The sequence below is a fragment of the Talpa occidentalis genome, unplaced genomic scaffold, assembly GCF_014898055.3.
Source record: "Talpa occidentalis isolate TD23 unplaced genomic scaffold, MPIMG_talOcc4v2.1 talOcc4.10, whole genome shotgun sequence".
NCBI classification, from domain to species: Eukaryota; Metazoa; Chordata; class Mammalia; order Eulipotyphla; family Talpidae; genus Talpa; species Talpa occidentalis.
The window spans coordinates 48896996-48969084 of NW_023600993.1; the positions used below are offsets into that span (position 1 = coordinate 48896996).

Here is a 72089-nt window from a genome sequence, read left to right on the forward strand (position 1 = left end):
AGAACGAAGCATCATATTTTCCACCCAAACATTTTTAAAACCAAACCCAGGTATCTAAGACTGCAGGTTAAGGTTCAAACATTGCCTTGGAGTTTTCAGACTTCATTTTTATTCAACCTAATACTTATTACATAAAAGGACAAGAGCCACCGTTGAGGTCTTATGAAAGGAATCGGCATTGCACTGTCAAAGGGTCAGCTCTGACACTGAAACTGATTCCAAGTTCAGATTTACGTGCACATAAATGAAATCCAACATGATTGAATTTTACTTCTTGATGCACTATAATATCAAAGCTCATTTTCCAAAATACCAAGACCTCGCCAAATTTCAAAAGCAGAGAAAAGTACTCGGAGATGACTAACTTTAACATAACACAAACAATACGCCTTACAAAAGACAATTGGAGTGCTTGTCCCCAGAAATTTACTAGAACGAGCGTTACTTGCTTCAGAACAGCGCTAGGTGGCAGAAGAGAGTCGATTAGGTGCCAACACTCAGGTCAGCTCTGGCTGGATGTGCGGCCCCTGTGGTCTCTGGGACTCAACCTCACCTTCCCTCTGCTATCAAAGGGAAGTCTTCAGGCTTCCATGAGTTCCAACAGTGGTCTGTTCGTAAACTAAATGCAACTTTGAATTCGTTCGTTGTTGCTTATTTGACTGGTGGGATTAAATCTACATTAAAGGGACTTAACTGGCCAGCCTGATTCTTCAGTCCAGCAAGTCACATGTCATGATATAGCATTCTCCTCCCTCTCTCCTACCCCCATGGGAGAAACACGCCTTCAGGAAGGCTGTTGAAGGATTGATCCCTTTCCCCTGCTGCTGGACTGCTTTCAAATGCCGAATCTCCTGAGAAAAACTGGCCTACTGCAAACTGGAAAGTCTCAACTAAAACTGATTTAAAGCTTGATTGGAAGGTCCCCTCAGGGCAGGAGCTCAGAGAGGACATGTTTGGCTGCTATCGCTATGATCCCTTTGTATGGTGTCCACAAACCTAAGGAAGAGGTTCTTTTAAGAATCAGGCTTCAGTACCTACCTAACCCAACTAAACACCATTTTCTTTGTTTCAAAGGAGGTAGTAATAACTGTCTATTTCAAGGTTGTTGTGAGGAGTAAATGAGACCCGGGATCTTGAAAAGTGCTTTGTGTGGTACCTGTCAATAAAGCACCCAGCCAAGGTTAGCTATGGATGTCACCACTATCTAATCAGACAGGGAATGGGAAGGTTTCATAAAACAACCATTGTTGTATCATTTTTACACTCTCCTCAGACCTCAGTGCTTCATCCAAGCCAGCAGACTTGTTGTTTTGTAAGGGCCACCCCGGAATTTATCCCCTCTCTTCACTGTTTAAAGCATAATGTTTACAACTCTTGCTATAGAATCATGTCTAATGGTAAATCTTACTGGGCCATTCACCAGCTACTAACTTTGAGCCCCTGGTTTCATCTTCCTGAACCTCAGTTTCTCTACCTGATAGGAATAGGTCTTTTCTCTACAGGTTATTTTTGTTTTTTTTTTTGTTTTTTTTTTAATAGAGGCATGTTTTATTTATCCATCTGTCTGTTTGTTTGTTCGTTCTGTTCATACATGCACTGGGTACAGTCAGAAGCGTGGGAGGGTGAGAGAATTCACCAGAGCCAGAGTGGGGAGCAGAGCAGGCAGAAGGACCCAAGTACACTGCTGAGGGGAGCAGCGGGCGGCAGGAGAGGTCTGCGCGCCATGTGGGACCCTCCTCCGGTGGCCGGGGAGCAGCCAGGGATCGAACCGGCGCTGCAGAGGTCGCCGGCAGCTTCGCAACCCAGCGCTCAACCGCTGTGCCTCCGGGGAGGCCCTCCACAGGTTATTTTTGAAAGTAAGATGGTATAGAGTAAGAATTCACCAAATGTTAGCTCATATTCCTAGTAATAGGATTAATAGGACTACTATTCATTTTGCAAGCAGGATCCTCCTTATCTAAAACTGATTTTAAGATTTAGTTTAAAAACAGTCTTTGTTTATCCACATTTCAATTTCTTCATTTAACACCTTCTCATCTTACTTTCATATTCTGGAGCATTATGAAATGGATTGGACATAGTCCCTGTTATCAAGGAGTGCCTAGTATGGGAGCAGAAATATGTTAGGTGGACAATCTTCTTTGTGCAATATAGAGTTAAGTGGCTAAAGAGGGATTTACTTTAAAAGATGTTAATTTCACCAAGGAAAATGTAGGAAGGAAGATGATGTTGGGATCATGATTGGAAGCTTGGAGTTTTGTGTTTTGGAGATCTGGAGTTAGGTGTCAGCTTTGCCATTTGCTGACTAGATAAACTATTTTCTCTGAGCCTCAATTAATCTGCATGATGGAGGGTGGAGTGAAGATTATATGCACAAGTCTACTTAAAGTGCTTCAAAAGTTTCAATAAAGGTTAGCTATTACTAATAGTAATGATGTTAATGTAAGTGATATTATAGAGTCTTAGTGGTAGGGATAGTGAATGTGTTTCTTGAATTATGAGTAGGATTTAAAAACAGGGAATTGGGGGCCTCCCCTGGTGGTGCAGGCAGTTGAGTGCCACACTGTGAAGCTGTCTGCAGCTTCTGCAGCGCGGGTTCGATCCCAGCCGGTTGGCGAGGGTCCCACATGGTGTGGCAGACCTCTCCTGTCGTGCCTGCTGCTCCCCTCTGCAGTGTATTTCAGTCAGTCTGCTTGTTGTGTTCCCCATTCTGTCTCTGGTGAATCCTCTCACCCTCCCACGCATCTGGCCTGTACCACGGTTCTTGTATGTATAAATAAATAAATAAATAAATAAATAAATAAATAAATAAATAAATAAAAAACAGGGAATTGGGTTGAGACAAAAAATGCAGAAATAAGGAACCAGACAGTGGCCAGTCTGGCGTCATGCCACTCTGGAATGTGTGATTTGGTGTAATTATCTGTCCCGATTTGCGTGGTACCAAAGGGTTCGCCAAGAAAGTAGGACTTTCAGTACCAAAGCTGGGAGAGCCCTGGGAAAACCAAGATGGGTTGAGAAGACCACAGTCTTTTCACGTTCCTAAAAACCACGGGAAGGGGGTTTAGCTGTAATTGAAGGCAGTAGGGAAGATATGAAAGTTCCTGAGTAGGAGAGGAATGGCTCTGAAGTGTGATTCAGGCAATGCATCTACAACGTGAAAGTTCTAGTACTTATTCCTTCCAAGTCAGTCTCCTCCTTGAGGATTCCTCCCACAGTCCTTTACTTATTGTCTAGCATTTATCACATGGTTTTTTCTGTGTTAAAGATGTGTGTGTGTGTGTGTCCTCATAATTTTACAATAGAAAGGCTGGGTCTTCACTACTTTAACTTTGTTTTGTCTTATGTCTAACATAAGTCAATATGTATTGAATTAAATTGATTAAAGTCTATGGTTCTATGCAACACAACGGAATTGTATTTTACTATTCATCAGTTCAAAATTGAGCAGCAGGTTACTGTGTGCCTAGCAATTATTCCTCTAGTGACATATGAAGTCAATCTATTAAAATATTGATTGGTAAATCTGCACACAAAATAATTCTCTGTAAGATGTAAAGGAATATTCTTCTCACTGCTAAAATTTTAAATTGAAGAAACTTTACTTATTCACTCACCCATTGATCCAACCAGCAAATGTAGTTTTGTTGTAGTCTGTTCTGGTTCCTGTCGTGGGACTTGGCATTCAGTAAGAAATTGATATTCTCCACCTTCTTAGCTGGCCGGTTAAATCCCTCTAAGGGAGAGTTTCCATGCAAAGTTCAAATTAGCTTGGAATAATTTGCAATGCTCACCTTTTCTTATGAAAAGGTCTCTTCAAGTCAAAAGTATTCATTGACTTTTATGCATGAGGAATTGTGATGGAAAACAAGATATGTTAGCCAGTGAGAAAATACAGCACAGTGGTTTTATACCAGGGGTTCAAAGTCCAGAAAGACACAGGTTCAAGTCCCAGCTCTGCATCTCAAGATATTATCTGTTTGGCAAGATATTAGTTTCTTTATGTTCAAAATGGGAATAAAACTGTGTTTACCTCATAAGGTTGTTATAAGAATAAAATGAGATGAATGTAAAACACTTGGTGTCAGGAACACATTCTAATGCAATGAATATATTTCTGAAGCCCTCAAATAATCTAAGACTGACCCGGAAAAGGGATGCAGTGTGTTTCAATTTACTGACTAAAGAGGGACTTCCTTGTAGTCAGTTCATTCATTTATTCACTTACATGGAACTTTCATACAAAACTTTGTTGACCAAGTTTTGAAATTATGTGACTCTTGACAAATTTTGGGTTCCTGGTTTTGTTTTTGTTTTTTGTTTGGTTTTTATTTTTTTTAGAGATTTATTTTTACTTATTTATACAAGCACTGGGTACAGTCAGAAGCACGGGAGGGTGAGAGAATTCACCAGAGCCAGAGCGGAGAGCAGAGCAGGCAGAAGGACAGAAGTACACTGCTGAGGGGAGCAGCGGGCGGCAGGAGAGGTCTGCGCGCCATGTGGGACCCTCCCTCCGGTGGCCGGGGAGCAGCCGGGGATCGAACTGGCACTGCAGAGGCTGCGGGCAGCTTCGCAACCCAGCACTCAACCGCTGCGCCACCAGGGAGGCCCGAGTTCCTGGTTTTGAGTTAGGTTGGGTACCCCAGAAGGCAGACTCTGGGCAGAGGTGAGCATTGGAGAGATTTATTAAGGAATGGTGTTGGGATCTATATCTACAAAAGAAGGGAAGCTTTCAATCACAATAAAGAACCCATTCAACCCCAGAGGATGCCCAGATGCTGAGATGGCCCCTTTAGGACATCTAATATTAGGGCAAAGATACCAGGTTTCATGGCCCTGTTTAACCATACGTTGGCCAGACTAGGTATGGTCTTGTGCAGGTCAGTGGAGACAATCTGTACAGAACGCTGACTTGAGTCCTGTCAGTCCATTTCCTTCCCATCAAGCATGTGAGTAAATCCTGCAGGAGTTGGGGATCCTGGCAAGGTTGCTCTCCACCCACTTGTGTGGTTGTCATGATTTCACATATTGTATATAAAATGAAAGTTTCTATTTTTATGTGACAATTTCAAAATCGTATATACCATTAACTTACTTTATATATTCCCTATTACTAGCACTGTCACCTTTAACTAATTCTTAATTTGTCATCTATTTAAAGGTGTCTATCTCATGATTTTTTGGCAAGGACTAAAAAATCATATAACGTACATAAAGTACTTTGCAAAGTTCCTGGCACATTGCAAATGCCTGGTATGTGTTAGCTGTTTTCATTAAGAGAAGGTCTCAGAACACAGAAGGACTCAGTAATAAATGAAGAAAAGGAAACTATGTTAATATTCTAAGACTTAAAGACTGACTTAAAGCACTGAGCAAGTCCCTGGCAAAGTTTACATTATGGTATTTGACTAGTGGGTGTCTCTGTCTAGCTTTATGTCAACATTAAATAAAGGTTTGGGTTTTGGCACCTAGTGGGAAGTCTCAGCTAGAGTGAAAAGTCTTCTCTTCCTCTGGTGAGATGGAAATTTGAAAATGTAAAAATGATACTTATTCATTTGAGGAATGATTGTAAAACATGGTAACAAGATATGGATAGAACGAAGATATAACAAAGGATCTAAATTTGAGATCATGTATTTATCTACCAAGTAGGGCATGGCACCAAACATTTTTTAAAATATTATCTCACTTGAATTCTTAAAAAAATGTAGTTCTCTTGAGCAGTGACATTTCTCCCACTGATTTTTAACTTACTGAATATAATATCAGCACTGATGGACAAAATGATAATGTTCCCTTTGGTGGTCTTTGTAAAAAGAATGGCTATTAAAAAATATACATTCATGGAACTATTTGTAAAGTTTGGTTCAAAACAAAGCCTCTACAGTTGCCCTGCTCCTAACACCAACCCAAAAATAGGGTTCAAATGTTTATTTAGGGATCAGGAACCATGTCTAATCCTGATTTTGTTTTTGTCTCCACGAGTATATAGAAGAGAGTGCACAGAATGCCGAGGGTATGCAATAAAAAATGACTGAATGAATGAATTTCAGAGCCGGAAAGGACACTGGAGATAATGTGGTCCTCATTTTAGAAAAGTGTTCGAAGACTGAGGCAGGAGGGGCCAGGGCTGTTTTGAATCAGAGTGGGGAGCTGGAACTCCCCAGCAATCGTCTTTCTATAACACCACATTCTGCCTATTGTACTTCTTGTACCCAAGTAAGTCTGCTCAGAACACTGCTTGCCAGTCACTCCTGCCTAGGACACTCATTTTCTTGGAGATACTTGCTTCTCTAGAACTAGAAGTAACACAAGGCATGCTTTCCTTATTTAGAGTCTCTGAAATGTTATGTCCTGAAACTTCACACTTTTATTTTTTATATCTTTGTGAAACTTCCGTTTATTTGGAGGCTGTATCAGATGCCTTTTTAAATCACTCCTCACTGTTCTGAGATTCCTCTAAATTATCTAATCAATTTCACTAATCTGGATTTGGTCTAGGCCCTGCATATAGAAAATTAGGACAAGGGCAAGTTTGAGAGGTAGTTTCAAAAATATTTATTGTTCAAAACTATTTTACTCAATATTTGAAAAAAATATTTTTTGAAAACCGTCTATGATAGCACTACTCTTACATAATGATGACAATAGTTTTCTGGTAAATTTCTGTACAGTCTTTTTCTCCTACATATTTTTACATAGTTATTATCAGAGTAAACTGATATTTGCGAATTCCTCGTTTTCATGCAACATCATATAACAAGCATTTTCATGTTTCAGCATAATCTTTGTAAGTATTATGTTTATTGGTTGTACAACAGTCCATTGAGTGCATACATCACAACTGACATAACAGCTTCCTAAAGTTGACCTAATGCTTTCTCCAATCATTTGAAATGTGCACTTGGTGCACATTGAAGTGGGATTAAGGGTTTCTTCTTTGTACTCAGTGCATCTGAGTACAAAGTAAACATCTGCATGTTTAATTCAGTAGAAAGGGACCCCCATCTGTCTTTAACCACACACCTCATTATTGACTGTTTCTGACAAATTATTATTTGTCATTATTGACAAATAGGCCATTTCTTTTTTGCATGTTTATTCGTCAAAGCAAATGATACTTTATGATGTTCCAGAAAGTGGCTGCCACCAATAAGGAATTAATAATACCTCTTAGCATTTGCACATGCTTCACAATTTTACAAGTGTTTCACACACATTACCTTCACAAGAAACTTGAGAGTAAAAATACTGTTTTTACTCCCATATTACAGATAAAACAGTGAAGGCTCAGTAGCATCAAATGACTTTCCTTCAATCCAGCCAGCAAGAGGCTGAATCATGACTAAAATTTCTGTCTTTGATCCCAAGTCCTGTATACTTGTTTCCCTCATCATTACAAAGCACCAATCACAAAAATTTATTAGGTAACTGTTAAAAATCCTGGAGTCACATCAAAGTAATCCCCTGAAAATGAGACTTAAAGCTGACAGAAGATGCAACGAAATGATAAAAACTTGGATCTGTACTTTCAGAGAGCCCAAAGCAATACAGAAAACTGGGGAAGAGAGTAAGTTCCAAATTACATGTGCAGCTACTGTTGAAGTCAAGGAAGATAGTGTAAACAGAAGAGCCTGGATCATGTCCTAAAATACCCACACCTTGTCCATTAAAACAGCCTTTCCCCACATCCAATTACTAATCATTTCAGAGGACTAAGACCTCACAGTAAAGATTTCATAAGTGCAAACATTCTGTGCTATCTTTAAGTCATCACTGTATTCTTTGGGATGGTCTTATATTAAGAAACTGCTACAGATTATCCGAGTCAGCCATCAGCTTCCTGTCTTAGACATAAGGTAAAAAACTATCCAGAATGAGAAGAAAGTTCTTTGAAGAAAAAGAGCAGCAAAGAAAATGATAATATGTATAAATATAAGAAAACCCTAATCGCGTAAAGCCATAATAGTAATAATGGGGCTCCCTGGTAGTGCAGGTGGTTGAGCTCTGCACTGTGACGCTGTCAGCAGCCTCTGCAGTGTGGGTTCGATCCCTGCAGGCCAGGAATAATCCCACATGGTGCAGCAGACCTCTCCTGTTTCGCCCGCTGCTCCCCTCAGCAGTGTATTTTGTCAGTCTGCCTGTTCTGTTCCCCACTCTGTCTCTGGTGAATACTCTCACCCTCCGGCGCCTCTGGCCAGTACCCCGGTTCTTGTATAAATAAATAAATCTTGAAAAATAATAATAATAATGTGTGGTTTCAATTAGATCAAAGAAAATCCCTGTGATACTGCCATCTATATCAATTAAGACACAAATGGTGTTAAAATATTTCTACAGACTTCACATTTTCTGGAGAAAGGGAAAAAAGCAATGATTAAGAGTACACCTTTATAAGCCTATATGTATCTTACGTATTTAATATTTTATAATGACTAAGATTATTACTGAAAGAAATGAAAAAAGTGTTTATAACTGCAAACCAAATAGAGGAGAGAAAATGGAAGGATTAAAAAATACTTTATCAATTAAAAAGAATAGGATATACATGATAAGAAAATATATGCACATGTAATATGTCATATTTAAATTAATCACCACAATTACACTAAATCTAGAAGAACTAACCTTTCAAATTAAAGCTTTTCAGACTTAAACATATGTGTTATTATAGGGTAAATGATTTTCAGGCTTTTCTGCCCTCCCACCATTAGGATTGCATGTAGGAAGGTGGGCACCTGCATTTGTTACATTGTTTTAGGTTGTGTTGTTTATTGAGATATTTGCCAAGAGAAGGATAGAGAGGCAGAAGAGAGAAGGAGAGAAAGAACAGGAAACAAAGCCAGAAGAGAGAGAGAGAAGCCTAGAGTGAAGACCTGCCAGGGGCTTGGAGACACCCTCCCTCTCTCCAATGTACCTATTTTGCCACACTACATGTAAAAGCTCAATCAAAGCCGGAGAAAGCCACAGAGGGCTCCAGGTCTCTCCTTTACCCGTCTGGTCTGCGTAGGATCTTAGAAAACCTGCCCTGTGGCCATCCTGCCCCTACAGCTAGTTATATTAAAAATATGTGCCAACTTAAATGTCAGATAGTAAGATTGAAAGGAAAAGGAGAAAAAGACCATGTAAACACCAAAAGAAGAAGAAACACAAAAAACCCACATTGGCTATATTAGTACTAGATAAACAGATTTAAAGATAAAGGCACTATAACTCGAACAGGGAATGTCACTTTGTAATGAAAAAGGTTGAATTTTCTAGAAAGATAAAGTAATTAAGAATTATTTTATACCCCAAAGTATTATACCCCAAAGCAGAAGACATATTTACCAAATTTATTTGATACGTATTTTAGTTATAAATATATTCAAGTCTTCATATATATGTATATATTTAACTATGTATTTATTTTTGCATATAAATAATAAATATACATATTTCAATATGTCAAAACGAGAGTTATTAGGTGACAAAGTATTCCAAAATAAAAACGAATATTTATTTTTGGTGTTCAATCTTCTTGCTTTATTTAATCCATGTCCTAACCTACAGGATCCACTTCATTAGTATGTGTGGTAAGTGAAAGTACCCCCAAAATTTGATACTTTATTTCTTTATGCATCCATTTTAAACCATTTATTCACTAGGTAGAGACAGCTTCAGAAATGTCAGGAAGGTTGAATTTGGTTAAAAGGTATATTATGGGCAAGCTGCAGTGTTTATGTGATAGAAAAAATAGTATGAAAAATAAAAAAAATGCCATAGAGAATCTATTAGTAATTAAAATCATGTAAGAAATCATTTGTTTCCTTCATTTATTTTTGAGAGACACTTATTGCTATTTCCTTTCATACTTTTTCCCCTAGTATAACAAATAAGCATAGACTTAATTCTTAGAATAATGTGAAGATATTGAGTGTCCATATGACACTTGGTATATAGTTCTTTCTGTGTTGGCAAACTGTGTTACGGTTTTTCAAAGTTACAGTGTTAGAATATACCATGGCTTGACTTCAGTGTATATTGCAATTTTATTTTTCAACCAGTACTATGTCAGTTCTATGATAAAAGATTCAAAAGATAAAATTGCTTCCACCTTTCTATACCAGTTAATTTACATACATATGTGTACATGTTTAATATTCTATACCAGTCCCTATACCCCCAGTTAATGATAGTTTTAACTTTATCTATGATGTCTGTAGAACATTAATTCACATTAGCACCATATGCTTTGAATAATTATAACAAAATGTTATCACATATATTATTTTAATTTATTTGCTGCATCACTAGTCCTCCCCTGACTGGTAGAGATGTGCGGGAGGAGGCTGAACTCTCTGGTGTCTTTTACAAGGGCACTAGTCACTTCACAGGCATCCTGTAACAGGATGGTCCCCAGGGAAAAGAGAGGTTTCAGCTTCCCTGCTCCACCCAAGGGAGGGTGGAGCTGAGCAGGGAGGAGGAGAAGCTAGAGAGAAGACTGGGGAAGGAATAAAGCAGGATGGAGAGCAAGAAGGAGACCTGGAGGAGGCACATGGAACAGAGACATGTGAAGGAGCTGAGCTGACCTCTTGCCTTGGACTTGTACCAGGGACTTGAGGGACATGTAAGGAAACACTTGAAACAGACATGGGTTAGAGACCCATGGGGAGGTTAACATAGGCAGCTTTTATCTTGATTTTTCTTTCGCTTTTTCCCTTCCAGACTTGTCTGGCTGTTTCTGTCCCTTTCCCCAACAGAAGGTGCCTTAGACTTGTGACTGGCTTTCAGGCCTCAGTAGCCCTGCTTTGGGCCAACACTGTTTAGCTGGGCACTTACCCACGAGGAAATGGGTAACTTTGGGTGCTTGATTTCAAAACTATATTCTTTCCCTTCTCTTTATTGCACACTAATTTTTATTAAAGTTCATTTCCATGAAAGGTCTTATGCACTAGAGTATGTTTTGTGTTGATGTGGTGGATGGCAGAACCTATCTAATGTGGGCTGGTTTGGGTTTCTTGGGTTAACCTTATCCTGCCCTATAACAGTCCCTCCCTCATGAACCCATATAAATCTAATTACCTCTCAAAGGCCCCATGTCCAAATACCATCACCCTGGAATTTATGGTTTCAACATATGAATTTTGAGGGAGAACAATTCAGTTCATACCATCAGTCGACAAGGAAGTTCCCAAGGTACAATGCACTACAATGAACTGTTAGGTCTCATAAGCCAAGAATGCTAATTAAACACTTTTTCTCTCATACAATATAAAGTGAGTTAGCCGAACAATAGAAATCCCAGTGCTGATGAATCAAAGTCAACTCAAAGTAAGTCATCATAAACCCATCTTTATTTTCACATCCTGAACATGCCACCTTTGTGGTAAGAAAGGAACCAGTTGACATTGTGTGACTATATAAGGAATTCATCATCACTCTTTGGACAAATGCCCTAAAGGGTGAGGCATCATCAACTTCATGCAGAAAGATTTAAATAGTGCAGTTTATCATAACCTAATACTCACCCTGCCGCTTTTCTTTAAAAACTAAAACAATTTTCATTGCCATCTCATTCCAAGATTTTAAGCTTTGATAGAAAAATCTCCTTTTTGTTATACATATCTTTTTCTGTTTGCACTTTTTTTATTTGAAAATGTTTAAACTTGCAAGAATGTACAATGACTTCTCAAAAGCTCTTCAATTTATCAAAAGATTAACACGTTGCCATTTTTGCTTTATTCCTGGGTATGTATTTGCTTTTATACTTATTATTCATGCCAGACTATTTGAAAATAAGTTGAGGGAATCATGACCCTTCACTCCCAAAGACTTGAGCCTGGGTCCTTTTGGAACAAATACATTTACTAAATAAAGGGCGCCCAGAGACTGAAAGAAAGGAATGACTAGTATTCACCAAGGCAGGTGAAAGAGGTCTCATTTTTTATGAAGAATTTGCATAGCAGTTAAATTTCCCCTGACTGTGGAAAGCTAGTAAATAAAAGAATTCCAAACTGTACTTAGCCATGCTCCTTTGACCTGTTGTAGCCTGAGTAATTAAAAAAGTGTTTGGATTGTATTTGCACTACAGCCTTTGACAAGCTCTCCCTAACCCCATTCCTGCTGAGCAGTTAGTGGGTTAACACAGCTGGAAAAATTAGCAATTTATTGATTTGGTACATTCCAAACATACCTAATGTTCCCAAGTTGTTTCCGAGACCCCAAGCTGGGTACATTCTTATAAATGATTATATTGGCACCCTATCAGCCACCACGATTGACATATTGCTGAGCTAGAATTTGCCTCTGATTACAGGTTAATAATCCACAAACAGCCTTTCTCCAGTCATGTCATCTTCCATTTTCAGGCTCAAGACTCATAACTTTAAACTCAAAATCAAACATAAATTGATGCTGGAATGTCAACATTTCCTCAGTGTAACTTACTTTCAGCTCCGACCTTTAAATATAAACATTTATTGCACATGCTCTCTTTTCTCTGCCTTCACTTGCGTTTGACAAAGCTTGTTTCACAAACTCAGTTGGTGGGGTTGAGCTTTACCACACCCCACTCCTTGGTCACTCCCCTTCACTGTTTTCTGCCTGTTCCAGTCTATCACAGAAGACTGTTCTCAGAAAAAGTAGCTCCTGTCAGGAGACAATAGCCTCACATAAAGTTTACTATCCGAGGTCAGCATCTAACGATGTCATGCCAGGTCTTTTTTTTTTTTTTTTCTTTTCCTGTTGGGACTAAAACTTGCTTAATCAAATTGGCAGATATATTTGTGGTACTGTCTGTTTTGAAGAACAATGTTTTAAATTTGTACATCAAAGTCTTTTTGAAAAAGTAAAAACAAAGTCAACTCTCATGAATCTCAAAGAGGGTTGAAAATTCACACTTTAGAATGAAAATGCCACACACCTGAACATGAAAGGTATGCCAGTAGAGCACACCGGGGCAATGATAATGGGAAGCTCACTCTCCCCACATGATCAGAATAGGCCTCATAAAATGTGCCACCCTGGCATGTGCATATTTTACGCAAAGGTCCATCAAGGTCCTGCGAGTTCAAGAGAAACTATTACTATTACTTTAATTACTTAAAATAATGAAGATTGGGGATATTGCTTAGATTTAGGGTTATCTCCAGAAATAAGATTACTATCAGAGAAACTTACCAATGTGGCAGGATAAACATCTAGCTATATAACATCTTGTTTGTGTCATATAAGTCACCCTCCTCTCTCCTTCTGGCCCCAGCCTCCTATCCCGTAGGGGCCTTTTTTTTGTGTGTCATTGTAGGGTAAAGAAAATGTCAGGCTTTTCTGCCCTCCCGCCATCAGGATAGATGATGGATCCTTGAGGTCCTGAACGCATGCCTGATGGCGGGCACCTGGAGTAGGGTGTGGGTATAGGTAGATGGGATTCACCTGGGCTAAGACTGGGCTTTTTAAGGGCGGCGTCACGGGGACGCCAGCAGAAGCTAAGAAGCAGGAGAAGCCGAAGAGCAGCCAAGAGAGAAGCAAAGAAGCAGAAGCAGAGAACGCTAGAGAGCCCAGAGAGAGTGCGGATTTGCTGGGGGCTGGGAGGACTGCCAGCCTCCGGCCCCCCAGCACCCCTGCCTGCCGTGTACCTGGTAATCCCAATAAAAGCCTGCAAAACCACTGAGGACTCTGACTCCTCCTTTACCCGGTCTGCATGGGATCAGAAAACCTGCACTGTGTCCAGTTCTGCCTTTACAGTCATTTACTCTAGAATTTACAGCCATGTAGATTCTCCATACATATGTAACTAAATTTGTTCTTTTTCTCCCACTAATCTGCTGGATATTAATTTGATTGCTCAACCAGCCTGAAAAGAGCCCAAAGGGATGGAGGGAAATGTCCTCCCTCTTCCTGCAATAAACAGTATCAGTCATTGAAATTTCAAAGGCATTCTTTTCATTTCTGTAGATTTAGGATTTTGTGTGAGAAAAGTATGAAAATTGCACACAGCAGAGTCAACCTCAGCACTACTGAAATTTGGACCAGAGAATTCTTTGATGGGAGGAGAAGCTGTTCTGTGAATTGTAGATATTCACAGCATCTCTGGCACCTGTTACTTGATGGTAGTCACACCCAAGGTCCTAAAATGTGATAACCAACAATGCTTTTAGACATTGCTAAATATTCACTGGAAGACAAAGTCATCCTGATGGAGAAACCCTGCAATAGATGGGTTTGGTTTCTTTCCCCAGGTAATTAGGGTAAACTAACCTGAGCAACTGCCGACTTATTTTAATGTCTTGTATGTTTATGTCACAGATTGCCTTTTTAATGCCAAGTCACTGAGTGTAGGTACTAAGTTTTATCATTTCTCGCATCACTATGAGTATGTAGCCCAGTACTTGTGTGGTATATTTGCGATTGATGCTGACTCCAATAATTTCTGATAGAACTGGACTTCCTATCCTATTTCCAACTAGGGGTGGTTCCATGATGACCTTTGATGAAGGCTAAGAGCAGAAAATTTAAGATGGAGCCATCACAAGACCAGAAATTGGAGGTGGGGGCAGAAATGATGAACATAGTGTTAAATCACCTACAGAAATGAAAAATCCTTAGGAGCCAACTGTTACAAGTATCAGATGCTACAGAAAGTATCCTGATGGGCAGCCAAGAGATAGGGATGTGGAGATGGAGGGTCATTATAGAGAATCACTGGTTCTCATAAATCAGCTAAGTCACATCCTAGAAGTAATTAACTTAATAACAGACAACAATTCCACAAAGGAATGAACCCTTCCCTAAAAGAATATTATATCAGTACAACCTTTGCACTGGCGAGATGCAGCTGTACTCCCAAGACTGCCCACCTGTGTCTATGTAGGTATCTCTTTTAACAAACCTGTCTTTTTTGGAGGCAGCTCTTCCTTTCTGCCTGTCTCTGTATCTTTTTCTTCTTTTATATGATCAACCCTCCCTTTTGGATATGACCAAAAGTCTCTGTCTCATGGGGAAACCTGCCATGTGCTGCTTAAAGGGGAGCTCTGGTGACACTTTTCTCAGAGTTACCTAAGGACCCCACTCACTGAACCCAACCCTCCCCAAATGACATCATTTTTGACCAATAAAATGGGAATGAAAGTGATGTATGTGCCTCCAGGTGGAAACTTAAAGAGCCAGTGCACAATGTACAACATGCTTGCTAACCTTTTGGCATGGTGACAAAGAACATTTGTGATGGTGCCAGCTCTATCGGTCTGTTTCTGAGGGATTACAATGAGCAGAGAACCCTGCTGGCCTGGGTTGGACATAAGCATAAGCGAAAAACAAAATTTTGGTGATTTAAGTCACTGGACACACAGGATTATTTGCTATCACATATATTTTTTGTCTATTCTAACACATAAATGCTGGTTTTAGTACCACAGAAAACCAAAGTCATTTTGTTCTCTTACCCTCAATAAAGCTCGAGATCACTGATGATGAGTCTGTGTTTATAATATTGAAGTAAGAAGAAAGCTGCATTCCTGCTCAGGTCTAACTATGATTAATCTGCAAACTGGGCAATATGATTTAAAGAATAAAAATTAATTGCAGTAATTACCTGGAAAATTAAACTGAATATTCATTTTACTATCAGCATATTACTATTAATAGGTAATATTGACTGAGCGATTTCTCTGTGCAGTCACTACTTAGTAATTTGCATAAATCTTCATATATTATCCCCGAATTGCCGAGGAAATGCTCTTATTAGCCCAATATTAGGGCTAAAGAAATGAAGATAAGAAGTTACCTGCTTGTTCTAGGTCATAGCTAGAAAGTGGTTCAACAAGAATTTAGTTCTCCACTAGTTACCACCATTCTTCAGTTTGAATTCTGAAGGGACATAGACATTCAGTCTCCATCTTTCTTCAAACCCTCCCCTACTCTGTCTCTGTCTATCTTTGCCTTCATCTCTATTTTGATCTCTATTATATATAGCTATGTTTTTTGGTAACAGTCAAATTATACAGTGCCTGCCCAAAATGCATTTTGCGGAAGGGAGATAAATATTTTTGAGGAAGTGAATAACCGTGCTACTGGTTTTATACACATACACACACACACACACACACACACACACATGCACGCACACATATATATATATTTCAATATATATGTTATATATATTTATGTATATACTAAATTACAAATACTTAAAAGACAAATTGATGTTTAAATATTTACTAGTATGATAAAATTCAGCAACTCACAAAATTCATTCTTCTAATTATTAGCATACTGAATCTTCATAGAACTTCAAAGGGAAAAAAATTAAAACAAAATAAAGGCCAGTAATGTCCAATCAGTGACTCTGATGTTAACATCTGTTTAGAGGCTGGTACTTAAAAGAATCTAAGTCAAAAGAAACTATGTGCAATATGTTTCTAGAAATAACACTTTTTCTATATCTGATATATTAAATTTGTATTCAAGTAATCACTTTTGTTGCTTCATTTCAGGTATTAATGTAGCCAGGATAGGCTTTAGCAAGGGGAAATGTCACATTTTGTTGTGGCTGTAGCCTGAAAAGGATGTCATTTGGTAAAAGGTAAGAGTCACAGGTATTCTCTCTTTACTTTCATTTTATATAGCTCAGGTCAATTTCACAGCCACAGCCAGTACCGAAAGGGGGAAATTGGAAAATGGCAGAATCTATTTGCAGTAGTGAAGTCCTATTTTCTTTTACACCTTCTTCATCAGGGTTTCTATCATTCTTGTGTTGTGTGGTATTATTATCGACAGTACCCTGAGTACAGCTGATAATTGCTAAAAGTCGTTCTCCTAAAGTGGAAGTAGAAAAAAATAACAAACAAGGTAACTGGGCAATTTTCTCATTTTCTAAATTTGCTACTTTTGTAATCCTTCATTTTTTTCTAGAATTTAAATGTAAAGACTTTTCTACTCTCAAACTATCATTTTGATTATAAGAAGATTATAGCAATCTTCTTTGCTTTTGGCTCAGGAGAAATACATATTAAAATAATAAAGCTCTCAATGCCCACTTTGGACTAAATATAGGTCCTTCAAACATTCTGATTTGCATTTTCAATGTTTTCTTTACAAAATTTCACTTTGACTTGTAAATATATGAGAAATTGCTTCAGAGGACATTATAGTACCTAATACATTAAGAAGAAAACTGGTTTAGTTTTGCTGTTGCCTTTCTGGATTGGGAGTAGGTTCTTATTAAATTTCACATTAGAGCTATTTGAAAACAAAGCTTTGACTATTTAGTATCAACCATGAAACAAAATCTCCTTTGTATTGTTAAACATCATTGAGAATGAATAGTGTGGGACTTCTGGCTCAACTTTTACATCCTCCTAATTATTCTGGTTTTCTTTTTAATGCATTTCTAATGATGATGAAATCTTTACTGTGTAATGCCATCTGCCCACTAGAATGGAGTCTATTTACTGTCATATAAATGGCAATGTTGAATTATAAATCTTCATTCAACCCCCTCCTATTTTTATATAGATTTGTTTTTGTTCTTTTTATTCTGCCCACTTCCAATTTCAGAAATTTTAATGGGTCAAAGAATCATTAAGTAAACTTTCTTTTAATTAGTTAAATATTTGCAACTCTACTTGTTAAGGTGAAAATTAAATGAAAAAGAAAACTGGCCAAATTTCATAAGACTAGATAGGTGGCTAGAACAAAAACAAAACACAAAAAAGAAAAACCTTTATTTTAATAAGTTCGAAAGGCGGCCAGATAAAATACAAACCACCCAAATAAATTTCAATTTCAGATAAACAACAAATGATATTTTACTGTAAATATGTCCCAAACATTTCATATTCTGTATTTTTATTTTGTAATTCTAGTGACCAGAGGATTGACTGTTGTGACTGGAACCCCTAGTATTTCCATAAATTAGAAATCATAACATTGAATTCATAAAAAATGGAAATTTAAATATATCAGTGACAAAAGTTAATTCTGTTTCATCCATGCGGAACTATGTAGATAGGGTTTTTATAAGGAGGATATTATATCGATAGCTATACATCCCCGTCCCTAGGAAAGACCAAATCTCATTAACTTGCATGAAATTACAGTACTTTGAGCTCTAATTTTTCAGCAGATATAGAGGACATGACTGAATTGTTTTTTTCATCATTCTTTCTCAATCTCTACTTAAATTTCAAGATCCCTAAATGAAGAAATTCAACCGCTTGATCTTTTTAGTGTTTCAAAAGCAATGTGTGTGGACAAACTATATTTCCATTAACAATTCCTTCCTGTTCACTGATAATGTTTCCTTACATTTCAAAGATGAAATAGCATTTTCCAGGTTGGCTTATTTGTGCCTTACATTGACTTTCAAAATATTAAGTATCTATAATATGCCAGGCACCCTATTAGATGCTAAAACACAACTAAATAATAACTTGTCAGCAGTAAAATAAAATACCTAGTTTCAAAAGACTTGCAGTCTATGAGGCAGATAGAATAGGCATTTTTATTCACAGGTTACAAGTAAAGGATCTTAGTGCTCAAGAATTAAAGGGTGTTAGCTAGGACTCCACATTTAATAAGTAATCCTCCCTTCCTCCAGGCTCAGGGTACTCTCCAATATGTTTTCAAAGGAAATTCTAAAGTACTTAGTGTCGGTTTTTTTTTAATTTTCTTGTTATTTATATATATTTTTACGTCATTGTTCATTTTTAAACAATGTTTGCTCCCCCCAACCCCTTGGTGTCTTAATCCCTCCATTTTCCCAAGAGCAAAAAGGAAAGAATCTAGAATCCCTCTAGAATGTACTCGCGTCCTTTGAAAGTGAAACAGGTGTTCTCTGAGTGTGCGAGGAAAAGCAAGGCATGAGTGGGAGTTAAAGATCCTGAGCAGCCTTGTAACCAGACCAAGTTAAAACTGTGGAAACCAGAGCCCTTGGCCAAGGCGACGCTATTTCAATTGGGTGTCACAGGTGACTCATCAGAGATGAGGCTTGCTTTTGGGCCTCCTGATATTTTTCTTCAGGGTGGGGTGTCAGATTTCCTTGCATTTTTGGACAACAGTCCTCTTGTCTATTTCCAAATTTTTCTGGTTTCACAGTCCTCACGCACAGTTCGCTTTCATACCAGAAGCTAGTCATTGGCAGGAGGTTTAGGGAATGAAGAACATGGTAAGAAAAAAAAAAAAAATAAAAGAGCTGGGGGCCTGGGGAGAGGCCTAAAATGGGGAAATTTGCACATGAAGAGCTTTCCCTACCCTAGCCCCTTAGAATGACAGCTCTGCTCAGCCAGAAGACTACTTCTTCCGGCAGGCACTGCGCGCCCCGCGGACACAGGCTGGCGGACCCCCAGCGCTCCACCTTCGCGCGAACTAGCCAATAGGAATTCCCGCGCCGGGCCTCCTCCCCACCCGGACCACGCGGGAGCCAGGGCAATAAAACTACATTACCCGAAGGGCCCGTGCGCGCGCTGCGACCAATCGGCGTCCAGAATTCTGAGACTGGGGGCGGAGCCGCGTGCATAGACCTCCCCATTGGCTAGAGGACGCTTAGAAGAGCCGGAACCCGGGAGAGAGAGAAGCGAAATGACATTTCCTCTTTAAATAGCTAGAGCCAGGGCTCGGTTGAGAAATGGCCGCGTCGGCAGGTGGGTAGTGTGGTGGCTAGGGAGGGGTGGGTGGGGGGAGGGGGATTCTGGGCCCGGGCCAAGCTCGGGCTGCGAGCTGAGAGGTGGCTCGGAGGCGCTCCGGCGAGGGATGGAGAGGTGGCGAGGCAGGAGGGGAGCGAGAATGGGTGGCGTGGAGGACGGTGGGCGGTCCGGCTGGACAGGGATGGGGAGGCCGGGTACCCGCCGCCGCTCCCACCCGCTCGGGAGGCGGTTGAGGGGCCACGGGGGGCCGCCATCCATGGAGCTTCCCTCGTGAGGCTCCAGCCCTCCGCTTTCAGTGGGATGTGCCGGCACTCGGCGGAGGCGCCGCAGACACCTCGCCGGCTCTGCCCGCACCGTCCCTCCGCGAGCGCGGGGCTTCGGGCTCGCCGGGCTCCCCGAGGAGCAGGCTGCTGCTGGAACTTGCATCACAGCTCGCTTTCTGCTCGCTCTGCCCTACACCCTGCCTCGCGGTCCCATTTGTGGATTTGTTGCCTGTATGTACATGTGTATGTGTATTTATGTCTAAATGCATTTTTTGGAAGGGTGGGGGTGGGGGAAGAAGCCAAGCAAGCAAACCCCGCGACGCCGTCACTGGCTCGGACCTTGTGGTGGTTGTACGATTTTTCTCCTCCTAGATTTAAATAAGTCTTCCCCAACACCGAATGGGATTCCATCTTCAGACACAGCCAGCGATGCCATGGACCCCTTCCATGCTTGCAGTATTCTTAAGCAACTCAAAACAATGTACGATGAAGGACAGTTGACAGACATTGTAGTGGAAGTGGATCACGGGAAAACATTTTCCTGTCATAGAAACGTTCTTGCTGCAATCAGCCCTTACTTCAGGTATGATGATGGTAGAAACTTCTATTGGTAACTGCACGGAGCGCCCTTTCCCCTCAGTATTGCCCACTTGATTATTATGCTGAGTTACTACAATGAAATGAACCCGTGAGTTTGTTTCCTGAAAATATATAGCAGACCCTATTTCATTAAACCCTTGTTTTTGACTTAATGGATTCTTCTAGAATTCAAGTGGTTGGTTTCTAAGTTAGTGATTTTTTTTTTTTTTTTTTTTTGGTCTCAGGTAAATGCCAGAAAATTTAGAATTGTGCTGCCCAATGTGGCAGCCACTGTAACAGGTGGCCACTTAAACTTCTGTTTAAAATTAAATAAAATTAAGAATTCAGTTCCTCAGGCACATTAACCATATTTAAAGTGCTCTGTAGTTACATATAGGTAGTGGCTGCCATATTGTACAGCCCAGGTATAGAGCATTTCCATCATCAAGAGTTTCACTGGCTAGTGCCTATCTAGAATTTGTTCCAAAAAGTTATCTATAATGCATATTTCTTTAGTGCATGTAACTCTTTTAGAGTTTGAAACATAATAGCCTGTTTTTTGAGAAACATTCAATAGATTGTTTTAATGCCATGGGACAAGAGCAATGAAATAAACTGAATGAAAGTCAGTTTCCATGCATCTTAGGTCTCAGAATAGAGATTTTTTCCTAAGATTTCCAGCAGTATGTTTAACCTAAGTTTTACTGTTCATTTTTCAGCTTTGTGTATCATAAAATTTTGAAAATTAAAAAAAATTGGATTGAAAGCTGATAAAGGCAGTTCCTACCACTTTTGTTACAATTGCTCACCTTTTAAGCCTTTCAATATTCAAAAATGGTGCATGAATAACAGTGAAATAATTTTCTCAACCACACCCTAAATATATATTTTTCCATTTGAAGGTGCTGACTTTTGTAGGACATATAGTAGTGTAGTGTGCCAGACAGTAGTTTCTAGTTCTTCTTTTCTCAGAATACTGAGTTAAATATAGATGTAACCATTCAGACTTGCCTAGCATAAGTCATTTGACTATTAAGTATTAAACATCACAAGACAGTGAGCCATACTGAAAAAAAGAAATTTATATATACAGAAGGTATGGAGTTTAGCCTAGTAATGGGAACTGCCTTTGAGATGCACTTATCCAAACTAGCCATTAGATATGATTGGGCCAATATAAGTCACAGTGAATACTTATTAAATACTTATCAAACTTACTTTACACAGAATGCTATATATAAAATTTTTACAATACTGTCTCTGCAGGTTGTTATTCCCATTTTACATGTGAAAAAAACAGGCTTAGGGAGGTTAGGCGACCTTCTTTTAAAGCTCTTTCCAACTAGTAAGTGACAGAGGATGGACATGATTTCAGAGCTAGGTTTCTTTGTCACTGTATGACTTAAGGAACAAGAGTCGTATCTCTTTAAGTTGCCTTTCAGAAGTTTTTATTATATATTTTTAACATAAAACTTAAAAGTGAAAATGTCTGTATCTTACTGAAATTTAATATCACAATTAATTTTGAAGACCTAGAAAAATCACTTTACAAGAAGTATATTAAAGTCATACTGGTTTCTTTTTTTAATTTCCATATGCTAAGGAAAGTTTAGAAAACTTCCTAAGATAAATGAATTCAAATGAAGCTATTTGAGTAGAAAACTTAAGGTAAGGTTTTTATCTCTTGCCTAGAGGTTTTTATACTGAAGTTTCTTGGCACAGGTGCTGCTCCTTATGTGAGACTGAAGTCATACTTAATAATTTCTAAATCTTGCATCACTAGTAAAAGTATGAGAATAGTTTGAAATCTGGCGTGGCAGTTTTGTGATCCCAATGACTTGTCAATTAAATTTTGTATGAGTATTAGAAACTTTCTGCTGCTCAGGATTTTGTGATGAAGAGTTCTCCCACTTACAGAGTTTACATAAAGAACCTATCAAGTGTCACACTATTCTTGTGTCTGAGACCAGTCTATTCAAGTCAGAGGTAGTTCCCATGATAAAGGGATATGTGGTAATGTTCTCCTTTGGGAGTTAATCTTTGTCTAATGAAGGGCCTTATTTTTCTTTTTAATTGGTGGCTGTATAGCTGAGTTCTTTACCACCTGAACTGAAAACCACCTTATACATTGAAACATCTACTTTTCAGTCATAAAAAAAAATCTGTGTGATATTCACATTGTAGAAGTAAAAATAGGACTCAAAGATTGGTAACCTAGGCAGCAAGCTGGGTTATATGTATTGTACCCTCATGTACTTCATATTTCTCATATTGCATTTTAAAATTAATTCTATGTATTTGATGGAGTCTTCAAATATTCCTGACAATCTGCCCATTCAAGGATATTTTTTTGACTATCACACTTAAAAAATATAGGAGAGATCTGGATTTGAAGAATCAACTTTATCACCAGTGTTAGGTTAATTTCTTCAAAAGATATCTATTAAGCATCTATTAAGAGCATACAGCCCTTTTCTCAGCAGGCTTTTAAAGAACTTTTGATTTGATTTTTATATTTAATTTTAAGAGCACTTAGAAAGAAACCTTAAGGGATGGAAAAAAATCAAATAATATTTGTTAATGACTAATAAGTGCCAGGCTTTTGGCTACTGTATGTTTTGGCCAAGAGTCTCATAAATGCATAAATATTTTAATTTAAAAAAAGGCAAAAATTTTATCTCTAAAATATCAGTTAATCACCATACATAGTTGCCATTGTTTTTCTTGTGATGAGAACTTCAAGATCTTGCTTAGCAACTTTCAATTATACAATACAGTATTGTTAACTATAGTCACCATATTATATATGACATCTCCAGGAGTTATTTCTCTTATAAGTGAATCTTTGTACCTTTTGTTCAACTTGCTGAATTTTGCTATTGTGTTTTTATAAAATTAATATTCTGGGTATAAATTACATTGTAAATTTTCACTAGAACTTGAGAAGGTTTAGAAGATAGTCTCTTCGTTTACCGATATATCATATTGACATCCTACAGGTGTTCTTAAACCTTCTGTCTGACCTGCTGACTTAAGATCTCACATTCCTAGGGCAATTTGACCAGAACCCAGGATAGAAGTGCCAAGGAAAACGAGGTGTTCTGGAATAGTCCATGTACCTTTTGGGGTGCTTTAATTAGATGTACTCTCCTTTTTTCAGAGTTGGCACAAAGTGGTCCTGAGAATAGGGAGATTAGCCAGACTAAATCCTTTTGCTAGATTATCAAGTATTATTTCCATTCAGAATATCAGGAAACACATTCAGAAAGACTTTACAGTTTGAAAGAGTTATTTTTGTGGTAACTTTTTACTATTAAAAATTTGCCACAGTAATTTCATTTGTAGAACACACATAACATTAACCACTCTTTCCTTCTTAGATCCATGTTCACTAGTGGCCTTACAGAAAGTACTCAAAAAGAAGTTCGAATAGTCGGTGTTGAAGCTGAATCAATGGATTTAGTGCTGAACTATGCTTACACCTCCAGAGTTGTTCTGACAGAGGCCAATGTTCAAGCCTTGTTCACTGCAGCCAGCATCTTCCAGATTCCTTCCATCCAAGACCAGTGTGCTAAGTATATGATCAGTCATTTGGACCCACAAAATTCTATTGGGGTCTTCATCTTTGCTGATCATTATGGTCATCAGGAACTTGGAGATCGATCAAAAGAATATATTCGTAAAAAGTTCCTGTGTGTCACCAAAGAACAAGAGTTTCTCCAGTTGACAAAAGACCAACTGATAAGCATACTAGACAGTGATGATTTAAACGTAGACCGAGAAGAACATGTTTATGAAAGCATTATAAGGTGGTTTGAACATGAACAGAATGAAAGAGAAGTGTACCTTCCAGAAATTTTTGCCAAATGCATACGTTTTCCTCTGATGGAAGATACCTTTATAGAGAAAATTCCACCTCAGTTTGCACAAGCTATAGCGAAAAGTTACGTAGAAAAGGGATCATCCAGTACCAATGGCTGTACACAGAGACTTGGAATGACTGCATCTGAAATGATTATATGTTTTGATGCTGCCCATAAACACTCAGGAAAGAAGCAAACAGTGCCTTGTCTAGATATAGTCACAGGAAGAGTGTTTAAACTATGCAAACCACCAAATGATTTAAGAGAAGTTGGGATTCTTGTATCACCAGATAATGACATTTACATTGCAGGAGGGTATAGGCCAAGCAGCAGTGAGGTATCCATCGACCATAAGGCAGAAAATGATTTCTGGATGTATGACCATTCCACCAATAGGTGGCTATCCAAACCCTCCTTGCTTCGAGCCAGAATAGGCTGCAAACTGGTGCACTGCTGTGGTAAGATGTATGCAATTGGAGGTCGTGTTTATGAAGGCGATGGGAGAAACTCACTCAAATCTGTGGAGTGCTACGACAGCAGAGAGAATTGCTGGACAACTGTTTGTGCGATGCCTGTTGCGATGGAGTTTCACAACGCTGTGGAGTACAAGGAGAAGATTTATGTTTTGCAGGGTAGGTACCTAAGCAATCTGGTTCTTTATGAAAGGGCAGCATGTCAAATTGTGACTTCTATTAAAAGAGGTGTTTGTGCTTGTTAATTGAAGAATACCTCTGGCTTTCTTATCATCACTATTAGAATAGTCTTTTTTTAAAAGGCCTATAAGAAAATAAAATTTTATATCAAAAAGGCAGGTATTTTTAAGTTACTAAAGTGATACTGCAAGTTGTTAATGCTCTTACTGTGTTTTGACATCTTGTGGAGTACGTACTTGTCTTAACTCATCTGACTCATTTCACTAGGCTTAATACTCTCGAGGTCCATTCATGTTGTTGTAAATAGCAGAAATTTCATCTTGTTTTTTGTTTCAGAGCTGAGTAGTAATTCAGCATGGGGTGTGTGTGTGTGTGGGGGGGGTGTATCTATCCAGCTGTCTGTGCACTGACACTTAGATTCTTTCTAACTCTTGGCTGTTCTAAATAATGGTGCCGTAAACATGGGGGTGCATATATATTTTTTTAAATAATGTTTCTGTGTAAATAATGTTTTGGCCAAATACCCAGAAAACAAGATAACTAGATCATACTGAATTTCTTTTTTGTAATAATTTGAGTGCTCTTCATACTAATTTCCATAATGATTACTTCAGTTTACATTCTTACTAACAATGCACAAGGGTCTTTTTTTCTCCACATGCAGCCATTTTTAAATGGAAAAAATTAATTGAAGTAACATCAACTATAATAAGTTTCAATTATGATCATTATTAACATGTGTCTATAGTACATTACATTCACTGCCAAAAATCCAGTCTATCCTTCACTCTACCATCTTTCCCTATTTACCCATCCCTATTCTGGTACCCACTATAACAACTAATTGTTTTTATAGTCTAAAAGAATATTTTCATTTTATTTAGTTATCTGTTTTCTGTATCTACCATATATGAATGAAATCGAACTGTGTTTGTTGTCTTTTGTCTGGCTTATTTAATTAAGTATAATTTCCTCTAGGTCCATCCATGTTGCCACAAATGGCAGGATTTCATCATTTATAGCTGAATAGTATTCCATTATTTATAAATACCATATCTTTATCCATCCTTTGTTGATGGGCACTTCATTTGTTTCCAGTTCTTGGCTAATGTAAACAATGCTGCAGTAAACATGCATGAAGGGGCATTATCATTATCTCTTCTTACTACTGTTTTTGTGTTTTGGATGTGAAAACCTAGGAATAGGAAAACTGGATCATATGAAATTACCATTTTTAATTTTTGAGGACTTTTCAAACTGCTTTCCATAATGGGTACACCAGGATACATTCCCATCAACACTGTGTAAAGGGTGCTATCTCTTCACAGCCTCTCCAAAATTTTTGTTTCTTTTCTTTTGGATAATAGCCCATTCTCACAGGTTTTGATTTGCACTGCCCTAATAATGAGATGATGAACATCTTTTTATGTGTCTATGGCCATCTATATTTCTTCTTTGGAGATATGTCTAGTCCAATCCTCTGTCCATTTTTTGTTTTCTATTGCTGAGTTTTTTTAGCTCTTTGTCTATTTTGGATATTAACCCTTTGTTGGACAAAAGGTATGCAAATATCTTCTGCATACCTTTTTTGTTTTGATACAGGTTTCTTTTGCTCTGCAGAACCTTTTTAGATAATTGTAGTCCCGTTTTTTTTTTTCTTTTTTCTTTTCTTTTTTTTTGGTTTTGTTTCCCTTGCTGTTGGTGTTGAGTTCCCAAACATATATCGAAGGCCAAAGCATATTATCTGTGTTTCTTCTATGTGTTTTATGATTTATCTTCTATGTTTTATGGTTTCAGGTCTAACATCCAACTCTTTTATCCAGTTTGGATTTATTTTTGTATGTGGTATTAGTGGTCTAGTTTCAGTCTTTTCCATGTGACTTGTTCAGTTTTCACACTACTTTTTGTGTAGACTTTTGTAACTCTGTATTCACTTTGCCCTTTTGTGGTAAATTAGTTCTCCAAATATGTGTCATTTTATTGCTGGCTCTCAGTTCTGTTCCATTAATCTGTCTGTGTGTCTTTATTCCAGTACCAACCTGTGTTTTAGTACTCTAGCTTTTTAAGTCAGGGAGTATGACACCTCCATTTTTTTTTCTTTTTTGTGGGACCCTCACCGGTGGCCAGGGAACGAACCGAACCTGTGCTACAGAGGCTGCAGGCAGCCTCGCAGCCCAGCACTCAACGGCTGCGCCACCAGGGGAGGCCCGACACCTCCATTTTTATGCCTTTTTTCTCAACAGTGTTTTTGCTACGTAAGGTCTTAATGTAGTTTCAAATAATTGTCACGATTTTTTTCTATTTCTGTGAAGACTGTCATAAAGATTTTAATAGGGATTACATTAAACATATATATAATATATATAGTACATTATATATATATTACTCTAGGTTGTAAAGTCATTTTAATAATGTTAATGCAATAGCTAACCACCTCTGTGTCTTCTATTTCTTTTTGTTTTCTATTTTTTTGTGCAAACGATATTCAAAGTTATAATGGTTTTCTTAATTGTCCACCATTGTTTTCAATTTATTAAAGTAGACTTTAGTTTTTTTACTTACTTATTTTTATTTAAGAAATGTACACATGAAATTAGAAACTCAAACTACAAAAGGTGTGCAGGTAAGAAAATGTCTGCTTGTAGCTTTCTGATGTAGACTTTCACTTTTTCTAAGTGGAATAAGCTATTATCATTTTCTAATCTCCTTTTTCAGATATGTTTTATCCATGCTCAGATGTATCTGTACATGTGTATTATTCTCTGCCTTTTAAAACTTACTTGAAATAATTTTAGACTTAACATAAAAGTTGCAAATATAGGGTCTCCCCTGGTGGCTCAGGCGGCTGAGCTCAGCCCTGTGAAGCTGTCCGCAGCCTCTGCAGCGCCGGTTTGATCTTGGCCCTCTGGCGAGGGTTGCACATGGCACAGCAGACCTCTCCTGTCGCGCCTGCTGCTCCCCTCTGCAGTGTATTTCAGTCAATCTGCCTGTTCTGTTCCTCACTCAGTCTCTGGTGAATCCTCTCACCCTCCCGTGAATCTGGCCTGTACCCTGGTTCTTGTATAATTAAATAATTAAACGAACAAACAAACAAATAAATAATCTTTTAAAAAAAGGTTGCAAATATAGCTCAAACAAAATGGTGACATATACATACTATTCTGCACCTTACTTTTTTTTTAACCTAACATTATTTTGGAACTATTGATAGGCCATGTATAGAGACCATTCTCATTTTTTTGACAAAACTGAGGTAGAATGTAACTAATATTTATCACTTTAACCACTTTTAGTATGTAATTCAGTGGCATTGACTGCATTCACATTATTGTGCAACCAACACTACCATTTATCTTTCAGATTAGTGTTTTTGTAGATACCTACAATTTGAATTATCTTCAGAACATTTTTGTCTTCCCAAACTGAAACTCAGTACCCATAAAACAATTATTCCCATTATCTCCTACTTCCAACCCCTGGCAATCACTATTCTACTTTCTGAAGACTTTAATTTTTAAAAATTAACATTATGTGTTATCTTTACTTTCTATAAGAGAATTATAGAGGTATAATTCAGAAAGTTAAATTCCTATCTTCTTTACTAAGAATCCAGTTATGAATTTGAAGGTAAGAGTAGGTAATATGTAAGCAAAAACTGGGAGTTTAACAATTTTAAGAAAAATGAAAAGTAAAGTGTCACTGTGATTAAGTAGGTGGTTGCATTTGCAGTTAAGGGTAAACCTAGTTTCAAGTAATTTTCAAGGGTAAGTACAATTTAGAAGTATGTATGTTTAATCTAAACAAAGTCTTTATGTAACTAAATAAGAGGAAACATATGTTGTACTACTTTGGCTATTGATGTATCATTTAGTGTGTTCATGAAGGGTTAAAATTTTTATCTCAGGGATTTTATACAAATGCTTAGTTAGCAAAAACATGCATTTTCACTGGTTTAATTCTATCAGATATTTTGTGTTGGTAGTCTGACTCAGCACACTCTCTTATGGTCAAAAGAGAATTGAAACTGACTCAGTCAACTTGATATTTACCTCTGCATTACAGAAACACTAATGGAAGCACATTGATGACCCAGAGACATACATCTGAAATATTCTGTGTATTACATTCTAATTAATTAACACACAAACTTAGAGTAGTTTGTTTACGATGACGCTAGATGCGCATTTTGATCTTACCATTAGTAATTCTTACCATTAGTAATAACGAGGTTTTAGAGCTGGCTTAAAATAAGTTTTCTCAAGCACATTAATGGACAGAACAAAAGAAATCAAGCTCTTAACTCTTATTCTGCTATCAAGCCAAAGTAACTCCTTATATTTCCCCAAGTATGAACATCCTAAATCAGGTCCACTGTAATATTATGTGTGTTGTACCATAGAATGAAAAAGTTTTAAGGTACTTTTTAACTTCATGTTAATGTATCTCTGGGAATTATGAGAAAAATTTTAGAGAGTGATATATTTGGAAATTATGCTCTTTAGTCTTCAACATATATCCACAAATTGGTCATAAAATGTACGTATTCTTGTTTTCTTTTTTTTTTAGGAGAATTTTTTCTCTTCTATGAACCTCAAAAAGACTACTGGGGTTTTTTAACCCCCATGACTGTGCCTAGAATCCAGGGCTTAGCAGCTGTATACAAGGACTCTATATACTACATAGCTGGAACCTGTGGAAATCACCAACGTATGTTTACTGTAGAAGCCTATGACATTGAGCTAAATAAATGGACTCGCAAGAAGGACTTTCCATGTGATGAGTCCATAAATCCATACCTTAAACTGGTACTTTTCCAGAATAAACTCCATTTATTTGTTCGAGCTACTCAAGTGACCGTTGAAGAACATGTCTTCAGAACCAGCAGAAAAAATTCCCTTTACCAATATGATGACATTGCTGACCAATGGATGAAAGTGTATGAGACCCCAGATAGACTCTGGGACCTTGGCCGGCATTTTGAATGTGCTGTGGCTAAACTCTATCCTCAGTGTCTTCAGAAAGTACTTTAATGAGGAGCAGGCCTTAGTGAGCTCACTGGCATCTTGTATTTGAGGAAACCTAGTCTTTCAATGATACAAGAAGTGCTGTCAGTATTCAAGAAAGCTGAGAGAGTTTGTAAACAGAAATGGGTGCTCTTTAAGATTACAGTGTAGGAACAGATTACTTTTCATCCTTGTGATGTTTTCATTTCAGTAAGCAAAAGGTAACAAAGTGCAATTATCAGCATTTTTTTTTTCTGGTATAAAAGTAATATTATTTTAGAATTTTGTGAAAAGTGGTCACTGAGAGAGGTAACTATGCACTCTGCTAAGAACCTTTAGGATATTATTGGTTAGAGACATCCAAACTAGTTTGATGTGACTTTTTGTTTTAAATACGGGTAAAAATCTGAGGCAATATCACTAGAACTTTAGCTGTGACCTCTCTAATGCAGAGAAGTACTAACTTAGATCCTCATTCTTAATATATAGATATATATATATATAGATAGATAGATATATTTGTGTACTGTTTTCAAGTGTACTGAGATTTAAGTGTGTTTTGTTATTAGAGTAGATTGAAAGGAAAGCAGATCAGTCTCAGAAAGAACATTTAGTTTGATTCATATTTTTCTGTGTAACTTTAAGTTAAGCTAAAGTTTTAAAGTAGCAGTTTTCTGTTGATAAGCTTTATAAGTGCTAACACTGTCTCATTTTTTAAAATCCCAAAAAGGGCTCGAATTCACAGGTAGCTGGTGCTAGTATAAATTAGTTCATGTGCATAGCTAGGCAGATTTAAATTGTCTGAGCCTACACTTATCTTCAAATTGGGATGTTGATTTTGTGGCCATAATAGATTACCTGTTGAATTCTTGTGATTTTACAAGATTCTCTACTCACAAGATATGGCCAGTTATTGGTCTAACTGGACTCAGTCTTAGAATAGTGAAACCATTATTCTTAGTTTGCACTAACACGGGTCATTTTGTTGCTTGACCTCCTTCCTTGTCTCTACCTATCCATTCATTTTGGTACATTGAAAAGTAACTCATTTTTCTTCTGCACAGAACATAATGTGAAGTTTTACAGCTACTTTTAAAATTCTGTTTTTCAGAAACATAAAACTCCTTCCATGGCCTGATTTAATGGCTTTTACATTATATATGACAATTGAAACCTCATTTTTTTTCATTTTTTTGCACTTAACATTGATGGATATTTTCATATTGAAAACCCTGTCTAGCTGAAGTTGACTGAGAAGGTAAAGAATGTCAGAACCATAGCATTTTAGGTACTAAATCGTTTTTCATAGATAACTGGTGAATTCCTAATAATAAGTTAGGAATATTAACATAAAGTACAAACCAATTGATATGTAATACCTAAGGCAGATATTTGAACTAGTAACTTATTTTTTACTATGCCTAGAATAATTGATAAAGACTGTAAGTATAGCCTAGAGTCTGTCCTAAACTAGAACATTTTGATTCTCTTAAAGAAAACAAACTAGCATGGTTTGTATTTAAAACTCTTGCACAAATTGTAATGTGATACTGTGAAACAAATTTAAAACATTGCCTCTTTGCATCACATACCTCGTTTTTCAGAAACTTTTCAAATTACTTGTAGACCTTTACAAGTAGGAATGTTTTCTGAAGCAGAATTTAAAGTGGACAGCATTTATAGAATTCACAGTTTAAAATCTAGGCTTGGGAGGCTAGGAATGTGTGGTTTCTTCTTTGGGCCTTGAAAGTATATCTATAATCTCTTTATAAATTTTGTCAACCAATAACCTATTTTTTTCTCTGCAGTTTTTTCTGTATTTCTGTTTTCTTTATGTTTTGAGGTTATTTCTGTGTGTTTTTTGAAGCGTCCTTACAGTGTTGCATTGCAGAGGGGATGAAAAAACAAAAAAAGTCAACTTTTGTGAGAGATGTTCGTGTAATTTATTTTTGAGAGCTTTTTTGAATATCTAAGATTTCCTGCCGCTTTTGGACAATCTTCTGTTTTTATATAGAAATATGTGTTACTTGAAAACATGACATAGAACTTTGAGTTGGCAACTTACTTGTGCCGTATGATATATAGAAGTACAACACACTGTGGTTAATTCTGCAGCAGATTTATTCTTTTGATCTGCATAACAGTTGATCCTTTTGCTATAACAATTTATATTGAGGGTGTGATCTAAGTATAGTGTATCAATGTCAAGGTTTAGAATTTGCTATGGGAGTAGAATATATATTACATTTTGTATGAAGAACTATTTGTTTAAATTATATAGCTGGGATATTTTGCCACTTTTAAAATGATTTCAGAAGAGGTCCTAGAAATCTAAGATTAGTAATATGTATGGGTATATGTTTAGATATTTAAGGTACATTTGCATAGTATGATAATACAAGTAAAAGGCACAATGGGTACTAAAGAATTAAAATATAGTTTCACACATGCCAGTCCCACTTTAACCTTGTTTTGCATTTGAAGAATGTATGTAGCACTTTCCTATATATTTTTTACACATTGAAAATTGTATTTGGTATAACTATGTTATAGGAAAGTAGAAATTGTATTCTTTATTGTCCATCTTTGTTTTCTGTTATCCTACAAAGTTGATACTTAAGCATCAAGCTGATTTCATTGGTGCATGAGAAAAGTTGATGTGCTCTGCGAGGAATCAGATTCCCTATGTGAAGCAATTTAAAATGGCATTCAATGTTCAGTGCTCAGGTATGTAGTAAGTACTGTAGTCCTATGGGGGCAAGTGTATAGATATTTTAAAACATTTTGCCATAATTGCACAAAATTTTTTGCATTTTTACCTGATTGTTTCTTATAATAAAACATTTTCTGATTGGAAATGTCTATTGTAAACTGACCTCTGATTAGTGAGTTTTGCAGAATTAAAATTTGGTTAAAATCATGAAATAACTGTTATGGTGAAATGGAATGAACTTTTAATCTATGATATATTTGGCTTTTGATAAAAAATGACCTTAAAAAACACCTTATATAAGGCTTTTTAAATTCTAAAGCAAGCTCACTTATATCAGTAATGCTTTGTTCCATTTGTTCAGGTCTAACTCTTGTTATTCCACTTTCTTCTCTCATACATCATTTCCTGTCTACCAGAAAATCCTGTTCCCTCTTCCTTCAAAATATACCTAGACTGACCACATACCACTTGTATACTGTAACCCTATCTGGTCTGCCTTAACATATTGTCACTGAACTGTTCTATCAACCTTTACTCTTCATAATCTATCCTGTGCAGTAGCCAGAGTAAACCTATTAAAGCATAAGTTAGATTATGTTTCTCTTCTGCTCAGACCCATCCAGTGACCCCCATCTTCCTTCATATGAGAGTCAAACTCCTTCCTTAAATGATCTACACACCCAACCCTAGCTATTGGACTTCACTGCCATTTTGCCGGCACATTCTTCTCCAGCCACACACTGCAGTTCCTCAAATGTGCCAAGTACCTCCAACACCAGGGCCTTTGCCTCTGCTGTGTCTTTTACTAAGCTGTTAACAAGTAAGTTGTAAGCCCTCATTATTTTATTCAAGACCGTCTATTATAAAATACAACACCCTCCTTCCATCTCTATTCCCACTGATAGCACCTGTCTTTGTGATTTATTTTTCATGTATCTTCCCCCATTGAAATGTAAGCTCCATGAAGACAAGGAATTTATTTTATTCATTATGCTCCCCCCCCCCCGATCAATGCCTAGTATATATATAAATGTCTGTATAAATTAATGAAACTATGTCTTAGAGCACCCTGAGAAGAGGTAGAACCAACACTGTCATTCCTATTTTATCAAGTAGGAAACACAAAGACTAAGAATTGCTGAAGGTTATCACAGAGATTAAGTGAATTACTGAGTGCCTCATCTGGAATCACAGACTGGATTTCCACATAAACCTCTACCTAGTTCCTATGTGCCACACTCGTTCAAAGCAAAACTCATAGAAAATGCAGGTTCTTTGTTAAATTTATGTTTAAGTTTAGATCTTACCTTTTCTTCAATAGTATTATGTAAAATTCTGTAATTTGTAACTCTGATTCTCAATGGGAATAGATGAAGTAAGAAAATACCTTCTCTTTGTCGTCCCACCACCACATTATAACATTATACTAATATATATATAATATATAATAGTATGCCACTGTTATGAGTTCTGTCCCTTAAATAAGTTCAAGAAAAACAAGAAACAGTGCTTTAGAGTGCTAGTATTTTGGTTTATGAGTAAACTTAAAATGACTTGCCATTAATACTTGGATGTATGCCTGTGTTTTTTAATTGAAAGTTTAGAATACAAAAATTAAAAGTAAATGGTCTAGGATCTCTAATTCTTTGGAAAAACTAAATAATATTTCTTAGCCCCCCCCCAGTGAAAATTAGCATTTTATATAGTGGATTTGAATAGGGGGAAATGACTCACCTTCATTTTATATAATGAGGATTTATGTGATAAAGTTTTTTGACTTGGGTAGACAGAATTAAAAGGTTTCAACAATAAACATGAAGATGTTGCATTAATTTTTAAACTTCTCTACTATTAGCTTCAGGTAAGGATCAAGTTGATGAACACTTAATTCTCATTTTCCATGCTTTCTTTTGACTGTAGGTCTCTAGAAAATTTAGAACCTTGAAAGTTGGGTATCTGACTCATGGGTTAGCTGACTTTCTTTCCCCTTTGGGTAACCTGCTTTAAGCTCAGTTTATTGGTATGTATGCCTAAGGAAACTACCCCAGTTTCTTCCCAAGATGGGGAAAGAGGCATGTTCTACAGTTTCCTAGAGTTCTCCCATGTTAATGAGTGCTAGTTGCCACAATAACCTCCCCTGACTCAGTTTCCTACTCTCCTATAAATGTTTCATGTGGTCCTCCCTCCCCGTCTAATGAGATACACGTGCTCAAAAATATTGCTCAGGATTGGCTTCTGCAAGAGCCCAATGTGACTATAGAATATTTATTCAATTCCTTAAGGCTCCTAGTGAACTTTGCTTGTCCTGTTTCCTGGAAACTTCTTTCTCCTGTTTTCTTTGCATAACCATTTAATGCTTATCTTTCAAATCTCAAAGAGATCTTCCTTGATAAACCGCACTAAAATAAATGCCCCTGTAATGCTGGATTTCACCATCCAAAGTGTTTCCCCCCACCAAAAAAAAAAAAACCTTTATTTTTTTCTGTATCCTCACTAAACAGTACCATGAAGGCAGGGGACCAGGTTTATTTGCTGTACAATGTGTTCCTAGTACATAGAAAAGTGCCCACATATAGTAAGCTTTAAAAAAAAAAATTCAGGCCTCTCTGGTGGCACAAGGGGTTAAGCACTGCACTATGAAGCAATCTGCAGCCTCTTCAGCACAAGTTCAATTCCTGGCAGGCCAGGGAGAAACCCACATGGCGAGGCAGACCTCTCCTGTCTCGCCCTCTGCTCCCCTCAGCAGTGTATTTCGGCCAATCTGCCTGTTCTGTTCCCCACTCTGTCTCTGGTGGATCCTCTCACCGCCCCACATCTCTGGCCTGTGCCCCAGCACTTGTATGCATAAATATATAAATCTTTAAAAAAATTCAAAATAGTTCCAATTTACAAAAAAGTTGCAAATATAGAGAATTCCTACATATCTTATACCCAGTTTCCTCTATTATTAAATCTATTAATGATTCAATTTTGGATTCATTATTAACTAAATCAAATAGTTCATTGAAAAATCCTTAGTTTTAACATAATGTTCTACTTAAGTTCCAGGATCTCTTCCAGCATTCATAACTTTAGTTTGTCATGCCTCTGTAGGTGCCTTTGTCCATGGCAATTTCTCAGACTTTCCTTATTTTTGATGACTTTGACAGTAATTGTCAGATGTTTTGCAGATTTTTCTTTAGTTGCAATTTGACATTTTTCTCAAATTTAGACTGAAGTTACAGGTTCGGAAGGAAGACACAGAGAGATACAGTACCATTCTATCCTATGTCAAAGGTATATACTCTCAATATGACTTATGACTGTTGTTAACTTTGATAACCTGGAGGAGACTGTGTTTTTTGTGCTTCTCCAGTGTAAGTTAGTTTTCCTGACGACTCACCACTATCCTCTTTGGAAGGAAGTCACTGTGTGCAACCCACACATAAGGAGTGAGGACTTATGCTCCACCTCTTGTAGAGCTGAGTATTTACATAAATTATTTGGAATTTTTCTGTGAAGATTTGTCCCTCCTCCCTATTTTTTTAATTTGTTTATATCAGTATGGGCCCATAATTGTTCAATTTATACTTCATTTTTGTGGTTCAAATTATTCTAGCTTTGGATATTGGGAGCTCTTCCTATTGGCTGCTATGTGCCTTTGACATACCCCGATTAATGCCAGCATTTTTAAAGAAATATTTTTGAGCAGTTTTTCACTTTACAAGATGTTCCAGGCATATCTTATATGTTTCTTTTTTTTCTTTTTTTTTTTTTATAGAGGCATGTTTTATTTCTTTCTTTATTATTTTATTTGTTTGTTTGTGTTTGTTTATACATGCACTGGGTACAGTCAGAAGCGCGGGAGGGTGAGAGAATTCATCAGAGCCAGAGCAGGGAACAGAACAGGCAGAAGGACCGAAGTACACTGCTGAGGGGAGCAGCGGGCGGCAAGAGAGGTCTGCGCGCCATGTGGGACCCTTCTCCCATGGCCGGGGAGCAGCTGGGGATTGAACCGGCGTCGCAGAGGCCGCGGGCAGCTTCGCAACCCAGCGCTCAACCGCTGCGCCACCGGGGAGGCCCCATATCTTATATGTTTCTTTCCCCAGTCCTAGAATCAGCCATTTTCCCAAGGACATTTAGTTCTTTATATTAGAGATCTACGGAAGAGGTATGCTCTTTGCTACCGGAGTGAATAAGTAGTATGTATTTGTACTCTAACTCCTTTATATATATATACACACTTAAAAAAAAATTTCTGTGTAAGCTACTTATGTCAATATGAGGCTAACTTTTAGTTATAATGATGTCTCCTAATTGAATCCATTGCTACATGGAACATTCTAGCTTTTCCTTTGCCATTTGTTATCTCCCACTCCAACAAGTGAAAAATCTGGTTCACACCATTCATAATCCATTTACTTATTACTTAAGGTGGAAACTTAGATTACTGATTTGAGATTGTTCTTCTTTTTATAATATATGCATTTAGTGCTATCAACTTCCCTTTAAGCACTGTTTCTGATGCATCTAACAAAATTTTATATACTGCATTTTCACTTTTTTAAATTCAAAATACCTTTATCACACCTTCGTGGAGATTGACCTTTTCGTAATTAAATTTCTCAGCCTGGCTCGGGGATGGCAGTTATTTCCTATCTCAGTCTGGAATTCAGTGATAATCTCTTCTATAAGGAAGTCCAGGTGATCTGACCTCATTCAGGCTACAGCTGTACTGTGTTAAGAGACTCGAATTCAGGCCTCCCTGGTGGCTTAGGCGTTAAGTCTCAGTGCTATCACCACTAAGGCCTGAGTTCATTCCTAGTCCATGGAGCTAACCCACATACTGCACAGAAGACCTCTCCTGTCTGGCCTGCTGCTCCCCTCAGCAGTGTATTTCAGTCAATCTGCCTGTTCTGCTCCCTGCTCTGTCTCTAGTGAATCCCCTCACTCCTCTATACTTCTGGCCTACACCACCAGTTCTTCTATGGAAAAATAAAAAAAGAAACTGAAAAAAAGAGCCTCAAGTTCAAAGAAGTAGTCCTCATTCTGTGCCCTCACCTCTGTAGCTCTCCCACAATGCTACTCTGTCCTGAGTAGCTGGTCATGCATCCCCTTATTCAGTGCATTGCTGGGCTTTAGAAACTCCGATGTTGGCATGTACCAAGGTTAATAGCTTTAGGGGACTGCACCACAGCTACTCCTTCCTCTTTTATTTTAGTATATTTTTTATTTTTTATTAAGGCAACATTAGCTTACAACATGATATGGTTTAGAGATATAGGATCACTCCCTTCGGGTGTATACTACTATACCTCACCCACCCACCCAGGTAACTGTTATGCTCCATTATAGTCCACTGTATCTCTTCCTCCCTCACACACTCTAGTGGCCTCAATTCTACAGTAAGAGTTCTAGGGTTTGCTAGTTGATTGGTTTTTACCTGGCCTTTTGAAGGAGAAAGGCCTTTCTCCTTCTGACTTACTTGGCTTATCATAATCCCCATTAGTTCTATCCATGTTGTTGCAAATGGCAAGAGTTTATCTGTTTTTGAAGCTGAGTAGTGTTTGATTGTGTATATATACACCACATCCCCCTAATCCACTTATCTGTCTTTGGGCACCAAGGTTATTGCCATAATTTGGCTATTATATCGTGCTGCAATGAATGTATGAGTACATACATCTGTTTCAATTAATTCTTTTTCATTCTTAGTGTAGATGCATAAGAGTGGAATTGCTGGATCACATGGCTGATCTATTTTTAATATTTTGAGGTTTTATACTGTTTTCCATAGGGCTATTCTCCTATACTGTAAAAGATAATTTAAAGTATACTTTAAAAGATAATTTTACTACACCTAGAAATCTAGGTTTTGTTTTTTTTTTTAACCTTTTCAATATCTCCTTCTCTCTTGTTTGCATAGTTTTCAAAGAGAGGTAATGGTATCATTCTTACTCTTCTATCTAGGTAAGGCGTATTGTTTTTACCCTGCTTCTTTAAATAATTTCTTTCTCTTGGATATTCTAAAGTTTGAATATGATATTCCCAGATGAAGTTTTTGCATTTCTCCTGCTTCATGTTTTCTGAGCTCCCCAGACATATAGTGTTTGTCAATAAGTTTGAAAAATTCTCAACCATTTTTAACTCAAATATTTCTTGAAGTCCTTCCTCCCTTTCTTTTCCTTCTGATATTCCAATTATGAATAGGTTATACTTTTTGTAATTGTTTCACAGTCCTTGGGTACTCTATTCCATCATTTTATTTTTTTCTTTTCATTCCAGTATGCAGTTTCTTCTGACAGATATTCGAGATCAGTGATTCTTTCCTCAAAGACTTAAGAAATTTTTATAGTTGTCTTTTATAACCGTTTTTAAATTTTCTACTTCTAATTTTCCTTTTGATTTTTATTAGAATATCCATCTTTGTCTCCAATATCCATTTTTTTCTTGCATGTTGATGTTCTTTCCAATAAAATCCTCATCTAATAATCAGAGCAAGTTTAAATTCCCACTTGAAAATTCAAATATCTCAGACATATCTGAGTTTTGTTCTGGTGTTTGGTTTTTATCTCCACGCTGTGTTTTTCCTGCCTTTTAACATGTCATAATTTTTACTGAAAGTAGAAATGATTCATCAGGTAATAGGAACTGAGGTAAATAGACCTTTAATGTGAGGATTTATGTGATTGTGACTAGGAATTGGGCTATGTTTACTGATTGCTGTATCTTTTGGTACCAGGGGTATGGAATTTCTCTAGCACTTTTGTTTTCCCTCCTTTCTTTCCTTTGGGCTTCTCCAAGTTCTTCTCAGAGAGAGTCTGTGTCCTGCAGTCTTTAATCTATTGTATAATTCACTCTTATTATATGGAAACTGAGGTTATATTAAAACTCAGGGGTCTGTGTCTTAGATCTGTAACATTAAAGATATTCTCTAGTGTTATCTTTATTTTCCCTTGCCTCATCCTCCCTTCATGGTAGAGTTTTCCCAATCTACTTCCTTGAAATGCTTACCCTTAGTGTTTACTCCTTTCCCCCTTAAGATGGATAGGAAGGCTTGTTTTAACTTTTATCAAGTTCATCAATATTTTTACCCCTGAGACTAGGCCTTTGTTATGGAAAAGGCTCTAGGTGTTTCTCAGAATTATTCCTTTTCTCTTTCTAAAGTCACTAAAAGATCTTTATCAGATCTTTGCACAAGACTCTGCTGGGGTGCATATGGGTAAAGCCACAAAAGTGTCTGGCTCCTCTAAGACTATAGCTCCCAGAATTTCCTCATTCTTATGCTAACCTAATATTCAGCCTCCATCAATTTATCAAAATTACCTTTTAAGTGTTTTTTTTTTTTACCATTTATGGCTCCTGGATTTTGTGGTTTAGGAGAACGAATTTTGACTGTAACAATCTGCATTCACCTGGACTCCATATTTCTGGGTTACAATTTTGCCACACAACTGATTTCTCTGATGAATCGAAGACAAGTCATCAATTCTCAGTTTGAACAGATTTATCTTATAACATTGGGAGTGACAACTTCTAAGCTCTTTCTTTAGATTTTAGTGCTGAATTTGAAAGTCCCTATGATAAGCTTCTAATACATATTTGTTGACTGTATGAAGTGTTACTCTTTACTTCATTCATACATATTGTATGCCCTCTTTCATGTGTATATTTCACAATAAAAAATGAGTAAAAAAATTACTCTCACTTTATAAAACATATTCATTTACTTAAATATATTTATAAATCTTTTGTTTGTAATTTATATAGTCATGGAATCATTTAAAATACACTTTAGTGAGTGTTCACTCTTGAGTACCTAATTACCCAAATTTCTAGCTCCAAATTAAAATTATATGAAATATTTTAATTAAAATCATCAATCGCTTTGATATATTTAAAATCATGGTATTAAAACTAAATTGAACATTACAGTATTACAATTTTAAATTATCCTTATGCATATACTGAACATTATTTATTGGTTAGTTTGTTAGAACGAAATGAGACTTAATCATTTTCATCCTTTCTTCTACAAATACATGCACGACTAAATGATTTGGTGAAGAAAAGTTATACATGAATATTGACAATAGAAAATGTATAAACTATGTCTTTTACATTGGTCTCATGAACAGGAATAATAGCGACTATGGTCACCATAGGTAGATTTTTTGAACCTCTCAGAACTTCAATTTTCTCACATAATACAATCTACTTTATAGACTTTTTGTGAGGATCAAATAAGTGAAAATAACTCTTATCAAGGTCCCTGCACATAATGAATACTCTTTAAGTGTTTGTTATTGTTAATAATTATAATGCTGTCTTTTAGATACAGTTAAAACAAGGCTTTGTAGAACAATACTTTCTTAGTAGTTAATACAACATATGCTAAGAAAAAGGTAGCCATTTGCACTCTTATTAAGGAGATTCTGCCCATAATCCCTGCATGAAAACAATTTTCACAGTTTCACAGTCACACAGTTCTCACTTTCACTTCTGCACTTTGCATTTCTAAATGACTGAAATGAAATGAATAGTACTTAGAGTAATTTACACAAGACTTGTAATCTGCTGGAAAGACAAAAATAAGGTCTTTTTTTCCTGTTATTTGTTTTTAAGAACTGAAAAGTTTCTGTCCTTAACATTTATCTTATCCCCTCTTCTCATTTAGTGATAAGGATCTAATTAGAGTTCAGTTCTTGAAACATTTAATTCCAAAGATCCTTTACAAATAACAAGATGAGGTCAAAATACAGCACACAAACACTTAGATTAGGATGTCTGAGACCTATTCATAAATCAGGTAGCCAGAGTCAAGTTCAAGCCTATTCATAAATCAGGTACTCAGAGAAACCAACAAAACACAGAAATGCTTCCTTATAGTCAGTGAGAATCAAAGATGGCAAGAAATCCACAGGAGCTTCTGACAATTGGTCTGAAGTTCAAGAGTTAGGTGAAGGCTTGCAATGGAACTAAGAAGTCTGGCATCTTTCAAGCAGGTTTTAGCTGAATTTTAGTAAATTAAACAAAAAGTAACTAAGGACAGAATCTGAGAAATCCTATTGAAGGGGCAGAAGAAAGACAATAAGAACTGGAGAAGTCATCAGAGGAGACAGGGAACCACAAAGAATTAGAACTGAGGAGAGAATTTCAGAATCAGATCCATAGAGAGTAAGGGAAATGTGAAATGAAAAGAGCTCCTTACATGGCAAATTAAAGATCAGAAATGGAAGAGTTTCAGCAGAGTACAAGGGATGGAAACCAAATTGCTATGAATTAAGATATAAAGGCTGTAAATGGGTTGTGTCTAGAAGTGGAGAGACACTGAGACATGTGGGTGCTAGAGACATGGAGTTAAAAAAAATCAGAGCACTCCATGCTTTTTCAATGAAAACAGGAAATGTGAAATACTCATGCAAAAATTTATAACCTATCCCATTTCTAGACTATTCTCAGTGCATAGTTCTGCAATAGCCCTCCCTCCCGCAACCCCCACCTCCAGGAAAATAATGAAAACTACAGAGATGGACACACCACTCATATACGCAAAGTCTAGACTCATGAAAATCAACATCCTAGAAATAGAAGCCTAATGTAAAAGGACAGAGAAAAACAGATACACTCTTTATAGCATCTCATATTTCTACAAGAGGATGCAAAGGTTAACAGTTTTTGCAACTTACTGCTACTTTGCCCCACAGGCCAGATAAAATTCAGCTGAGAGCCAAATCTGATTCCCACCCCTGACCCAAAACATCTGGTTTGTGATAAGTACTCAAAATATCCTGTGCTTACTAAAGTATGTGGTGGGTGTGGTGATGGCAGGAGTCACAGGCAGAAGAATGAATGAGCTAATCAGAGCCTGCATATGTGAAGGTGGAGAAACCTCAGATCCTTTCACATGGTGTCTGTGTTGCAGGAGAGGCCATGGAGATGGCACCCTATCATTAGGGTTGTCCCATAGAGATTGGGATTTCCCTGGATCTCAACTGCAGGTTGTTCAGTATATGCCTAGGGATTCTGCCCTGGAACAATTGCAGCCCTCAATTCATAAAATTACAGTAAAAGTATGACTGGGAGTAGGAGAAAGAGGAAGACAATTTTGGCTCATGGATATATATACTTTTGCCATCTTACGTAAATATGATATATATCAAATATGCACCTGTGTCTTTCTTGAATCTTCTAAGAGAAGGTTATGAATGTCTCTTGAACCCATTTTTCACTCTTCCAATATAAAATACTGTCCACACTTGACAGGGCACTGACTGTGCAAGTTTGATTTGTCGTTCAGCATGACAAATTCCATATTTTAAGTCCACGTGTCCTATTTTTCATGCTCATATATGACAATAGCCTCCCATGTGAAAAATCTTTCAATGTTTATGAGCCACTGGCTAACATCTTGTTCTTACATGACATTTTCTCCTTCTTGTAACACTTGCATATGTTTTATTTTTCACTGATCCTACCCTTGAAGCCATCTATCATTGCCTTTGTTTTTTGTTGAGGAAACAAACTGAAAGGGAACTGTTACACTCATTAGGTCAGATGTAGCTGGATATGAAAGTAGATAAACTCAGTTCTTTCCAGTCCCCAGTGAGTGGGGACTCAGAAGGATGGCCCAGATAGGTTATGTTCAGAAAGAAAGCAGGAGGTGCTAGGCCTGCAGAAAGAAAGTGGTGTGGTATGTGAAGTGAGTTCACTTTTGGAAGAGCTGAGTTTTAAGTGACAGTGGGATAAGTATGCATAGATTTCTGTGCAAGAAACAGCCCAGATGGGTGTGGAGACAGGGAAACGAATGAAGGTGATAGGTCAGGAACATGTGCATTTGGCAGGCATCCCTAAGCTGATCAGAGGCTGAAGTTGGAAGCTTGGAAGCTGTGAGTGCTCACGGAGGGAGTGTGGGGAGAAGGGCGCAGGGAAAAGCCAAGCCTTGGAGGGCCCAAGTGAGGCCACAGGAAGGGAAGACAGGCTCCTTCTAGGGAGCCAAGAACACAGAGGTCCTGAGAACCAGGACAATAGAGCTGAGAGAGGAAAGAGGCCCTGTTGTCAAATGAAAACTGGGACTGACAGTGACTCCTGAAATAAGCTTTTTGTTCATTAGTTCACTATTTAATTAAGGTTTTTAATTCTGACTTTGAAAAGTTCTTTATTCATATAGAATAACCAGTGAAAGGGAATACTTCATTCCCTAACCAATATGGCTTACAGGAACTTTGCTGTTTTTTAATGAATGTTGCCTAACTGTCCTCTTAAACCTCTGCACCCTCCACAGCAGCAGGTCCTCCTTTCTTTCCCTAATGGGATTGAAGGTCCACAAGAGCAGAGACCACATGCATTTCATCCGCCAGTGTGTACCAAGAGAGGAGCTGTGTGCCCCGAGTAAGGAGCTGTGTGCCTGGCACGTAGGAGTCCCTCAGCTCTTTGAAGAAGGAAGACATGTATGTCTTCTTTTACTTACCATGGGTTTATTTTTTTTCCTCTCTAGGACTTTCTCACTCCACATTTACCCATTGTTTGGAAAGATACATATTTAGGATTAACAGTGATTGGCAAACATTTTTATATGGTATTTAACATCCGGGGAAGTTGTGAAATCAATTTTCTGCAGATAAAGATGGACAGATGGAAATATCTGGTGCTTTTCTACACATGTGCAATATGCATAATGAGATCATTGCTTATTGTGGTACACTTGAGCTCTGTTCAAGAGTTTTAGGAAGAGAATTGCCTTTTGTTTTGGAGCATGAACACGAGGGTGGAAATACTAGCTCCTGACTGAAAAGAGAACTGGGCAGGCTATTTATCAATATTGAGCTTTCATTCACCTTTTTCTGAAAGTTTATCAAATATTTTTTTGAGAATTTAGATTTCCACCTCATTCAAAAATTGGTATTTTATTATGTTGTATGTGGTAGAAGGGGTGGACAAAAAATAAAATTAACAGAGTTGGGAGAAGGGGAAGGAACATATTTTAAAATTACATGTAGAAGCCCATCTTGGAAGCTAAAGGATCTGTGTGTAATGTGAAACAGCTTGCAGAATGTTAATATTAAGTCAATTTAACATATATATATATATTACTTTCTACATTATATGGTATATGATATATAATTTAATGTGTAACTCATATATTCAGGTAATAATAATTTCCACTATATTGAACTCAATCAGGCTATTCTTTTGGGTCCCTACTTACTGGGCAGTGGGAAGAAGTTAAAAATGTCCACTTTCATTAAAGCTAAGTTTGAGTCAGTAAGTTTAATAAGTCCCTTTTAGGCACTCTCCATTTCTCAGGTGAACAAGCCCAGTTTTATCTCTGCCCAACCAAATCTTTGGTAGTTGTTCTACCAAATCTCTGATGCCATGTTTTGGGTTGGTGTGGGGACAACCCAAGGGACAAGATTGTCTAGAATCCTCAATGAGGATGGAGGGTGAGCTCTGTTATGGATGCTGCTGCCATATCCCTAACACATCCTCTTTTCTCTTTGAGAGGCAGATAATGATACAGTCATTGTGATCACTGAGATCCTTTCCTTCTCGTGTACTTCTCTTCACTCTCTCTCTCCTCTTGAAGTTCTGTCTTATGGAAACCTCTATATTCCAAGTGAATAAGTGTGGCATTAGGTAACATGAGAGCCCAATGGAGGCCTTTCCCTCAAGAGAGACACTGAGCTTGCAAGATTAATTTTTAAGAGCATAATCCTATTTTGCATGTCATGACCAAGTACTGCTCTATTTGTTCTCGCTGCAGTCTTCCCCTAAGAAATGCAAACCATCTTAGGAGACAGTTCACTCCTAGGTGCAAGTAAAATTATGAAACGACAAAAGAAAATAACATCCCAATCATGCTCAGCGAAATAAGCCAGAATGAAAAAGAAAAATACCGGATGGTCTCACTCATAGCAGGAATTCAGAAAACCTAAATAAGGGACCAGGAAAAAGACTAATTATAATAAAGTAAAAATCAAAATCAACAAGCAACTATAAACCAGAGACACATTGGTGGGGAGTGGGGTGAGGGAAGGGGAGGAGGGATTCAGGTCAAAACAAGGGGGGTGGGAATTGTATGGAGACTATAACCAAGATGAAAATGCATATATTGTGGAAAAGTGAAAAATGATGTAAAAGTATATAAAAGAAAATAAAGAAAATAACATCACAATTTAAATATATATTCCTATTTTTTTCCTATTTCCTATTATTTTGGATGATCTTCTTTTCTTTGTCTCCATCTCTCTTTTCCTACAGATGTCAACCAAGCATCCCAGAATTCTCCATACTCCTGCCCCCAAAGCACCCTATGCATTGTCATTTTAGGACTATTTTTTGTTCAGTCACTCTTGTGAGGGTTTAGGAGAATGACCTGGGCTATGCAAATACCCAACTGGCAGCCTTAGACTATGTGTTTTCCCTTTGAATATATTGAATTCCTTGCTGTAAGAGTCAACTCTGTTATAAGGGAGGGTAATTATAACCCCTAACAAGGGAACTCTTCAAATTTGAGGTTAAGTGCCACTTTGGTAAGAAACTGGGTTAGAATTACAGCTGACAGGTCTTTGTTAGATGGTTTAATAGCTCTATTCTGTTTATTTACCTGCATAGCTGTGTCCTGAAGTTAAAAACACTGACAGATGACCACCTCAGGTCTCACTTTTTCTGAAAAGGTGAGAAGCAGAGGAAAGTACCAGAACATGGTGATGGCAATTTTCACCAGTCCTGATAACACTTCTGATCCATATATGCTGAGGTATCTGGAGCCGGCGTTTTTCCCACAAACATCATCCTACTGCAATCTTTCCTGATGTTTCTAATTTCCAGAATAAAGCTAAAAACATACAGGTTTTAGAATGAAGCAGAAACTGGTTATTTACAGAGGAACAAGAAATAAATTGACATTTATTAGTCTTATCTATGACAGTCAATGCTAGGTGATAATGTATAAAAACTTTTTTTTTTAAACTTTTTTTTTTAATATAGAGGCATGTTTTTCTTTGTTTGTTTGTTTGTTTGTTTTGTTTATACATGCACTGGGTACAGTCAGAAGCGCGGGAGGGTGAGAGAATTCGCCAGAGCCAGAGCGGGGAGCAGAGCAGGCAGAAGGACAGAAGTACACTGCTGAGGGGAGCAGCGGGCGGCAGGAGAGGTCTGCACGCCATGTGGGACCCTCCTCCGGTAGCCAGGGAGCAGCTGGGGATTGAACCGGCGCTGCAGAGGCTGCGGGCAGCTTCGCAACCCAGCGCTCAACCGCTGCGCCACCGGGGAGGCCCTAGGTGATAATGTATAAATGCTCATAAAGTTCTAAGAATTAGGGGTGGTGAAGCTCCACAATTAAAGGCAAGGGTAATATAAAAACATAAAAATAATTTCTGATATGCAAGGATTCAAATGATCAACTCTTCATGAGCATATCACTTTAAGAGTGATGTCAGAAAGAGAACCATAAGTGTAAGCAAGAATATTGTCTTGCATGTGTTGTCTTACATTGTTGTCTTGTTTAATGTTGTCTCATACTTGAGACAACAGAACACTAAAGAGGAGGGGAAAAATCAGAATTTGTGAAATTAAACAATAAGTGGGTACCAGTTCATAAAAGACATTCTCAGACATAGACAGTTTAATATAACCCTCATGGTAACCACAAAACAAAAATAGAGAATAGAGACACATAGAAAAAGAAATGAAGAAACTAAGAGAACCACCAGGGAAATACGTCAATGAAAAAGCAGGGAGAAACACATGGAAAAAGAAACAACAAAAAGATAAAATGATCAAAAAACAGAAGATAGAACGATGGGAAATATGACTCCCATATCATTAATGCCCTTAAATATGAGTGATCTGAACTCACCAATGAAAAGGCACAAAATGAAATATTTGGCTTAAAAAGTATCAACCATCTATAATTAGCATGCAAAGAACTCATTCAAAACCTAAAGACAAAAGTAAACTTTTTTTTAAAAAGATTTATTTATTTATACAAGAAGTAGGGTACAGGTGAGAGGCAGGGGAGGGTGACAGAATTCACCAGAGAGAGCGGGGAGCAGAACAGGCAGAGGGACTGAAGACATTGCTGAGGGGAGCAGCAGGTGAGGCAGGAGAAGTCTGCTTCCCAATGTGAGTTTCTTCCTGGTCAACTGGGAATCCAACCCATACTGCAGAGGCTGTGGACACAGCTCAGCACTCAACCCTCTGCGCCACCAGGGAGGCCCTGACAAATGCAAACTTAATGTGAAAAGCTAGACTAAGATACTTCAAACCCAGAATACAGAGGGAAAAAGCACTGTTTTAGACCTGTTATTCTCATATCTGATAAACTACACTTTCAGCCAAAAGAAGTAATCAGAGACAAAGAAGGCCACTATATAGTGCTCAAGGGAACAATTCATTGAGAAGATATGTTAATTAACATTTATGCAATAACAAAAGGGCACCCAATTATATAAAACAAGTATTAACCTAAAGCAACACATTGGTAAAACATAACAGTGGATTGGGACTTCAAGATCCCATTTACTCAGAGGGATAGATCATCCAGGCAGAAAGTGAAAAAGGAAAAGAAGGCCTGAAACAGTCTTGGGCCAAACGGACATAATAGATATTGATAGTCTTCTATTTCAAAAGAATGAATACTTATTCTTCTCCAGTGCACATGGAACATTCTCAAGGATCAATCACATGTTGGGACACATTATATGTTTCAAAAAATATATGAATAGCACTTACAGCAAGTGGGTACAAAGTTATGTGTTTCATGGAATTATACCAGAATTGAATAAATTGATTTTTATCTCCATTTTCCTGTTATTCCTTCATTTTTAATGGAAAACATAGGATGCACTACTTAAAACAAATACCAATCTGTTTTCTAGGAATTTAGAATTTTACCTCACTTTTAACCTTTTATCCATTGTATGATTTTCCCCAAATTTTATTACTTTTTAATTTTATGTAATAACTCTCACAACCAGAGGGCTGCAGAATTCTTTTCAGCAGCCCACTGTAAAAGAAATCATTTATCTTTTGTTTAGAAAAGTACTTTGAACTTCTAGGCATGTATTGTTATGCATACATCTAAGAGAAGCAGTGTAGATTTTTATGGTTACACTTTTGTCACAATGTTAAATGTTAACTTTCAAAACCCAAATAGTTTCTCCTCTAGCTCAGGAACAATGTTAACCTGAGAACCTGAAGGATCTCTCTAGCATGGAGCTTTCTATCCAGTTTTAGAAAGTGCTGTGTTTTCAGCATATTCCATGGTAAGAATTCTGACAAGAGGTCACATTAATGAGAGTGAGTGCTGTAATAGCTCCTTTCAAATTAGGATTCATAATATCACTTTAATTCTTTTATTTGAAGAATAATATTGTGAAACTCAAGAGGATTTTAAGATGTCTATTATAATTAAAAATAAAAATTTATCATATATTCTGTCATATTTATTCATTCTTAGTTATTTCAAATCTGAAGCTAATCAAATTTGGGGCCTGACCACAGAAAAGGCTAAATTTGCTTTTTGTAGATTTGGACATAGCATTAATCATCATTTTCATAATTAATTTGGTAGCAGATACAAAGCTTAATGGCAAATGAATATCTCATAATTCCAAAAATGTACAATATATACTGATGGAGGTTTTTCCTAAACTTTATTTTTCTTTTAAGAAGAATAATCTTGGGTTTTTTTGTTTGTTTGTTTTCAGTATTTGGAGATCAAGATAAATGAAGCAATTCTAACTGTAAAAACTTAACAATGGAGACATTATTAAATATCTCCTTTTCAGAAATATTTAGAGTGGAACTAACCTCACTATCCAGTTAATTGGAATTCTTTAGCGTTGGAAAACAGAAAAGTCAGAGATATATGTCAAAATTTGATTATTAATGATTTCACTTTATGAACTTTCAGACACACAAGATACATTTCAAAACTTTTCAGTATAATTTTATTTTTTTTAATGATTTATTTATTTATTTATACAAGCACTGGGTACAGTCAGAAGCACAGGAGGGTGAGAGAATTCACCAGAGCCAGAGCGGGGAATAGAACAGGCAGACTGACAAAATACACTGCTGAGGGGAGCAGCAGACATGGCAGGAGAGGTCTGCGCTCCATGTGGGACCCTCGCCGGCCACCAGGGATCAAACCAGCACTGCATAGGCTGCAGGCAGCTTCGCAGCCCAGCGCTCAACCGCTGCGCCACCGGGGAGGTCCTCTTTTCACTATAATTTTATAGCAATTGTCTATATTTATTTTAAATTAGATGACAAAGTGTCAATCACTTTTTCATATTTTACCCATTTTTACATTAGTGATAAAGGCACAGTCTTGAAAGTGCATTTTGGTCTTGGATCATCAAATCCTGACTCTGCAAAGGGTCCTTGAGAGAGCAGCTCAGACTCTTCAGGTGGATGAACATCTGATTAGCAGAGAGAGAGAGGGTGATTTTCTCTTCCGAGGATCTCTGGGGAGGCCATGCATCACCTGAAACCCAGTCTTCCCTGCAGTTTCTTTAACATATGTTCATTTCTTCCTGTTGATGTAATGGGCATGGAGAAAATCTAATCAGCATCTTTTCTGTGAGCCTTTCACATAACTGAAAAGGGTAATTGTGATGGTTAATTTTATATGTCAGTTTGACTGGGCTCAGGGATGCCCACATAGCTGGTAAACATTATCTTGAGGTGTGCTCGTTAGGGTGTTTCTGGAAGAACTTAGCATTTGATTCAGTACGCTGAATAAAGAAGATCTTCCCTCACCAATATGGGTGGGCATCATGAAATTCACTGAGGATCTTAACAATGTGAGGAAGGGAGAATTCTCCCTCTTCTTGAGTTGGCACATCCATCTTCTCCTGTTTTGGGACATCAGAACTCCTGGTTTTAAAGTCTTCAGACTTGGACTGAATTATATCACCAGTTTTCCTGGTTCTTTAGCTTGTACACAGCACATCAAATCATGGAACTTCTGGGCCTTCATAACTGCGGGAACCAAATTCTATAATAAAACTCATATATCCTGTTGGTTCTGTTTCAGTAGTAACCACTGGTTCTGGAGTTTGCTGACTAAAATTATAACCATGCTATTTCTTTATTCTTTTCCTATATTTTATCCCTTTGAAAAATTGCATTCCTTACTCTGGTCTTAAAAGTTTACTGAGCCTAAACTAAATATTCGACTAGTGTACTTACATGGTAATCAGAGTTTTGCAGATATGACCAATTTAAGAATCTGATGATGGGGAGATTATCCTGTATTATCAGCATGGGTCCAGTATAATCACATGGGCCCTTACATAAAAGGGAGGCAAGATTCTCAGAGTGAGAAAGAGAAGATGGAAGCAGGGATCAGAGAGAAGATGCTATTCTGCTGACTTTGAAGATAGAAGGGGTCACAAGCCAAGAAATGTGGGTGGCCTCTAGAAGCTGGAAAATGCAAGGAAAAAGATTCTTACCTAGAACCTGCAGAAGGAGTATAGACCAAATGACACCTTGGTCTTAGCCCCTTAATCCTGATTTCAGATTTCTGACTTTCAGCACTGGAAGGTAATAAATTCATGTTGCTTTAAGTCACTGAGTTTGTGATAATTTGTTACAGTAGCAAGAGGAAACTAATATAAACCTGTTAAGCGCCCTTTTATTTGCCCTTTCAGCATCCCTCTTTTCTTTGGGTCCTTCTTCCAAGTGTAAATGACTTGAGTTTCCCTAGAATATGAGCTCCTTTATTTTTTAGGACAGTTCTTCACAATCATCCTGCTTATTGGTTACACACCTTTACACCTACTTGTTCCTACAAGCTTTGTTCCTACAAACAGTTCCTGCCTAACAGACACTGCAATTTCTCTTTGGAATTTAATTTACAGACTTATACTCCACAGGCCTATCCTTTGACTTCCTTGTCAATATTTAGGCAATACTGATAAAGTGAATTTCTCAAACGAAAATCTGTTTTGAAAATAGATTTTGCATTTTCAAATGATCTAAAAAACATAGTACAGAGAATTTCCATATACCCCCAAATCAGTTTTTCTCACTATTAACATTAATATAGTATTTATGTTTGATAGTTTATAAAACATTATTGATGTATTATTACCAGTTAAATTGTATATTTTATGCACATTTCCTTCATTTTTACCTAAGATTTTTTTCTATTCCAGAATCCTATCTAAGATATCACCTTATATTTTGTTGTCATATCTTGTATGGCTCCTTTTGGTTGTAACAGTTTCTACACTTTCCTCATTTTTATGATCTTGCCAGTTTTGAGGATTCTGAGTCAGGTATTTTGTACAATCTCCTACCATTTGAGTGTGTACACACTCTAACACAACCATCATCAACACCAATTACTGAATGACAGATATTTTAATCATTATTATAGAGACTAAAATTAACAGATGTGGCTCCAGTCAACCAAAGTGAAGGTATACTCTTCACTGTTAAATATAAATTACCAAATATTACAGCTTTACCTCCAAATAAATCTGCTCAGTTATCAAAATATGTCCCATAAATACTTCTTTTGAGCATTATCTAATCTCCTAGAGTTCCCCAATTTCTGAGTCAACACCATTACAAACACACAGAGACACAGATATAAACACGCACACAGATAATACTTCTCTGTGAGTTTATGTAGCATCCTGTTCATTACAATGCATGGGACTTTCTGTGCTAAAGTATAGTACTTTGTATACATGTTCTTATCCCTCACCAGACTAGTAGAGCCTCCAGACAAGTGCTGTGTTACCTCTTATCTCTTATTATGCTCACATAGAGCGGACACTCATAAACCATTTTAACAGGTTACCTTACTTTGCCTGGAGTGAAGTCTTTGAAGCTAGAAACAGGCAATAATTACCATTAACATTGTCTATGTGCCATTAGTACTATTAAGAATGAACTGTAGTTTGTGTCCAATTGAGTATACATCAAATAATTATGTTTGGTATGTAAGTACCGTTTGAAACTATTTTCTTTATACTAGAAAAATTGTTAGTGATAAGAACCAAAGTGAAATATATAACCCAACATGTCTAAGTCTATTAAGTTGCTTTTATTTAGTAGTGTTTTAAATCCTCTGTCAGTCAAGATCTTTTAAGCACCTGTTATTTTATTATACAAAATAGCCATGGTTTTAGAGTTGAACTTCTAAGTAGTATTTCTCTTTTGTGTACTTTCCAAAATTCATTTCAGACATAATTTTCAATTTTGATGAATAACAGTTAAGATCAACCCCAAGGTAAAAGTTGTAGGACAACATAAAAAATGAAGTCACTTTTAGAGTGCTTCCCATTGGCAAATTACTCGTTTTTTTTTTTTCCTGCCACCAAGCTTCATCTAATGATGTGACCTTTACCATGCTAATAAACAGCAAACAAAAATCTGCCAAATTGTGATAAAATATAGGCTTTAAATATAAAATGAATTAAGCTAAGAAGATTTATAGAGGTCAAGAGCATGGAAAGAATTAAATTGAAACAGTGATTTGTGTGTCTGACACATGTTTTACCAGGTTTTCTCCAAGGTTATTTTTTGAAATCTTAATGTTTAATAACTACATCAGGAAATGTTTTTTTTTTAAAGTAACACTGTAATAGTATTGACTAATGTTTATATGGGTTAAAATATTAGTTGTTCAACAGCTAATGTGTCCCAGGCAAGAAGACAACTAACAAAGAAGTAACTTGATAAAAATGATCTCTCTTGAAACTTATGGTTTAGTATGAGACACAGATAAGCAAAAATTGACCTACTCCACACAATCAGTTTATTCTGTGAAAGGGGGATGCTGGTGGAAGAGGTACCTCCCTCACTCAGACTTCTAAATTGAATCGGAAAGAAAAGATGGAGTTCACCAGCATCAAGAAGTGGGAAGAACATTGCCCACAGAAAGAGCACAAAAATTACAAAAGTACAACTGGTCCTCACATAACATGATTTCATTCAATATTGTTTTAATTAACTTAGATGAGGGGGAAAAAATCAATTCCTACCAGTGACTCCCATCCATGTGGTTGACTGAGTGTTCTGCCCACATGTGGTTTTCTCCCACATTCCAAACAAGTGCATGTGAGGTTTACTGGCGTGTCCCAATGTAAGTGAGTGTGTGAATGTGTCCTGCACTAGAAGGGTAGCCTGCCCATGTTGGTTCTGCCTTGTGTCCAGAGCTGCCAGGATGGTTTCTAGCCATTTGTGATCCTAAACTAAAACAAACTGTTGGAAAATGAGTGAATGAATACCACTGATTGTTTAATGTTAGAAGTATCTTGGGTCTTTATTTAGAAGTTTGGTGATGTTCTTGTGACCACAAATATGCTGTGGAAACTTGATTATATCAATTAATCTATGATAAATTGGTTACATGATATGTTATTTGGTTAAAGTCAAAGTTTCAATGTCAAGTTAGGACTCACTGCACAGAGAAGAAAGAATGGTGTACATTCTAAAACTGAAAGTTGACCATGGGTGGAGAATGAAATTTGAAGGTATAGAAGACTATACATTGTTGCTTCTCAATCAGGGGAGATTTTGGCCCCTAGAGACATTTCTGTGTGCCACACTGTGTGCAGGGGAGACTACTGGCATCTAATGAGTAGAGGTCAGGGATTCTGCTAAACATCCTATGATGCATAGGACAGACCTCACAATAAAGAATAATGTTGACCCCAATGTCGACAGAGCCAGAAACCCTGTTGTAGGTGTATCCAGAGACATAAGTTGGGGTGAGGTCACAAAGCAAACTGACAGAATTTGGGATGTGTTCTGGGAGTCACAGGTAGCACTGAAGGATTTAAGCCCATGCTATTTTCTCCGAGAACCACTTTGGCATGATGTCTGAAGTTAGGTATCCATTTCTGTGGAGTCTTACTCACATAAGAAATTTGTGCTTACTAGGAATGACATGTGCCAGCCTGAGTTGGAAGAGCCTTATTGTGGAAGGTTTGCTCAAAGGTGAAAAACAAAGAGAAAGATGACTAATTCTTTGGTCCTTGTCAGTTAAATTTTTTTTTTAAATGTGTGTGTTTATTTATTGGACTTTCTCTGCTATGTAGAGTTAAGCACAGCATTTCCTCTTGTGATTCAGAAGCACTGTTGGCAATCAGTAGAACGTACATTGGGCCATGCTACCTTTCAACTGGGAAAAGCTTGTTCATTTGGGACAAAGAGGTAGCAGTGAAAGCCCCAGAGCAAGAATTAATTTTTTTTTTTGCTCCAGTCCCTTTTGAACATCTGATGACAGTTATGGCTCTCTATTGCAGAAAGGTACATTTATCCTCCCCCAAACACAGCATCTAACTCCATGGGTTCATATACCCTACAAAATAAAGTAATTTTTTACATGATGCTGATGTTCCCAGAAATACCTCAAGATCATATTTATAGCAACAAAATTTGTCAAAGGAAATATAGTACAATTTGGAATCATCCAGACCATATTTTAATCACGGAGAAATTCTTTTCAAAAATGTCCATCAAGATACAATTTGGGGCCTCCCCCGTGGCGCAGTGGTTGAGCGCTGGGTTGCGAGGCTGCCTGCAGCCTCTGCAGCACCGGTTTGATTCCCGGCCACAGGGCGAGGGTCCCACATGGCGTGCAGACCTCTCCTGCCGCCCGCTGCTCCCCTCAGCAGTGTACTTCGTCACTCTGCCTGTTCTGTTCCCCTCTCCGGCTCTGGTGAATTCTCTCACCCTCCCGCGCTTCTGATTGTACCCAGTGCTTGTATAAATGTATAAATAAATAAATAAATCTTTAAAAAAAAAAAACTTTATAAAAAAAAGATACAATTTGCATCATCTTATAAAATATAAGTAATATTACATCATAGCAAAAAAAGAAAATCAAAGGAAATGGCCCATTTTTCTTATGACCCATAATGAAGACAAAATACTCCAGTTATGACCTCTGTGATGAACAATCATGCAAACCATGAGCTTAATCACTACTCTCTCAAAAATCAGTGATTGATTATAGAATCAGTATTTTGCAAATGGGGAAAAGGGGCTAATTAATCTGATTTTGGGTTCATTACTGTTATTCTACAATCAAGACCAAACTTTCAATTATCTTTGTGCCAATCACCTTAGGCAAAAGTGTCCCCTGAACATCCACACGATCATGAACACACACATTCACACACAAACACACATAAATCTCACCGGTGCTTGGGCAGAGGTGCTTATTTAAAGGTTTCTATCTCTATTGAGGCCGTCACTGCTAATCCCACTGTAAGGGCAGGAAAGGCCACTGAGCAGGTTTTCTGATCCAGCAGTCCGGGTAAAGGAGGGGTCCTGGAACCCTCTGTGGGTTTTGCAGGCTTTTATTGGGATTTACCAGGCACATGGCAGGCAGGGGGCTGGGGGGCCAGGAGGCTGGCAGGCCTCCCAGCCCCCAGCAAGTCTTCACTCTATCTGGGCTCTCCGGCCTTCTCTCGTGTTCTCTCTGCTTCTCTGCTCTTCTGCTTCTTTCTCAGCTTCTGTTCGTTCTTGGCTTCTGCTGGTGTCCCTGTGATGCTGCCCTTATAAACTCAGTCTCTCAGCCCAGGTATACCCACTTCAGGTGTCCACCATCAGACATGCATTCAGGGCCACAGGGTTCCCTCTTCTAGCCTAATGGCGGGAGGGCAGAAAAGCCTGATACTTTTACCTTACCCTACATCCACTAATCCAGTGTATTTTCTACCTCTTGTTTGCCATTATGCATTCATCATTTTTCTCACTTGTTTGTTATATACAAAGAATCTGAGTGTCCACTTTATCTCCGATACTTGCTGAGATTTCCTGTAATTTATTCACTTGAACCAAATAACAAGATGATAAGCCACATGTTCCTGGGTGTTCTTTAGATTGGGGTTTTGCGTACTCCATAAACATTAGGCAGAAATTAACATTTAATCAGGGTCAAGGTACCAGAGGGGCTGCAGTTCTCATCTGGGACTCAGTGTTACTTACAAGCTCATTGGTTGTTCTCAGAGCTAATTTCCTTCTCAGGCTTTTCACATAGATTGGTTCTATCTTTAAACCAGCAATGACAGAGTCCTTTCTAGGCTTCTAACCAATCTGAGTTCATTTTCTGCGTCATTTCTTTGACTCCAGCTGGAGAAATTTCCCTATTTTTAAGGCTAGTGTGATTAAATTTAGCCCACCTGAATAACAGAGCATACACACTCTCTAGCTTAAGGTTCCCATCCTTAATTACTTCTGCAAAGTGCCTCTGCCATGTAAAGAACATATTCATGGGTTACAAGGATCAGGGTGGGGACACATGGGTGCTACACAGAGACCTAAAGGTAAAGATCTAATGGTGAAATATGCAAGACTTACACGAAGAAACTTTTAAAACACTATTAAAGTGTTTTATGACTTGAACTAATAGAGATATATTATGTTCTGGATTAAGGAGACTTAATATCCTAAAGCTATCAACTCTTCCTATCTTAATTTAAAATTTAATGTTATAATACAAAGAAAAATGTTGTCTTCTTTTTATTTACTGAAAAACCTGAATGCAAAATTTACATGGCAAAATAGACAAGAACATCCAAAATAAAATTTTTAAAAAAGAAAAGTGGAGACCAACCATATCAGGCAGTAAATCACCCATAATATTTCAATAATTTGAATATGATAGACCCAAATGCATGCCATATGATAAAATATTCATGTAAGCTCACTGGCAAAATATATGAATTAATGAATGGCAGTGGGACAACTGATGGCTATGTAGTAAAAAGTTACATCTATATCTCACACTGATCTACACGATATTTTCCACATGGAACAAAAATATAAATGCAAAATGGGAAATCATAAAAGCACTGGAAGAATACACATGAAAATTCCTTTTTGATCCTGGAAGATCAGAAACCATAAGAAAAGTATATATGATTACATTGAAAATGTGTTCAAAGGTGAAAGCAATGTAAACAGTCAAAAAAGAAAATAGCAGAGACCTCCTTGGTGGCACAGTGGTTAAAGTCTCAGAGCTATCAAGCTATCACCAGCCGCTAAGGTATGGAATGATTCCATTCCCCAACCAGGGAGCTAACCCACATCTGGCAAGGCAGACCTCTCCTTTCTTGCCCACTGCTTCCCTCAGCAGTGTATTTCAGTAGATCTGCCTGTTCTGTTCCCCACTCTGTTTCTGGTGGATTCTCTTCCCTCCACTACTCTAGCCTACACCCCAGTTCTTGCATGCATGCATAAATAAAAAAATAAATCTTAAAAAAAAAGAAATTAGTCAATTGGTAAACATACTGAAATAGCAAAAATACTGGAAATAGTTTGAAAAATCATCTGTAGGGGGTAGTTAATAAATCATCCTTATCCACACAATGGAATACTATGTGGCTATGGAAAAGAATAAAAGAGTTCTCAATGTATTCACAAAGAAAGAATGCCAAAATAGATTATGAAGTGAAATAAAAATGCAAAACATTGTTATAATAATGTTATTTTTATAGAAAGAGGGGGAAATTAAGGAAAAATATATATTCATATTTACTCCCATAGAAATTTTGTGAGTATATACAAAAAAAATAAGTAGTAGTTCTTATCTGGAGGTGGGGAAACTGGGATCAGAGGGACTCAGGGGAGAGTAAAATGTTTCTCTGAACCTCTTTTAAACTATTAATCTATTATCCAAATTTTTCAATTAAACAGTCTAATATTTTAATTTTCTTAGGTAGTACTAATTCATTTGATAGAATTTTGTTTTACTAAGTTATAGGGAATATATACCATCCACAGAATTCCTTTGAGGAATCAAATTTTATGCCATCTACATAAGAGAAACTGTTTCAGTAAAAGGTGCTAACATCCAAGAATGCTTAAGCAATGCCTTTTGGATTTTGCGCTTCCATAGCTCTCATGACCACTTAGGAATAGTAGTCTCATTCTTGAAGCCCACTAAATCCAACCTTTGGGTTATAAAATAAAACTCTAGCGATCTGGTAAGCCAGCCAGTGGGCTCTGGGAACAGGACTTGAGCAAGTCAATCCGTGACTAGGATGTAGAGTTGGCAAACAGAAGAGACACACACCCCAAACTTTGGCCTGGATCCCTGCTCTGCATTTGTCTGTGCTCCTTTAGCCTCTTTGACTCTATCCTGGCCTCTTGCCTTTCCAGAGCCCTGTGAACTCCAATAACCATAGAGTGAGAAGAGACAGGAAATTAAAGAGAAAGGGAGAAAATTGCCATTTTCAGTTGTTTTGTGCTCAAGTGATATGTTTGGTTTATGAGATGCTATGGAGAAAGTGCCTTCGAGTTTCATTTAAAACTACGTTCATATTGCCTTTTTTCTTTTTTGTTCATATTGTTTTTAAGTGTCTCTTTCTTTAAAAATTTAAATTTTGGAAAAGAGGCCTGGATTCTTTCAAATAGGGCAAGCTGGGACTCTGAAGATCATTTATGTGCATGAGAAGGGCAGGTGGCAGAAAGAGCAGGCAAGTCTGAATAAATGAAAGTCCACTCTAATTAAAAGGGATCTTTGGAAGCACCTCAAACAAGATAAAATTACTGTCATGTCTGCTGATATTTTAATCTTTCCTCTTCTGTTGGATGAGAGGCAAATAAAGGAGCAGAAAAATAAGACAAGTAACTTGAGAAGGCAAATGAAGTTTTCTTTTTTCTTTATAATTTTTAAGTCAAATGAAACTGCTGAAGTTGAGATGTGTTTACCATACAAATGATTTGAGAAGAACAAAGGCTATAATGGTTTTGATAACTGACCATGGTAAGGTAAGGCTTTAATTCCTTAGAGAAGCCCTGAAAAATAGCAGACAATCAGATTGAAAGGAACTCACTCAAGCTTTGAAAGGAAATCAAGGTTACATTTAGTATTTTGTTTTGTTTGCACAATAGGAATAAAATCCTAATTCATTGAATAGAAGCAAATTAACACTTTTCTAAACCATTCATTTACATACCCAGAGTGCCATACAACTCAACTGATTTGAAAACACCACAAAGAATGGTAGCTGTTTTCCTATTATTTCATTAACACTCTCTAAACTATTACTCACCTAATTCAAAGGGTAAGTGTTCAAATTTCAGCAGTTGACAATCAGGTTTAGTCATTTTTTCCTAAAAACTCTTTCAAAGTTTATAAGAAATCTTTTGTGTATTTCAATGGTTGTCTCTACTAAATAGAGAACCACTTAAAGTTTCAAAATAGTATCAGAAGAGATGGATTTTGTTTTGCATGTGAAGATGAAAATTTTATTTCATTGCTAATATTGTCTGTATATGTAAGGATGATATTACTGCAACCTGAAGAGACTAATGAAGCTTATTCCTGTTGTAAAAATTATTGGTGGAAGCAAAGTGATTCCAAATATATGATTTAATGAACAGACATGCACAATCCTAAATAATTAATGAAATACACACACATGCTAAGCTACATATTTTTAAGAATAATACTGCATTTGTAAGTTCAACTCTATGCAAGAAAATGACAAGGCAAAAGTTATTTTTTTTTTTTTTTTTTTTTAAATATTAAATTTTTTTTTTATATTCCCCCATACAATTGCAAACGACCCATTCTGACCCCAATCCTTCCCTCCCGCCCCCCACCCCCAAAAAGTGTCTCTGGTTCATAGTTTTTTGTTGATTTTGATTTTCACTTTCTTATATTCATTTTCCTGGTCCCTTATTTAAGTTTTCTAGATTCCTGCTATGAGTGAGACCATCCGGTATTTTTCTTTTTCTTTTTGGCTTATTTCGCTGAGCATGATCCCTTCCAGCGCCATCCATGTTGCTGCAAATTGCATGTGTTTATCTTTTTTGAATGCTGAGTAATATTCCATGGTATATATGTACCACATCTTCTTGATCCAGTCATCTATTTTTGGGCATTTGGGTTGTTTCCAAAGCTTAGCTATTGTAAACAGTGCTGCTATAAACATAGGAGTGCAGGTGCTCTTTGGAATTGATGTTTCTGTGTCCTTTGGGTAAATACCTAGGAGTGGAATTGCTGGATCATATGGAAGCTCTATGTTTAGTAGGTCCAGAAATCTCCACACAGCTCTCCATAGTGGTTGGACCAGTTTGCACTCCCACCAACAGTGCACAAGAGTTCCTTTTTCTCCACACCCTCGCCAACATTTGTTGTTGCTAGTTTTTTTAATATGTGCCATTCTCACTGGTGTGAGATGGTATCTCATGGTAGTTTTGATTTGCATTTCCCTGATTACAAGTGATGTTGAACATTTTTTCATATGTCTGTTGGCCATTTGCATTTCCTCTTCAGAGAAGTTTCTTTTTAGCTCTTCTGCCCATTTTTTGACTGGATTATATTCTTTGTTGTTGCTGAGTCTCATCAGCTCTTTGCAGATTTTTGTGATCAGTCCTTTATCATTAGTGTTGGGTGCAAAAATGTTCTCCCAGTTGGTGGGGTTTCTCTTTGTTTTTGTTATTGTCTCTTTTGCTGTGCAGAAGCTCTTTAATTTGATGTAGTCCCAGCTGTTTATCTTTGCCTTCACTATCACTGCTTTGGGTGATGTGTCTGTAAAGATGTCTTTGATGTGCAAATCCCGTAGTGTTTCGCCTATATTTCCTTCTATGTATTTTATGGTTTCAGGTCTTATGTCTAGTTCTTTAATCCATTTTGAGTTGATTTTTGTGTATGGTGTGAGGTAGTGGTCAAGCTTCATTCTTTTGCATGTAGCGACCCAGTTTTCCCAGCACCATTTATTGAACAAACTTTCTTTGCTCCAATGCATAGTCTTTGCTCCTTTGTCAAAGATTAGTTGACCATAAATCTGTGGGTTATTTCTGGATTTTCTATTCGATTCCATTGGTCTGTATGTCTGTTCTTGTTCCAATACCATGCAGTTTTGATGATTATGGCTTTGTAGTATAGTTTGAAGTCTGGGAGTGTGATGCCTCCATTTCCGTCTTTTTTTTTCAGTAGAGCTTTGGCTATTCGGGGTTTTTGGTGATTCCATATGAATTTCATCAATAATTGTTCTATTTCTTTGAAGAATGCCATTGAGATTTTGATTGGAATAGCATTGAATCTGTATATTGCTTTTGGAAGGATGGCCATTTTAATAATGTTTATTCTTCCAATCCATGAGCAGGGGATGTCTTTCCATTTCTTTGTGTCTTCTTCTATTTCTTTTAACAGTGTTTTATAGTTTTCTTTGTATAGGTCCTTTACCTCTTTTGTTAGATTTATTCCCAAATATTTGATTTTTTTGTTTCGATAATAAAAGGGGTGGTTTTTTTGATTTCTTCTTCTTCAGATTTATTGTTTGTGTATAGGAAGGCTACTGACTTTTGCGTGTTGATTTTGTATCCTGCCACTTTACTGAATTGATTGATGAGTTGAATTAGTTTTTCTGTGGAGATTTTGGGGTTCTCTATGTATATTATCATATCATCTGCAAATAGTGATAGTTTGACTTCTTCTTTTCCTATTGGATTCCTTGGATGTCTTTCTCTTGTCTTATTGCTCTGGCTAGGACTTCCAGTATTATATTGAAAAGCAGTGGTGAGAGTGGACATCCTTGTCTTGTTCCAGATCTTAATGGAATTGCTTTCAGCTTTTCACCATTGAGAATGATACTGGCTGTTGGCTTGTCATAGATGGCCTTTATGATGTTGAGGTATGTTCCTTGTATCCAAGAATTTCAAGGGCTTTTATCATGAATGGGTGTTGCACTTTGTCGAAAGCTTTCTCAGCATCTATTGATATTATCATATGGTTTTTATATTTCTTTTTGTTGATGTGTTGGATAACGTTGATTGATTTTCGGATGTTAAACCATCCTTGTGCCCCTGGAATGAATCCAACTTGGTCGTGGTGAATTATCTTATGGATACATTGTTGGATTCTGATAGCTAAAATTTTATTGAGGATTTTTGCATCAGTGTTCATTAGGGAGATTGGCCTATAGTTTTCCTTTTTTGTGTTGTCCTTATTCGGTTTTGGTATTAGTGTAATATTGGCTTCATAGAACGTGTTTGGTATTGTCCCTTCCTTCTCAATTTTTTGGAAGAGTTTGTGAAGGATAGGCACTAATTCGTCTCTGAATGTTTGGTAGAATTCATTTGTAAATCCATCAGGTCCTGGGCTTTTGTTTTTGGGGAGGTTTTTAATTACCATTTCAATTTCGCTGCTTGTAATTGGTCTGTTTAGGTGTTCTATTTCTTCTTTATCTAGCTTTGGGTGATTGTAGAGTTGTAGGAATTTGTCCATCTCCTCTAGATTGTTGAACTTGTTTCCATATAACTGTTCATAGTAGTTACTGATTATTCTTTTGATTTCTGCTCCGTGTCCGTTGTGATTTCTCCTCTTTCATTTATGATTCTGTGTATTTGTGCTTTCTCCTTTTTTCCTTTGTGAGCCTGGCTAGGGGTTTGTCTATTTTATTTATTTTTTCAAAGAACCAGCTCTTGGTTTCATTGATCTTTTGGATTGTTTTTTTAGTTTCAATTTCATTTATTTCTGCTTTGGTTTTTATTATTTCTTTTCTTCTACTGGTTCTGGGGTTTTTTTTGTTGTTCTTTTTCTAGATCTTTGAGCTTCGAGATTAGGTTGTTTCTTTGAGTTCTTTCTTGTTTTTTGATGTGAGCTTCTATTGCTATATATTTTCCTCTTATTACTGCTTTTGCTGCATCCCATACATTTAGGATATTGGTGTCCTCCTTGTCATTCAATTCAAAGAATTTTTTAATTTCTTCTTTGATCTCCTCGTTAGTCCAGTGGTCTTCCAGTAGTGTGGCTTTTAATCTCCATGAGGTAGGATAGTTCCTTGCCTTCTTTTTATGATTTATTTCTAGTTTGATGCCTTCGTGGTCAGAAAAGATGGTTGGTATGATTTCAATCTTGGTGTATCTGTTGATGTTTGTCTTGTGCCCCAGTATGTGATCGATCCTGGAGAATGATCCATGTGCGCTTGAGAAAAATGTGTACTCCGTTTTTTTTGGTTTAGTGTTCTATAGATGTCTGTTAAGCCCAAATGCTCTAGGTCCTTATTTAGAGCTTAGTTTCTTTACTTATTTTTTGTCTTGTTGATCTATCCATTGTTGATAGTGGTGTGTTGAAGTCTCCCACTACATATGTGTTTTCTTGATGTCTGTTTTCAGAGAGGACAACAGTTGTCTGATATATTTTGGTGCTCTTTCGTTTGGTGAGTATATGTTAATGAGTGTTATTTCTTCTTGAAGTATTGTCCCCTTAATCATAATGTAGTGACCATTGGGGTCTCTTTTATTTTTTTGAGTTTGAAGTCTGTTTTATCTGATATAAGTATAGCTGTTCCTGCTTTCTTTTTTGGCCCATTTGCTTGCAGGATTGTTTTCCATCCTTTGACTTTGAGCCTATTTTTATCTTTTGTAGCTAAATGTGTTTCCTGGAGACAGCAAAAGGTTGGGTTTTGTTTCTTAATCCAGGCTGCAACTCTGTGTCTTTTTATTGAAGAGTTTAGTCCATTTACATTTAGAGTTAATATTGATATGTTAGCATCTGTATTTGCCATTATGTTTGTCTTTCCTTTGATTTTATTTATTTATTCTTTAATAACTTTTTTTTTTTTTTTTTGGTCTTCTTTCGTTGTTATTCGTCCCTCTGAGGTTCTGGCTTTAGGATTCCTTGTAGTATTTTTTGGAGTGGGGGTTTAGTCGCAATGAAATTCCGGAGTTTCTCTTTGTCTGGGAAGGTCCATATTCTTTCTTCATGGAGGAAAGAGAGCTTTGCGGGATAGAGTATTCTTGGTTGGCATCTGTTTTCTTGGAGTCTGTTGACTATGTCCCTCCACTCTCTCCTTGCCCGTAGTGTTTCTTCAGAGAAGTCTGATGTCAGCCTGATTGGTTTTCCTTTGAATGTTATCTGTTTCTTCCCTCTTGTCAGCTTCATTATTTTTTCCTTGTCCTGGATTCTTGGGAGCTTTACTATTATGTGTCTTGCTGTGTTTTTCCTTTCGTCGTGGAAGTTTGGTGTTCTTCTTGCTTCTTGTATATCAATTTTCAGCTCCTTCTTCTCATTTGGGAAGTTCTCTTCAATTATATCCATGAATATTTTCTCTGTTCCTACATCTCTCTCCTCTCCTTCTGGAATTCCTATAACTCTTATATTTCCTTTCCTCATGGAGTCAGATAGTTCCCGAAGTCTTTCTTCATTCTTTTTCCTTCGTACTTCTCTTTCCTTTTCTGTTTTGGTTCTTTTATTTCTGTGTCTTCAAGATTACTTATTCGTTCTTCCATTTCATCTATTCTGCTTTCATTGCTTTTCCCAGAGTTCTTTAGTTCCTCCATTAATTCTTTGATCTCCTGCATTTCTCTTACTTCCCTCTTTAGGGACTCAATTTCCTTCTTCTGATCTATCACTTTTTTAATCATGGCAATTTTAAATTCTCTTTCTGGAAGGCTCAGAAGTTCTTCCAAGTTGCTGTCGTTGCAATCTGGGGAGTGGTTTTCTTTTTGTGGTGTGCTTCTTTCCTGAGGAGTTGTTAGGTTGCGTGTGGTTCTTCTACTCCCTACTGTCTGTTTTCTAATTTGTCGTATGCGTTGGGACACTGTGTTGCTCGGACTGACTGACATCTTGGGTGAACTTCTCCGCTCCCCTCTGGCTCTTCCAGGAGCCATCTCTGTCTTCTGGGGGAGCTTTCTGCTGGATTTAGGCAGTTTTTACTGAAGAAATGTCCCTGTTCTCAAATGGCGAAGCGGGATGCAGTCCCTGCGCCTCCGGTTTCAGGCACACTCTTCTGCGCACCCGGTCTGCCCCGGACGTGGGTGCCTGCTCCCTCTGTGGGCTCAGACTGCTGGTCGGAAGGGGCCTGGCGTGGAATAACTTCCCGGCTGGCCACTGGGTCCTCCAGAAACCTGCCCTTTTCAAGCAGTCTTAAGAAATGTCCTGTTTTATAGGGTGTTAGTGACTTTTTTTTTCCTGGTCGCTAGGTGGCGCCAGAGATCTCTCCTATTGTCCTTGGGGGGCTGTTTTTCGCCTCCCCCCACCCCGTGGGACAGAGAACAGAGCAGGAATGGTAGGGTACACCTCAACAGCTTTGGGGTGCTGTGTCTGCCTTGTGCCCCACCGTCGTGGAGAAACCACGCCCCGAATTTTCGTGCCCCGGGTCTCAGTTCAAAGCCCTCAGTTCCAGGACGCGGGCTGTAGCCCAGTTCAGTGGCGCGGGAATGGCGCCTTTTGCACCGCTCCCGTGCCTGGGCGCCTGGTTCCTGCTCACTCAGGGAGGGACCTTCACCTCAGTGAGGACCTCCGCGCGTCTCCCCGCAAGCCTAGGTCGTCTCCCCGCAAGCCTAGGTCGCAGGCGCGGGGACCTGGGCAGCCGCGATCCAGGTCTGCACTTGCTTTTCAAGTGCGCCGAGCGCGCCACTCTCCGCGCAAGCTTACCAGCAGCCCGGGCTGTGTGCGCGTCTCCCGGGGTCTTTGTTCTTCTCTAATGGCGCCCGGAGCTCACCGCCGCGGCGGATCCTGCAGGGTTCTCCACAGCTCCCGTTCACGGGGTGTGGTGGCTGCAATAGTTCCTTTCCGCTCACAGTCCCGCTTGCTGCGTCGTTTGTTCTTGTGGGCCGTTTTGGTTTGTTGTTTCCTCCTCTCTGCCGGTCGGAGAGTGCCGCCTCTGTGGCGCGGGGAGGGGAGCAGGGTTCTGCGCTTCCCTCCCTTCTAGTCCTCTTTTATGGCCACTTTCTTCTTCGGGCAGTTCGCTGGCGTCACCCGTTTATCTTCCGTGTCCCAGTTCTCACTGGGACCTGCCGCTTTTCCTCCCTATTAACTTTTTTTAATGGGAGATCTTACTCGCAGCGTCTCCTCACCGCCATGTTGCTCCGCCCCCCTCTGTCGGCAAAAGTTATTTTGAGAGTTGTACTTCAATGATTTTACCTAAAGCAAGAGAACTAGAATTAATGCTTCTAACACATTAAAATTTGGCATTCAACATTTTCAGGTGGGTTTGTTTGTATTTTGCAGTTTCAATAACATATTAAAAAGGATAAAATATTTTCAAATCAAATAATTGTGAGTCTCCTGAAGCACATTTTGAAATATCTTTGAAAATATCTCAATAGTGATTCAGAGTTTTGGGACCCAGGGTTGGAAACAATTAGTACAAGCCTAAAATCCTGAGCTTTCATGTCAGTGTATAAATCCCATAAATCTCTTAATCACTCCTAGAGTAAGCTTTCATCTAGTTTTCCCAAGAGAGAGTTATCAAAGCAATTCTTCGAACTGAATTAGGGCATGTTGGAGTTCTTCGGGGGATAAACTTCATATACTTCTAATAAATCAATTATGTATCCCAGGCTTTTCTAATGTAATAACTGTATTAAATTCATTTCTTCAGAATGTTGTGCTATGACATTCTGTCTTTATACTGTCTTTTACAAAATGTAAAGGTGAACATGCAAGTAAATAGTAAAGAATATTTTATAAGACTGCCCCACAGTAAATTTTTCTGGTTTGGTTTTTAGTTAATTTTACCTGTTATCTTTATCAACTAAAGGTATTTTATTACATGAACTACAATAATTGACGAAGATGCCACTCCCTAACTTTTCTCAGTAGGCAAGTAAGACATTAGGAAACATAAAACACATTAATGCATGTATCCTTGATATCACTAATTTGATTTAGAGGCAAAATACCACTCTAATTATAGCCCAATTAAACTTTCACTTTCCATGCCAATTAGATAGCAGGAAATGAAACCTATTAAAAAAAATCTTCATCTCTCAGTTTGTTCTCCCTATTGTTCTATTTTAGAAGAGTAATAAAATCTTCTCACCATAAGCAGGCAAAGTAAAACTAGTCAGTTTCTTCTAAAGTGTTCATACTAGTGATTTTAACCACTTTTGAGTTTTGGCTTGTACTCATATTTCCATCATTATAATAATCTATCAAGAAATCTGTAAACACCACCATCGTGCCATTTACCAGCTGACTGTGAAAACTGTAGTGGCACCTGTCATTTTATTTTGTCCTAAGGTTGATCTGTGCAAGCACTAAGATAAATAAATGATTTTGAAATAATATGTGTTATTGTGGTGAGAACATGTAACATGAAACAAACCTTATTTTTTAAAAATGCACAGTAGGTTACTGTTGACTGCCGTACTATGTTGTATAAGTTTTGCCCCTGCACTTTAGTGCAGAGGGGAAGATTCCACAAGGGGTGGCACCATCTTGCCTGTGCTTAATGTTCAGGGGAGGCAAAGAGAACTTTAAGAGGGTGGCATGGAAGATTCCCCATGGGCCAGATGTACCCTGTATTAAAATTGAGTTCACCTAAGGATTCTCTGAACAGCCAGATTCAACAGCCAAATTTAGCCTTCTTGCTCAGATATGATTTAGCTGGATAGAAAAAAAAAACTTATGAAATATCTACTCAATGACCCACATCTCAGACAATGGGGAACAGTTGTTTCAGCAGATTCCTGATACTATTTCTTCTTACCGAGGCACAATGAAAAGCCTCTGCCATACACTTAGTTCATATTTAGTGCTGATCTAGTAAATGATTAGCAGAGATTCTACAAATCCAAATGGGGAAAATCTAAATAGCTATTTATTCTTGTTTTGGGAATGTATTTACATAAATACATTGTAATGTGTCCTTCATTCTGTAGGACATGTTACTCACAAAAGTAATAAATCTACACTAAACTGAGGTTAAATGGTAGTCAAACTAAGGTTATTTGACTCAAGAGGCAAAAAATTTATCTGTTTTCTATTCTTTGATGACCAGTTCCCCCAGTTCTAACCAAGCATGGCATTAACAGAAGCAAAGAAGCAGCCTTAAGAGTTGACAACAGGTAACTATAAACCAGAGACATTCTGCAGCAGGGGAGAAGGGGGGTAGGATCAAAACAAGGGTGGGAAGAGCACAGGGGACCATGGTGATAGTTCATGGGTGAATGGGTGGTGGGAATTTCATGGGGACTATAACCAAGATGAAAATGCATACATTGTACAAAAATGAAAAATGATGTAAAAATATATAAAATAATAAAAAAGAGCTGATCTGTTTCTTTCCAATTACTAGCACTCCTCACCTTATCTATCATGTAGGAAAAATAAAGTACTTTGTCTTCTATTTCCGCTTTCAGAATAAAATTATGGACAGGAAGAATACAAACCAATCTCAGAATAGAGGTTGCCTCTGGGGAGAGAAACATGAAGATGACTAGGTCTAGAGGAATAGAGAGTGGGTTTCAAATTTATCTGTAAGTTTTATTTCTTTACAAACAAGCTTGACAAAAAATTGGCCGTTGTCATTTCTGGGTCATGACTATATGAATGCATATCTTATTTTTCTCTATACTTGTCTGCTTATTATAATCCATCTATAGCTAAATGATGAAATGACAGCTATATATTATTAAAGGTAATAAAAGGAATTAATAAACAATCATACCACTTAAAAATTATAAATTATCTCCCACAATAATTATTGGTAAAAATATTTTTAAAATAATACCAACTAAGAATAATGAAAACAGAACATTATGTAGTAGAGCTTATGGGATGTGGCCTATATACTGTCTAGACATAAAAGATGACTCTCTTTAATGCATTTATTTTTGGAGTTAGTTCAAAACAACTGCTATAAAACCTGAGGCCAGTAACTAAAGAGAGTAGTGAGGATGATTATAGAAATTAATGATTTCAAAATTACATCTTAAAAAAAAGCAAATGGACAAATATCTACAAAATATAATTAGTGAAAAATACATAATAAGTTAAATTATAAGGAAAAAATATGTAATTGTAGACATAACCAAAGAGTAAAAATAAAGTACTCTGCATGCTGGTAAACACATTTGAAGACATAATAAAGGGAATGATTTTTCTGAAAAAATATAAATATAAAATCTTTTCCAAGAAGAAATAGGAAACCCAAATAAAAGTTAACCGAGGGAGAAATTAAGGAAGTTATCAAAAAGCACTTGTCACAAATAATATTGCGAATGAATTCTTTAAAATAAAGCAATAAATAATTTTGTGTGCTATAAACTACTCTGGACCAGGGAAAAATATGGAAATCTACCTAAGGTCATTTTCCATAGTCAACAAACCCTGAAATCTACTTGTCAAAGACAGTATTAAAATGTATTCTGCAGATCCGTTTCTCTTATGGCATAGAGTACACTTAAAAAAAACTAAGAATAAAATTAAACAATATATAAAATAGCTTATCATGATACCAGCATGCTAACTTATCACAAGAGAAATAAGAAAAAACATAAAGCAGTCTCAATAGGTACTTAATGGTCACTTTGATGAAATTTAATCAGTCTAGAGGAATGAGGCAAATGGAGTCCAAAAATATTATTGATAAAACTGACATCACATAATGTGAGTGGGTGATGCAAGCTGGTGAATTTCCTAATACAACCCAGTATTAGATAGTTCTTGACTAGTCTCCGTACTAGCGGAAATGACTGTGTGGTCATCCTTTGCTGAAGAGGAGAGAAAAAGGGTTGGACCTCTGAAGCAGTAAAAGAGAATGTTCACCTGTGGTTTAGTCATACAAATAATACTATTTAGCACTGAAAAGGAATAAATTGCAGCCATAATCATCAAGGATAAACCTCAAAGCCATAATGCTAGCTAAAGAAGTTACTCACAGAAGAATTCAAGCTGTATACTTCATTTATATAAAGTTCAAAACAGACAAGGCTACACAGTATATTGTCCAGAGATATGTTCATTAGAAGTTTTCATTTTTTATTGAAGTACCATTGGTTTACACTGTTGTCAATATTTTGAAAGTGTAGGATCTCTCCCTTCAGGTAGTTACTACAGCACACCCATCATCAAAGACCACTGTGCTCTCTCCCCCATTTAAAAAAAAAAATTATTAATGTTGGTTTACATCACTGGCAGTATAGAATTCCCCCTTCAGGTGTTATCAGCATAGAGCACCCACCACCAAAGCACCCATAGGCCATCACCATAGTCCATTGTGCCCCCTCCCTAGCTTGTTCTCACCCTTTCCCTTTTCCCCAGCTCCCACCCCCCAGATTCTCCAGTTCCTCAGTTCTATACTCAGGGCTTTCCAGGGTTAGTTTTTAAATCTGGCTTTACTGACTGTAAAGAAACTTTTTAAGTCCAGGAATGATTATGAAGCATAGGAATCAAAAGTCAGGAGAGTGACTGTCTCTGAAGGCAGAGGGGCTCTTGAATAACAATCACAAATAGGGGCCTTGTAAGGTACTGGTTATATTCAACTTCTTGAGTGATCCATGCATATGCATTTTATATATTCTCTGGTATGCATATTTTAAACAGAAAGAAAAACGGAGACAGGGTATGAAAACTATGAACTGCAAAAGCCTTCCATCTATCACACCTGTATCTTGATTTTCCTAAGCAAAGTGTCACAATTAATTGAACTTTTAGCTGCCTCTTTTGGAAAGACATCAGTTGACCCCTTCCCATCTTTTGCCTCATTTTTTTTTAGTTAAAAATAATTATTGATTCATCGGAAGCTGCAAAAGTTATGTATCCTTTACCTGGATTCCCTCAATGGTTATATCTTTTTTTTTTTTTTTTTTTTTTTAAATATTAAATTTTATTTTTATATTCCCCCATACAATTGCAAACGCCCCATTCTGACCCCAATCCTTCCCCTCCCGCCCCCCACCCCCCAAAAAGTGTCTCTGGTTCATAGTTTTTTGTTGATTTTGATTTTCACTTTCTTATATTCATTTTCCTGGTCCCTTATTTAAGTTTTCTAGATTCCTGCTATGAGTGAGACCATCCGGTATTTTTCTTTTTCTTTTTGGCTTATTTCGCTGAGCATGATCCCTTCCAGTGCCATCCATGTTGCTGCAAATTGCATGTGTTTATCTTTTTTGAATGCTGAGTAATATTCCATGGTATATATGTACCACATCTTCTTGATCCAGTCATCTATTTTTGGGCATTTGGGTTGTTTCCAAAGCTTAGCTATTGTAAACAGTGCTGCTATAAACATAGGAGTGCAGGTGCTCTTTGGAATTGATGTTTCTGTGTCCTTTGGGTAAATACCTAGGAGTGGAATTGCTGGATCATATGGAAGCTCTATGTTTAGTAGGTCCAGAAATCTCCACACAGCTCTCCATAGTGGTTGGACCAGTTTGCACTCCCACCAACAGTGCAGGAGAGTTCCTTTTTCTCCACATCCTCGCCAACATTTGTTGTTGCTAGTTTTTTTAATATGTGCCATTCTCACTGGTGTGAGATGGTATCTCATGGTAGTTTTGATTTGCATTTCCCTGATTACAAGTGATGTTGAACATTTTTTCATATGTCTGTTGGCCATTTGCATTTCCTCTTCAGAGAAGTTTCTTTTTAGCTCTTCTGCCCATTTTTTGACTGGATTATTTTCTTTGTTGTTGCTGAGTCTCATCAGCTCTTTGCAGATTTTTGTGATCAGTCCTTTATCATTAGTGTTG

The 72089-nt window shown here is 37.4% G+C and overlaps 1 protein-coding gene across 2 annotated transcripts; it reads left to right on the plus strand.

The window, feature by feature from the left end:
- The first annotated feature begins 19507 nt into the window (after positions 1 to 19507).
- Positions 19508 to 32889, plus strand: KBTBD8 (kelch repeat and BTB domain containing 8). 2 transcript variants are annotated; one of them, XM_037492420.2, is made up of 4 exons: positions 19508 to 19619; positions 20258 to 20468; positions 23845 to 24959; positions 29547 to 32889. In XM_037492420.2, the coding sequence occupies exons 1-4, from the start codon at positions 19604 to 19606 to the stop codon at positions 30008 to 30010; spliced, it is 1806 nt and encodes a 601-aa protein (XP_037348317.1). In that variant the 5' UTR covers positions 19508 to 19603; the 3' UTR covers positions 30011 to 32889. The 2 variants fall into 2 exon arrangements, with proteins under 2 accessions (XP_037348317.1, XP_037348325.1); XM_037492428.2 differs by lacking the exon at positions 19508 to 19619 and adding an exon at positions 20022 to 20116.
- Positions 32890 to 72089: the final 39200 nt, after the last annotated feature.

Excerpts from the sequence above, each read along its gene's own strand:
- KBTBD8 (XM_037492420.2), top strand. Across the intron at positions 20,469-23,844 it reads GCAATCAGCCCTTACTTCAG|ATCCATGTTCACTAGTGGCC; the intron begins GTATGATGATGG and ends TTTCCTTCTTAG. Across the intron at positions 24,960-29,546 it reads GAAGATTTATGTTTTGCAGG|GAGAATTTTTTCTCTTCTAT; the intron begins GTAGGTACCTAA and ends TTTTTTTTTTAG.